Genomic DNA, 59,175 nt, shown 5'->3' on the forward strand with positions numbered 1-59,175 from the left:
TCACAACAGCAGTCTCTAAATTTTATCTTGTCTATGTACCTGTTAATGTCCTATTAGCTTGTAACTGCTACCTACATATGTGTTGTTCCATATGATTTGCAATCAATGACAATTCTATGGTGTAAAATAATAGATTTTCAGTTCTTATTGTGGAACAGTACTGAGACAAATTCCAAAATTAGAATTTTGATGCTTGTTGAGAATAATGTTGTAAGACTTGAAACTGTTCTTGTGACCAAGATTGATAAATTAACAGTCTCAGTCATATCTCAGTCTCAACATCATTTGAACTCATTTGAATTTGTCTTGTCTCTGTCTTGGTCTTGGTCTAGACTTGGGCTTGGATCTAGTCTCAGCTACAACACACTGTTAGAGACAAAGGGTCTATGCAGGTACATTTTTACATATCTTTAAGGTACAAACAATGTAAATGTTCCCTCAAAGGTACAACAGTGGTTTAAAGGTCCAATTGTGCACCCTAAATAAGTTTTTCACAGGTGAAAAGTACATATTTGTACCTCTTTGAAATATAAATAAATAAAAAGACTGGAGATGAGATGGGCGTGTGGAGTCAGTACAACTTATAATTTAAAATATAATTTCAGTAGATTACAGTACAATTATGTTCCCCGACTAAAGGTACTGAGATGTACTGCCCCAGTGATAGTTTCATACCATTATTTCTGAGAGTGCACTAGTTAAGGAACGGTGGATCATGACCTTTACACATGATTTTAGGATAAAACACAAAAATGTAGGTACTTGATTAAAGAGATGTGCTGTTATTCTATTATTAACTGTATTCTTGTGCTCCCATAGCAACACCATCTGTGAATTCTCATAGAAATCAGACCAAGGTTTCTCCACATTTCACGTTTCTTTTTTTTAGAGTTTCTTTTTTCATCCTAAGTGTTTTACAACAGCTGGGCTTTGTTTATAAAACTCAAGGAATCACTTTGGTGGCTGTAACATAGCACTATTTTAAAGTATATAAATGACTTACAGAGAGCTAGCCTGGGTAAAGAACATCCTCCACAGTGTTACAATAAAGCCTATTAACAAAGTACGTATCCTCCCACATAAAGTCAAAATAGTCAGTACTTTGGAGGTTTGTATGCACAGATTAATCAAAAATACACTACAGACATTATGTAAATAAAAAAAATGTAAATTTTATTGTCCTGATATTTCCTCTACTATTTTGTGCACAGAAATGCATTTTAATGAATATATTCATAATTTTTTTTTAGGTTGGGAAGCTCTGGTTCAAACAACATAGAATTGTACTAAATTAATTGTGTTGTGCACCATTTTAGCGACTGTTACAACTAATCCCTTTATTTGTAGTTTGTAATCTGGCTCTGCCTTACTCTTCCTATTACCTCAATTCTATATATTTAGTTCGCTTTCACCTACAAAACAGAATTCACCAAGCCCATCGTGAAAGGATAAAATGGTCTGCATTAGTGTAACACAGACAAGGTCAGATTTTTTTAAACACAACCTAACAAACTCATCCTGATTTCTGTGTGGGCCAGGGCTTTAGGTTAAACAGTAGTTTCATTCAATGGCTGTTCGCAGGCCAGTGTGAAATGCCAGCTCTGTGGTGAGGTGTGACTGGGAAAGAGCAGGCTGCAGGCTCTTTTGTGTGGATCCCAGGCTGAATGCGCAGCCCCCATTGTTCTGGGCTGACCGTCCGGCCCCTCAGACTCTCTCCTGCGCTTCTTTGTCCTCAGCTGTGTGACCACTTCCTTCAGCCAGGTCAGGGCAAGGTCACGACTTTGGAAAGCTGCCTCTGTCTGGCTGTCCAAAAAAAAAATACACATAATTTGTCAGTTTGGCTCTGAGACTCTCTTGGATCTCCATTTGTGTTAAGAGAGAATTTGAAAGGAAAAAGGAGAAAACAAATATTAGCTTTGTCACATAAAATGTGAGAAATGACAGTTTCAGTTCATGCACATTGAATGACATTAATTAAATCACTTTGAGAGTCAGCAGAGTGCTAGCAAGAGCTCTCAGATTTACTGCATTGAGTTAACCTCCCAGTTAACCTTAATGGGGTCAGCTATTTAGTTGTAAAGACACGGGGCAGTCTGACCTCTTCCTCTTGTCCTAAGGCAGAGGCTGTCTCGCTGGTCTGAGTAAAATGAAGCCCTGCTCTCTTGATAAGAATAATAAAAGGCCAACGTGCCATCAGGCATAGTGTTTGCAGGTCAGCCCAGTACTGCGAAAGAGTCTGAGTGAGGAGGAGAGAGATACTAGCAGATAAAGATCATGGACCTTTGATCTTTGAGGAACTGATAAGATGTTACACAGTGACATGCTGAGTGGACAAGCAGAGCAACATGGCAGGTACAAACAAGCTTGTAGAGAGCTAGAGGTGGCTCGAAGCAGACGCAAATAGCCACATAAGAGGAAAGGCTGGTGGGCTGCTGGCTAATTCATTCTGAATGGAGGGAATGGCTTTTTTCTATGCAATAGTACTTCAAGCAGGGCATATGTTGCTACACTAGTACAGCTATATTCTAGTGAATAACAGATCTTACATTCTTAGCGTTAGATTAAGTTAAAAGAGTTGCTTAATCAATGCAGCTTGCAAATGGAATTTACATTTTCACATTTTAATGGCAGCTTGATGCAGATACTTATGGCCAAATGTTGAATTAAGTCCTGAAATTGAGAGAATCCTAGTTCAACATGGAATCCAAGGCACACAATATTACTTTAGTTGCCTTTATCATATCTTAAGGAAGAGAGTGCTGATTCCATGCTGTTGAAATGACACTCAAATGTCACAATAAAGCTGGCTGGGGAAGGGCTGTGTCTGAGCGCTCCCCAGGCACTGATTTAGGGCCTGCATGTGGAGGCCAGACAAGTCCAGAAGTCGGGGGTGCGAGCCATGCCTTGAAACAGATGCCTGGCTGGTCTGGTCTGTGGAGGAGGGGGGCAGGACGAAATGGGAAAAGAGGAACCGCCTACAGAGTTAATGCGCCTCCACTGGGCCTCCTAGCAACAGAGCAGCAATAGAGCTCCATTCACTGCACCTGCAGCCAGGTCCACATGCGTGTGGGTGTGGAACAGATATTGGCATGGTGGTGTGTGACCTTAAATTTGTAATTATGTAGGCTGATGACAGTCATCCCCACCTAGAGAATGTTGTAGACTCTCATGACATCAGTGGTAATGCAATATCATGTTGCACGTTTTTGAGTTTTCAATGCCAAGGCCTTCTATATCTAAGATAAGTATTTTGAGGCTTTACAGCCTGAACACAGCATTTCCATCTGTCCATCCACCCATCAGTCCGTGCTGTCATATAAAGCCTTCATTTTCACATACAAAGTCCTAGTCTTAGACTACATAACATTCTAAATGTAGATTTGCTGTTGAAATGAAGACCTCCAGGACAAGGCCTAATCCCTAACTGGAAAACCGACTCCTTGTCTTAGATGTATGTTTTAGTAAAAACCTGCAAATAGTACAGATCCTTTACACAAAATGGAGGTATTATTTACAGAAATGACCATTAAAAGGTTCTTAAGGGAACCAAAAACAGTTCTTTTACCATCTTAAAAAAGGGTTCTTAAATTTTTAAGCAAAGACAATTGTTATAAACAGAACTGTGACAACTCAAATCATTTTAATGCATAAATGGTTCTTTGAACTGTCAAATGGTTCTTCTCTATGGTGGAAAACCAGTTGCATGTAGCCATTGTTGCATAAAAAAAAGAACTTTACAGAAGAAAAAAAACATTCTTAATTTTGAATGGACTAAGACTTTTTCCCAAGTAATTTCCTATCATTAATTTTTTATACAGTGTGAAGCTGGCATTTTCAAATTCCCTATAGAAAAATTAACAAAATACTAGATCCAAGGTTTCATTCTGACAGCGATGAAATGGTTGTTAAAACAACCTTCCTTATAACCTTTATTTGGTACTTCTTCTGCTAACAATGTACAGCATTGCTCCAAAAAACCTTTTATGGCACCTTTATTTTTAAAGGCCAGAGTATACTGTCTGGTTAGTGTGTCATACCTGTGTTTGAATGTTGAAAGACTTAGAATGTTCTTTCTTTAGTCAGATCAGTTCATTTGGTTTTACTGTTTTTTTTCTAGACCTTATAAGGAAAGTTCCTGTTTGCTTGGTCGGTGTGCTCTGGCCTTAAAAATGTAGATCAGCAAGCTTTTGCATTTTGGAATTAGAAGACCTATCAAGGTGTAGATACAAGAGATTTGGTCCTAAATCTGATGTCCTCTCTTTGGCCACCGTGAGTGAGATAAAGCTTGACCAGCGCTCCCATTAAAAGGATTAAGATGTTAGGATCTCCATTATCAGCTCTCTCCTACAGACATCAAAGAGTACATGGAGTGAGAGTGCAGCTGGCCTGCTGGTGTGAGTTTTTTCTCTCTCTCGTTGCTGTTTGTGTTGAGGATGTTTACTGATCCCAGCAAGGACAAACAGGCTCGCTCTTGTTTGGAAGGAGCTCTGCTCAAACAGACATATTCGTGAAGATGACTCAGGCAGGATGTGTCTCGCTGCTGGCTCTGTGATGTTATTTTCTTTATACGCTTGCCTCAGCATTGCAGACAGCCTTTCCCATCAACAGCCAGGGTTGGAATCACTGGGGTTTGGATGTGACCTTGCTTACTGATAATGTATTTGGTTCTGGGCCCTGCATACGTTATATTACTTATATATACTGTATCACACATTGCACATGGTTTTATGTAACAGGCCTATGTCTGTTGGGATTCAACAGAGAGGACCACAATAGAAATAAGCCTAAAGGTATTCATCATGCTTTTATTCTGACCATCTTTTAAGGTTTGCAAGATCTGTATGCATGCATCTATTGCATACTCACACAAAAAATTTAATGATAAAACCCTTATATAATTTGTTTTTTTTTTATTTTAGACAACTAGAATTACTCCATATTAGCTGAAATTTGAAAATAGCTGCTTAAAAAAAACATTTATTTTCAGCTGAAGATTGCATCACACATCAACACCCCAAGGTGCCACCACAAGGTGTCACTCTCAAACACTTCTTCCAACTCCATTTCAACATCTGTTGGCAGCTGTACAAATCTATAGTCCACACAGGTGTGCCATTATGCAGGCAAACAGTTTGATAAAGCTCTTGGTAGAGGCTACAGTCTGTTAATCATTCTACAGAGTGAACATCTCTGTCTGGCAATTGCACCACATGTTAATACTAGTGAACATATCAATGACTGTACTCTTGTATTAGTGGGATACTTGGTAGGGAAACTTTAAGGTTGAAAAATATTTGTACTCTTGAATATTTGGACTCTTCTTCAGTCACATTTCAAAGAGATAAAGCATATTTTCCAAAATGTTAAACCCAGCAAATGAATACAAATGAGCTCCAGAATTAGCAGAAACATGACATATTTAATAATGTTTCCTGTAGAGAATATGTTAACCAATTCTCACATAGAAAATCAATAAAACAAGCCATGCAACCGCACACAACTGTACTTTTCACTTTTTACATTGTCATTTAGACCTTTAGAATCTTGACAGTCAGCGCAGTTTCCCTGCATTTTAGTGTATCGTTTTTATAGGAACTGCCAAACAACTTCATATCAGTGTAAAATGAAACTACCCTCAAATATTTGTCTTTGTATGAGATCCAGTTCCACAGTCGCCTCATCACACACCTCCAAATAAAGTAAGTAAACGTTTTATTTATTAAACATTATTTATTAAAATAAATGTTTTATTTATTTAACTAAAATACGTACTTGTAACTTTCATATGTTGATCCTTTTAGATTCTTTATTATTTTACTTACAATGTATTTTGGGCTGCATACCCTCACTTCTTACTGGAGTAAGATTTCAAAGACCTGCTCATGCTTTCACTCATGTGCATGTTTTTCTGTACATTTTACAGCTCAACAGCTTGCACAAAACTGTATAATATTCAGTGATCTCAGTTTAGCAGGAGCCTAAAACCATCATAAAGTGAAAGTATTGTCGCTTTAATAAAATAATGACCTAAACAGAATTAAAAGTAGTCACTAAAGAAATCTTGAATAGGAGTAAAAATGTATCAGCTTAAAAGGCGGAACAGAACTGCAGTGGAAGATCTTAGTAAATCCAGCATCTATTTTGAGGCCTCTATTGTTTTTGTGAAATAAAATGCACTAAAAAGAAAAGGCATGTTCATCAGCGTAACAGAACAAATTGAATTAAACACAATGGATGATTGTGTTAAAAAGAATTGAAAAGGAACTAAATTGGGAAGTGACCATTTTAGTGACTAAAATAGAACTGAGTAAAAAATATATTAAGTTCTTTATAAATATACCTGCCTCACACTGTACATACTCAGACTAACGTGTCTTCATGATTGGCTACCAGTAGTCAGTAACTGATTGTCAGTGGACTTAATTTTCATTCTCACTCTGATATGCTGTGAACAGTGGTCATTTGCTTTCATGGATCTATTTCTCATTGTCACACTAATAGGCCTCTAACAGTAGTCATCAGTTATGACTGGTAAATGGAAAATCTTCTGTCTAATGACAGGATCATTTCTTTTCTTTATTCAATATTTGTTATTGTATATTTATTGTCAAGCTTTTCATATCCTTTATTCGCCTTGCTCTGGGCTGGGCTCCCCTTTCGAGTCTTGGTTCCTCTGAAGGTTTTTTGCTCTTAGGGAGCTATTCCTTGCCACTGCCAGCCTTGGCTTGCTTATTTGGGGCTTGGACCTGGATTTCTGTAAAGGTGTGACAGCGACCATTGTAAAAAGCATTATACAAATAAATCTGAATCTGAATATAAAGAAACTGCCGTTGGAAAAAAAACATTTAAAATTTTTTTTATACATAGCTTTATGTGCCAGCTTTTGATAACACTTGGAAAATGTCATGATGAATGAGCCAACAGAAATGAACCAAAATGAGGATAAAGTCCTGTTACATTAACTTACATCAAATGCTAAGTATGTCTTTTCCTTCTCATGATACAAGGTTTTATTTGATAAGTACTGTGAATTGAACACACCTGAACATCTATCAAAGTCTGACTTAAGTACACAGATCTAAGTAAATGGAAATAGACACTCCACCCCCTGAATCATTATGCAGCCTCCATATATGAACATAACATCACTATATTAACATTTTACTCAACAAAACCTCAAACCTGATTTATTTAATTAGCAAAAGTCATCCAGTCCACAGGAATATAAATCACAGTGGAACAAGCCTGAACAGAGTGGTTTTATGATGCTGGGTGGTGGGGGGACTTCCCTTGCATCCTGCAGGGGGTTGGAAGCTAACGCTGCTCAAGTGTCAAAGGCCTTTTAACTGTCCCGAACAATGTCTTATTACTTTATTGGGCATCGTTTAGAAAGCTTCCTTACACTCTTCAGTTTCAAAGAAAGAACAGGAATCACAGAGAATTATTCATCTAAACAGAGTTATTATCCAATGTTTGTCTAAAGATATGCCCAAGTTGGATTGCTGGACAAATGTAATAGTAAAAAAGAAGCAGTGAAGGTCATTGTGATTCATTTGGTAATTAAATTATTGACTCATAAAACAATTACATGCTTGAACTGACAGAGAAAAGGCACCTGATCATTGAACTTGCTTATTGCCCTAATTTTTTAGTGTGTGCATGTGTATGTGTATGTGTGTGTGTGTGTGTGTGTGTGTGTGTGTGTGTGTGTGTGTGTGTGTGTGTGTGTGTGTGTGTGTGTTCCAAACCTCATCCTATAGCAACAGTCTCACATAAGGACAGACAATACAATTTAAAATGCAAGCAGAAATTGCCTTCCAAATAGTCTGTTGGTATTTCTTTTATTATTCTGGTCTTATCGAACAGTTGATGTTGATATTGATCTGTGCTGTATCCACCTAAAACACTAAAAAAATGAAAGTTCAACTTAAAATTATAAACTGGTTTGTTACACACAATAAACAATTAGAATTAGAAAAAACATAATTGCCCTACAAGCTGTGACTCTTTCCATGACACTATCCTATCTGGCATTTTCTCTTATTGGGCTCCCAGTTATAGGCAGCTACATCATTACCAGGATTTAACATTACATTCAGAAATAAAGGTACTGTGCAGGTACATTTCTTGTTGATTAAAGTACAAACAATGTAAATGTACCTCAAGGGTACAACAGTCATAAGAGGGGTACTGCCCCAGTGACATTTTCATACCCTTTTTTTTAAGTGTAACTCACAACTTCCTGATGTTGGGGTAAATGCTTAGCCTGTTGCACCACTCAGGAGCTCCTAAAGCATCTCACATTTCTAAATGTTTAATAAGTGGAATAGGTTCTCACTGAAGAAACAGTAAGTTAACAGTAAGTTAAGTTTTGGGGCAGTCATGGACTGGAGGTTAGGGAACCAGCCACGTGACCAGAAGGTCGCCGGTTCGATCTTCAGAGCCGACAGCACATGACTGAGGTGTCCTTGAGCAAGACACCTAACCCCCAACTGCTCCCCGGGCACTGTGGATTGGGCTGATCCACCGTTCCAGGCAAGTGTGCTCACTGCCCCCTAGTGTGTGTGTGCTCACTAGAGTGTATGTGGTGTTTCACTTCACGGATGAGTTAAATGCAGAGGTGAAGTTTCCCCGTTGTGGAACTAATAAGGGTCAATTAATCTTAATCTTAACAAATGTAAAACACAAGTTATTCTTCTGTTAACATAATATTAGAAATCCAGTTAACTCAAAATATTTTAGGTGAACCAGGTAACTTTTTACATCAAAGAGTTGCTTTTTTACAGTGTGTATTAGCATGAGGTGCAACAAGTGTTCACCAACCTCAGTGATGCCACAGCCATCCATAAGTTGGAGCCCAACATGAGAATGTGCCTGTGGGAGTGAGTGAAGAAAAGATAAAATAATATATGTTTACCTAACTGAGATGCTGAAAGAAACTCTAACTTAGGAGAAGTTTTGCTGGCACTAAGACGTTTGAGTTTGGTGAACTCATGCCCTCAAGTTAACTCAAGAAATACCATGTAATGATCATATCATTTGAAAGATGCAACATTAGACACTGTATTAAAATGTGTATTAGCAATTAGCCATTAGAGGTGTACTTTGTGTACTTCTGGTGCCGGTCCAAAGCCCGGATCAATGGTGAGGGTTGCATCAGGAAGGGCATCCGGCGTAAAACTTGTGCCAAAACTATCGTGCGGATCACAAATATGATTGCCATACCGGATCAGTCGAGGCCCGGGTTAACCGGTTGACCAGCAGGGTGCCGGTGGAAATTGGACTACTGTAGGTCGAAGACCATCAGAGAGGAGAGGAGGAAGGCGGGTTAGACGGCAGCGAGAGAGAAGGAAAGGCAGGAGTGTGGAGGTTAGAGTAGGGACTCTGAACATAGGGACAATGACTGGCAAAGGCAGAGAGCTTGCAGACATGATGGAGAGAATGAAGGTAGATATTCTGTGTGTCCAGGAGACCAGATGGAAAGGAAGCAAGGCCAGGAACATTGGAGGTGGATTCAAACTGTTCTATGGTGTAGAGAGGAAGGGAAATGGAGTAGGGATAATCCTAAAGGAACAGCTTGGGAAAAGAGTTCTGGATGTAGATCATGAGCCTGAAGTTGGAGGTTGATGGTGTGATTTTGAATGTGGTCAGTTCATATGCACCACAGGTTGGTTGTCAGTTAGAGGACAAAGAGGAATTTTGGAGTAACATAGATGAAGTGGTAGATGGTGTCCCTAGAGAGGAGAGATTGGTGATTGGTGCAGACTTCAGTGGACATGTTGGTGAAGGGAACAGAGGGGATGAAGAGGTGCTGGGTATGTATGGTGTGAAAGACAGAAATGCGGAAGGTCAGATGGTTGCAGATTTTGCAAAGAGAATGGAAATGGCTGTGGTGAACACGTATTTTCAGAAGAGGGAAGAACACAGGGTGACATACAAGAGTGGAGGGAGGTGCACACAGGTGGATTATATCCTTAGCAGGAGATGCCACCTAAAGGAGATTGGAGATTGTAAAGTGGTGCCAGGGGAAAGTGTAACAAGGCAGCATAGGGTGGTTGACTGTAGAATGAGGTTAGAAACAAAGAAGAGGAAGAGAGTGAAGACAGAGCCAAAGATTAGATGGTGGAAGCTGAAGGAGGATGATGGTTACAGGCAGTTCAGGGAAAAATTGCAACAGGCCCTTGGGGGCAGTGAGGAGCTACCTGAGGACTGGGAAACTACATCTAAGGTGGTGAGAGAAACTGGCAAGAATGTGTTGGGTGTTTCGTCTGGTCAGAGGAAAGAAGACAAGGAAAGTTGGTGGTGGAATGAGGAAGTCCAGGAGAGTATTCAAAGAAGAAGGCAGCTAAGGAAAGTGGGATAACCAGCGAGATGAAGGAAGTAGGCAGGAGTACTGTGAGGCTAGTCACATAGCGAAAAGAATGGTGGCAAAGACAAATGCTCAGGCCTATGATGAGCTGTATGAGGGGCTGGACAGTAAAGAAGGAGTAAAGGACTTGTATTGCTTGGCTAAATAGAGAGATAGAGCTGGAAAGGATGTACAGCAGGTTAGGCTGATAAAGGATAGAGAGGGAATAGTGAGTGAACAGAGAGTGTTGAGTAGATGGAAGGAGTACTTTGAAGAACTAAAGAACGAGGACAACGAGAGAGAGAGGAGGACAACAGGGGGAGAGATAGTGGATCAGGAAGTGCACAGAATTAGTAAGGTGGAAGTGAGGGCAGCTTTAAAAAGGATGAAGAATCGAAAGGCAGTTGGTCCAGATGACATACTTGTGGAGGTATGGAGATGTTTAGGAGAGAAGGCAGTGGACTTTTTAACCAGGTTGTTTAACAAAATCCTGGAGAGTGAGAGGATGCCTGATGAGTGGAGAAGCAGTGTATTGGTCCCCATTTTTAAGAACAAGGGTGATGTGCAGAGCTGCAGTAACTACAGAGGTATAAAGTTGATGAGGCACACCGTGAAGGTATGGGAAAGAGTTGTTGAAGCAAGGCTAAGGCGAGAGGTCCAGATCAGTGAGCAGCAGTTTGGTTTCATGCCCAGAAAGAGTACCACAGATGCAATTTTTGCATTGAGAGTCTTGGTAGAGAAGTACAGTGAAGGTCAGAAGGAGCTACATTGTGTCTTTGTGGATCTAGAGAAGTCATATGATAGGGTGCCAAGACAGGAACTGTGGTACTGTATGAGGAAGTCAGGTGTAGCTGAAAAGTATGTTAGGGTGGTGCAGGACATGTATGAGGATGGTGAGACAGTGGTGAGGTGTGCAGTTGGAGTGACAAATGGTTTCAAGGTGAAGGTATGGTTACATCAGGGATCAGCTTTGAGCCCCTTCTTGTTTGCAATGGTGATGGACAGGTTGACAGATGAGGTCAGGCAGGAGGATCCATGGACCATGATGTTTGCAGATGACATTGTAATCTGTGGTGAGAGTAGAGAGCAGGTGGAAGAGAATCTGGAGAGGTGGAGGTTTGCACTGGAGAGGAGAGGTATGAAGGTCAGTAGAGATAAGACGGAATACATGTGTGTGAATGAGAGGGAGGCAGGTGGAAAGGTGAAGATGCAAGGAGTAGAGGTCGTAAAGGTGGATGACTTCAAATATCTTGGGTCAACCATCCAGAGCAATGGACAGTGTAGAAAAGAGATGAAGAAGAGGGTGCAGGCAGGATGGAGTGGGTCGAGATTTTCGTTGGCAAGGCTGGACAAGATTAGAAATGAGCAGATCAGAGGGACAGTGAAGGTGGAGCAGTTTGGAGATAAAGTCAGAGAGGCCAGGTTGAGATGGTTTGGTCATGTGTTGAGGAGGAATAGTGGATATATTGGGCAAAGAATGTTGGAGATGGAGCTGCCGGGTAGGAGGAGAAGAGGTAGACCTCAGAGAAGGTTTATGGATGTAGTGAAGGTGGACATGGAGATGGTTGGTGTGAAAGTAGAGGAGGCAATGGATAGGGCAAGATGGAGGCAGATGATCCGCTGAGGCGACCCCTAAAGGGAGCAGCCGAAAGAAGAAGAAGAAGATTAAAATGTGTATTAGCAAATATTAGAGCCAGTATGAATCTGCTTGTGAATAGTTTTGACACTGAGCTGTGAGTAAGGCTTCACCTAGTTTAATCCAAAAAATTTTCAGCTTCAGGAAAGAAATAAAAACAGCAGTGCCTTTGCAGATGATCAGGATAAATAAATATTAAATATTAAATAAAGAGATTAAATATCTCTCAGTAACAATCAACCTAATAAGTCTGAACAGTTTACTGCCATGCTGTTCATTGCAGAACTGTTGAAGGAATTTTGTCATGTTTTTTTTCTTTCACTTGATGGAGGAAGTGGCATGTGGAGATGATTGGTTTCGGTTGAGAAGCAGGCCAATAATTATTTTGTAAGCAGTCTTTGCATTTTTGCTTTTTTGTCAAAAGTCACATGACACCATTGATCCATATAAAACTTCTATGAGTACAATACTGATCTAAGATCAGCTTATGTGTTTTATCTGAATACTGAATAAAATCCCATGACCTGATGAGACCTGATCTTAGATTGGTGCTCTTAGTCTGAACTGATTGATAATGTGAGCTACTTTTTGTAAATGCAAATTGACAAAAGTGGAAAAACCCACATCACAGAATATGGGTTCACGGCTCAATCTAAGAACCAACATGTCTTGTAATAGCTAAACTGGTATAGAGATTTTTCAACAACTATACAAAAAGTCTCAATAACAGCTGGCTATGAATTAATTTAGTTATGTTTTCTTATGTAGGCTGTACCTAGCTCCTTCTTTCTGTTATGATATTTGGGATTTTGTATTCATAGACTGGCTGCAGTGAGTAGCATATCAGACTCACTCTGAATTGATTCTCACTGTAAGGTACATGTACGTAATTGTGAATCACTGCCTGATTTAACTGTTCGATTCATTACAGCTCGAATGAATCGGTTCTGTGAACTGAATCGAACATCCCTTCTCCAGTCCTTACCTGCACACGTTTCCTTAACAACGTCAGCGCCTTGTGGGCTTTGCTCACCGAAACTGACAGTCTTTCGTCCCCAGCGGAATTAAAAAAACCCACCTGAGACTAAAAGACGTCCCAAACATGGCGGAGAGACTTGTATAATCTTGATACTGACTTGGTTTTGGACTAGCGTCTAAAAGATTAGAGAAGAGAAGAACCGTTTCACTTCACCGCTCCAGTTCTTTGTGTATTAGCCACTTCCGGAAAGCCCTCTCAGGTAAGGTTGGTTTCGATGTTTGCTAGTTGCTTTGTGTAGCTGGCTACTCACTCAAAACCACGTTTTCTCTTAATACCAACAGGTATAAAGAGTTTTAATTAAGTACTGCTTTTGAATGTGTAGCTCAGTTTGGTAATAAATACGTCTGATGAGGTTTAGTTACGTTAGTCAGCGGCTGCCAAGTTCACTGTCATCAGGTTCTTGTCGACTTTGTGGTGACTAATATGAAGCTAACCGAACAATGCGGCTCACTACTCTAATGAAATAGTTCTTTAGTATAATTTTCAAGATTTTTTTTTTACTCTAATGTGACTCTTGAAGCTGCTGTGAGTCCTTTAAGCTGAATGATAAATGATTTATGACCCCTCACTCAAGTGTAAGGTCAGTGGCTTTGAGAATTTGGGGCCCTTATCAACTTTCATCATACATGTGAACATAAGTTCATTAATCTGCGACCTACAGTATTACAAGTGCATTACCATATATTCATATATAAAGTGTTAATACTAGAAGTGTTTTGTTGATACTTTTATTACTATTGTAATTTTTTAAAATATAAGCATTGGCTTTTGGTTGTTCACCCATTCAATTAGACCTTAAAAAGTAGAAATGAAATAAAAAAATAACACGAAAACCATATAAGATAAATATAAAACGAATAGATTGAACTGATACGTTTCAAAATCTGAGTTTAAGTTTCCTAAAAGTCATATGTCTTGATATTATTAATATATAGCTATAGGTATCATCAACCGAGAGCAGTGTCTGATACACACACACACACACAATTGATTGGAATAAGAGTCACCTGTACTTGTTTTTGCATGGTACAGAAGTTGATCTTGTTCCACTAGCAGAGCACTTTTTTGTTAACTGCCCATTTTTCTGCTTACACAGTGGAATACTTTTTGAGGCCACAGACACCGAAACCAGTTTTTTTCATAAAGTGCCGATATTAGGTTATTAGGCTGTCTGCATTTTGTTATTGTTCTGCGAGGGTCAAAAAGTCCCTTGTCTCATTAGCCTTATTGTGAATTGGTTGCTTTATTCTGTGTTTGGTACTTCATGTGGGTCTAAAAGATGGTTGAAAGCCTGTCGGGGGTTGAGTGTTCTGTTGCAATGGAGACTGCTCTCTTTTTCAAGGGCTTTAAGATACCTGTGAAATTTGTGCTAAGCTTGTTGGTATGGTGTGATAACCAGCACCAGATGAAGGTTTACAGTAGTGATGGCGATATAAATGTTATTGTAATAAATTAGGTCAAAACTAAGTGAATTGTCAGTATAGTATTTCTCTAACAGGGAAAGTGTGAAGGGCAGTGGGCCTCTAGGACCACGGTTGGAAACAAAGTTCTAAAATACTTCACATCAGCATATCATAAAGACAGATGTTGAATATATATATAACCTCTAAATAATGATAAGTGTAATTTCTTTAAATTAGTTGAAACAAGTAGCTGGATGGATGTGAGCTCATTGTTGCATTTTTTTGTTGTGAAACTGTCTTTAAGTATTGTGAGCCAAGTCACACTTGATGAACTCAGTGCTATATGTTTGAGCCACGCTGCTGTGCCACTGCTCATGGAGTCATTGTGTAAGGGTGTGGTGGAGAGAGTGATTCATGTTTTTCAGGGCATTTGGATTGGTGAGAGCATTTTGAATGGGGCACTCTCATTAACGTTGATTTACTGTTTGCTCTATAGGCGGTGGACATCACTGTTGTTGAATTATTATGCTACACCACCTCCCCTTCAAATTGGAAAGTTACAAGCCACTCTACATTGCCTATTGATTTAGAGAATGGACCATGTTCATTGATTCTGCCAGGCCAGAAAATGTATAAACAAAGAAACCATTGTGTATTTGAAAAATTGAGTGTGTGGGTGTGGGTGTGTGTATATATATGTGTATGTGTGTATGTATGTGTGTATGTATATGTGTATATACACACACACACACATACACACACACACACACATTTATTGTGTGTGTCATACTTAAAAAAGTTGGGATTGAATGTTAAATTAAAACTGAAGACAGTGTTGTGTTATTTGAGGGGATTTATTTCTTTGAGGACTGAAGATAACACATGGAAGCACTTCACATGTGATTTTGTCTCATTATTCCTGCAAATAAGTGTTAAGGTGTGCAGCAGTTTTGGGGTCTTGAACCACATATTCTCTGTTGGAGACAGGTCAAGACTGCAAGCAAGTCAGTCCTGCACTTGCACAGCCTTTGTAAGGTGTATAGAATGTGGTTTTGCATTGTCATGTTGAAATTTGCACGGGCGTCCCTAGGAAAGATGTCATCTTGAAGGCAGCATATGCTCTTTAAAATCTCTATACACTTTGGCATTAATGGTGCCTTCACAAACGTGCAAGGGCACTGACACCACCCCATACCATGACAGACCCTGGCTTTCAGTCTTGCTGTTTGTAACAGTTTGGATGGTCCTTTTTGTCGTTTCTTTGGACCACACGGTGTCCATTTCTTCCAAAAACACCAGAAATACTGATTTATCTGACCACAATACACGTTTCCACTGTTTGATGGTCCATTGCAGATCTCTCCGAGCCCAGAGAAGTCAATGATGATTCCGGATGCTGCTAAAATAAGATTTCCTTTTGGCACAGTAAAGCTTTAACTGGCATTTGTGGATGTAACTATGTATTGTAGTACTTGACAAGGGTTTGCCAAAGAAATCCTGAGCCCATGTGGTCATAGCACTTATATATGAATGATGGTTCTTCATGCAGTGCTATCTGAGGAACTGGAGGGCAGTTATTCAGCTTAGGCCTGCGCTGTTGTCCTTCACACATTCCTCATACATTCCTTGAATCTTTTAATTTTATTATGCTCAGTAGAGGGTGAAATGTCCAAATTCCTCCCTAATTTTTTTTTTTGTGAGATGCATTGTTTTAAAAAATTTCACTAATTTTCTGTTGCATCTGTTCTGTTGCCAAACTGGGGATACTTGGCCCATCTTTGCTCCCAAATTACTAGGCCTTTCCTTTGGTACAAAAGTTGTTTGTATACAAAATGTTGATTACAATCAACTCTTGTCGTCATCACCTGTTTCAAATTAAATCATAATTTAATGCGAGGTTCACCACTTTGTGAACAACTGTGTGAGCAAATAGTCCAACAGTTTAAGAACAACGTTTCTCAACATGTAATTGCAAGACATTTAGGGATTTCATCATCTACAGTCCATAATATCATCAAAAGATTCAGAGGATCTGGAGAAATCTCTGCAAGTAAGTGGCAAGGCAGAAAACCAACACTGAATGCCCGTGACCTTCGGTCCCTCAGGTGGCACTGCATTAAAAACCGACATCATTCTGTAACGGATATTCCCACATGGGCTCAGGAACACTTCAGAAAACCACTGTCAGTGAACACAGTTCGCCGCTCCATCTACAAGTGCAAGTTAAAACTCTGCCATGCAAAGCGAAAGCCACATATCAACAACACCCAGAAACGCCACCGGCTTCTCTGGGCCCGAGCACATCCGAGATGGACTGACACAAAGTGGGAAAGTGTCCTGTGGTCTGATGAGTCCACATTTCAAATTGTTTTTGGAAATCATGGACGTCGTGTCCTCCAGGCCAAAGAGGAAAAGGACTGTCCAGATTGTTATCAGCGCAAAGTTCAAAAGCCAGCATCTCTGATGGTCTGGGGGTGTGTTAGTGCCCATGGCATAGGTAACTTGCACATCTGTGAAGGCGCCATTAATGCTGAAAGGTACATACAGGTTTTGGAGCAACATATGCTGCCATCCAAGCAGCATCTTTTTCAGGGACGTCCTGCTTATTTCAGCAAGACAATGCCAAGCCACATTCTGCACGTGTTACAACAGTGTGTTACAAAAGAGTGCGGGTACTAGACTGGCCTGCCTGAGGTCCAGACCTGTCTCCCATTGAAAATGTGTGGAGCATTATGAAGCACAAAATACGGCAACGGAGACCCCGGACTGTTGAGCAACTGAAGTTGTACATCAAGCAAGAATGGGAAAGAATTCCACCTACAAAGCTTCAACAATTAGTGTCCTCAGTTCCCAAACACTTACTGAGTGTTGTTAACAGGAAAGGTGATGTAAGACAGCGGTAAACATGCCCCTGTCCCAACTTCTTTGGAACGTGTTACAGGCATCAAATTCAAAATGAGCGAATATTTACAAAAAACAATAAAGTTTATCTGTTTGAACATTTAAATATTTTGTCTTTTGTAGTGTATTAAATTGAATATAGGTTGAAAAGGATTTGCAAATAATCATATTCTGTTTTTATTTATGTTTTACAGGCCTTAATGGTAGGTATAGATGTATATTTACAAATTAAATGAAGCTAACCAGACAAAACATGAAATATAAGACATTTATTTTAAACAAACATACCAAGATTGCAATTTTATTTTCAGCACAAGGCAGAGTATGTCGTTGTTATCGTCAGGTCATTATAATTTGCATGATTTCTTTGTAGACTTCTTGCAGTTTGCATCCAAAATAGACACCATACTTAACCAGTACTAAGGTGTCGATACTAACATTCGTCCTTATTGATAAGCATTTGAATTGTGAATGCTAGGCATGACCAGTGTGTATCCTTGAGAGCCACTGTATCATAAAATGCAGCATTTGTAGAAAGAGGTTGCTGGTGCAGCTCTCAACACCATCTCCTTTTTGTTAGATGTTCCCAAGAGCCTGTACAGTCCCATCGATCATAACTAGGGTCACTGCTTAGACAGGCAAATACACCAGCAACACATGCTGTGCTTTTAGTGTAGAGAATATAAACCATTTTTTTATCTTTCTTTCTTTCTTTAGTAGTATATATCATCTTAATAAAGCTGACATGGTAACTTTATAGTAGAAGGAGAATGTTCTCAAGATCGTTTCTTTCTAATTTCAAACCTTTTTTGTCATTTTTCATTAAATATTCTGTAAGGGCAGCTATAATTTTCAAATGTGTTCAAAAACAGACATATGATAAGGCATTCATGATATGCAGTACTATGCAAAGGAATAGACAACTAAGAAAATTATATGTAAAGCCACTTATCTGGACAGTGAACCATAGAATAAATACAAACATAGAACAAAGACAAATTAAGAAAAATACTTTATTTATGTTTCAGTGTGTTAGCTTAACCACTTACAAACCTCAAGTCAAGGAAGCCCAGTACTACACTTAATATTTGTTTCAGCTATTCAGTCCATCATTAAATTAAATCAGATGTGCTGCTGATGGACTTCAAGAAATGTAATGGAGTGCACTGAGAATTCCTAAATCAAAACTTGTATTTTTCTAATCGAGATATTACAAATTAGTATATGTATGTATGTTTATATGCTTATATGCTGGACTACTGTGCTAAAATATCTGCATTTTATTTATTTTACTGTAATACTATTAGTCCCCATTTCTACAATTTATAAATGTTTGTGTGTTGTCACTGGTATTGGCAATTGGATATCAGTAAAAGAAAAATACTGGTGAGAAGCATCGGCCCACACATATTGGTGCACCCCTACGCTCTCAGCGAAAAGGGATCTCCGACTCAAAACTAAATGTTCTTTATAGAACCATATTAAACTGGTTTAGGGAAGAACCATTTGACCATTTTACAGTGCTGCATATATGTCTTACATATCTTGAACTTTTTAAACAAATCAACCTCTATTTTATCAGACTTGTATGCGAGAACTATTTCTGCTGGTACCGTTGTGTGGTTTATAGTTTTCATATACCTCATCTGTTGCATTATAGGTGTCCGAGAAAACAAAACGGACACTGACAGAGAAAAGACCATCCTGCTTGACCTCAGACAGCGTATTTACATATCTCCCTCTGCCGCTGACACACCGACACACTCCCAGAAAGCAGTGTAATTGGTCAGTGGTGGTGACGGCCTCTTGGAATGCTCTGCCTGCACTTGTGCGCCATCAGCACATAAACTCTCCTTTCTCCCTTCCTCTGTGTACACACACACACACACACACACACACACACACACTGCTGCCTCAACCCCTCCTCTTGAGTCTGTACAGCCAGACACTGAACACCTCTCTCCACTCCACTGAGCTCTCCTGTAGCCAGTCACACGGTTCTCTCTGGCTGTGTGTCCTTGTGTGCCTACATACACACGCATACAAATGCACATGCACACATGCCGGAGGAGATGAAGGAGTTTAGTTTCAGTCAGACTGAAGGCAGCTAGCACAGCTGTTGAGTTTGAATTTCTCTTTTGCATGCAGAGGCTGCTGGGAGTCTACCATCACCGCTGTCAGCATCTGAGGTGGGTGGGAGAGATAAATGACATTTACTACCTCGAAGGAGATTTGTTTGTTTACTGTGCATATGCTGTTTGTTTTTAAAGATGAAGGAGCAGGTTTTGAGGAATTTGTCATGGAGACTCTCATTTTCAAATAGGGACTTTTGAGGTTTGCTTGATACCCTCTGTATTGCTTTATGTTGCTTTGTAAGCAGTAAATGTTATATGTAACTGGGATTATTCTTTGTAAAATAAACGAGATTTCCTTTCATCAAATACCCTACTTATTTTTGTTAAACTGTCATTTTTATTGAGGTATGTTTAGTTCTCCAATATAGACTTGTAAAGTCTTTTACCTTAGATTCCTAAAGGGCAATTCACTAAAATAGTGGTAAATCTGGGGGGGGGGGGGTTTGTTTGGGGGCTCTTTTGTCTTACAACACCTTTCTGCCATGAATGGATTAAAAAAAGTATATGTTAGACTAATATCTATAATGTCCCTATCTATAATTGTTTGTTTAGCTATCTAGAAATTTCAGGAAAAAAACTTGAAGTTTTCTCTGTACATGATAATAGTGCATGTTTGGGGTAGTTTTTCTGTACAGTCTTTTTTCAGTGCGGGTGGAATTAGTAGTGACTAGGACGTACGCAGAGGAAAGTAGCCTACTGCTGATTGGGCACGAGGGGCTTATTAGTGACATGGCTGGAATTTTTGCGCAGTTCACTCTCCGTTCTCGTTTTCACTTAATGCTTTGCCTTTGCTCCTTCCCATTAGGTGAGTTTTGACTGTTGTTCGCAAATCATTTCATGGAGCTTAACCTTTTTAATGAAGTGAGTGGTGACACTCGGCCAAGCTGAGAGCCGTGCTGTAGAGGAAACTTGTGCAGAGGATACAGCTGCAGCTCTCTCCCCATATTGTTGCTGTTAAGTGGATTTGTGTCATTTCCTGTCCAGCCAGCCCAGCATGAGCCAAAAAAAGAATGCACCCCACCAGCCTCAGTTTTTTTCTTTGTTCTCTTTTCCAGCACAAATGTGAAATGAGGAGACACAGAGAGAGCACGTCTCTTCCTTCTCTGCGCTGAAAATATCTCGTCTTGACAGCGTTTACGTCTAATGAAGATTGGATAGAGAGTGAAGAAGGCCAAGCAAAGGCAAACACAGTCATCTCCAGCACACAGCAAGTCTGCGACCATGACGGAGCAGAAGGGACTGGCACCAGCGGCTGGCCTGACATGGGCGCGGATGTGTAAGGAGTGTGGTCAGGGGCACGAAGGCCAGGACAGCCATTTGTACGATTACCAAGAAGAGGTGGACGATGAGCTGGTGTGCCACATTTGCCTGCAGCCCCTACTGCAGCCCATGGACACACCGTGTGGCCACACGTACTGCTTGCAATGCCTCAGCAGCTTCCTGCGAGACCAGGACTTCTGTCCTGTGGACCGGCAGCGGCTTCAGCTGCAGCAGTGTCGCCCCTCCAGCTTGCTGGTCCGCAACCTCCTAGACAAACTGACCGTATTGTGCCCTTTCTACAGCGAGTGCCAGCAGAGCATGCAGCGCTGCGAGTTGCAGCCTCACCTGCACAACAGGTCAGTGTGAAGGCCATACTGTACTCAGATAAAAGTTTCTTGAGTGTGTAATGTTAATTTGAAGTCGGTCTACCAGTTTCAGCCTTTGAAAGCAGTAGCAGGTTATACTGCTAATGGATTAACATTCTGGCTGAGAGCAAAGTCAAAATAGTTTTCTTCCTCAATATATATAGTACATGAATCTGAATTCCGTTTGAGAAATACTTGCAACCATATGTACAGAAATGTAATACTGTAATGGAAGTTGGAATCTTCAGTAACAGTAAGGTATGTAGTATGCATGCATTAGCATTATTTGTATGCATATTACAGGTGTGTACTCAGGTGAGCATTAGCAGTACTCATTTCACTCAAGCTATATGGAATTAAATCTCATTCTTGTTTCTCTGTCCTGATTCAGTCACCTGTCTTGCTCCAAGTCTAGAAGCCACTCACATTGATTTGTTGTTTAGTGTAATAAGTCAAGGACAAGTGCTTCTCTTCTCTTCATAACTATTTAAAATTACCTTTTATTTTTGGCAGTGTCATCTAAATGAGCAATACAGCACAGTTAACAGTGTCGCAAAAGCTCTTTGTGTTTGCAGTAATATTGGTTGAGTCTATAGAAATGGAGTCAAAGTTTATTAAAAGTGTATATATATACATTTTTTTCCATTGCTATAAATGTAGGAATAGAATTAAATGCAAACAGTTCTGGCCTTTTGAAGCAGAGGAGATCATTTGGTAAGAGAGAGAAAAAGCATTATTTAAGTATATAATGATACACAAAATTAATAACTTGAGGTCAAAATTTAACATTCTCAATTTTTTTATATATTAGTTTGGTCATTGAGTATGGTTTCCATGAAAGGTTAAATATGAGACACCCTCAGAAGAGAATGAGGGCTGTATCGGTAATACTGTCGTAAATTTTGATACACAGTTTCAATTTTAATTTCTGATATGTATTGTGTCCTTGCACCTTTAGAATTTATACATAAAGTATGTCACCACCTGAAATTTTTGTGATCTCACGCACACAGCGACATATACTGTTATTACAGTGTACAAAGAGAAAGAAAAGACTTTGCATGTATATTTTATTTCACAGAGAAACATTGATCAGAAAACGCATTTCAGGCATCTCTGGAATGCAGCTTATCCGAGCCTGGTGGGAACAGAGAGATTTGACTAAGCTTAGCTGGATTAATGAATAGTGAATATAACAAATGACAAATTGGAGGGGAGGGCTTGACTTTTGTTATAACTGTATGACTTTTAGATAATTGAATTAATTAGAAGGCACATGGCTGACCACTGTCACATGTCTGCAGAGTGTCTTTTATTGCAGACTACACTTCTTGCATTGGTATGTGAGCAAAACTAATGAATGACCACGTTTGTTTTAGAGTTTGCGTTGTTTCTTACCATTACAACAGGGTAGAGAAGGTCATTGCACTCAAACGTTCAGAAAAAATGCAGTGTAAAAGTGTCATAGTAGCAAACCTTTGATCCAAGTATGACATACTATTTTTAAGATCACATGCACTACATGTGGATTATCAGTGGAGGCAGTTTGAGCCACCTTGTTGTGCCCCAGTGTTCATCTCTCTCACTTTCTGCTTATCGTTTGAACTATCACTTGTGATGTAATGCCGAGGTCTAAAGGTTGTTTGGCTGGTAATTCACGTGGGCTGAAGAGACTCAGTGTAAACACACAGCAAGCAGGGAGTGTTCAGAGGGGGAGGAGGAGGAGGGTGTTGACTCGGTCAGACCTGATTCTGCTCTGGATTGACCTGTCGCCTCGGCCTCCCTGCAATGCAGCAGAATAGCCGTCCTCATCTGCATAGCTCCCCTGTCCTCATCCCCTCACACTGACACTATGGGCTTGCTAAGCCCAAGCAAGCCTTTCTCACATCTCACCCTCCAGAGAGGCAAGGCCTGTTTAAACAAATGCTGACATGTGCTAGCAAGTTAGCATGTAGCTCTTCTCAACTGATAGCAAGCATTGATTTGATTTTTTTTTTTTTAAGCTGACTCTCAGATACGAAGCGCCAGGCAGAATTACTGTGGGTTATTTTTAGTTACTTCAGCTGCCATCCTATAATGAATGTCTTGTAAGTTAATTAACAGCAGACCACTGAGTAGGCTAATGAAGCGTGCCTGCTAACTGTTTCCCCCCCGCTCTCTCTCTCTCTCTCTCTCTCTCTCTCTCTCTCTCTCTCTCTCTCTCTCTCTCTCTCTCTCTCTCTCTCTCTCTCTCTCTCTCTCTCTCTCTTCATTTTCTCTTTCTCACTCTTACTCTCTTTTCCCTCCTCTTGTCTTTTTTTGGTGTTGTTTTTCCATCACTCCCTCCTTTCCAGATGCCCTGCATTCAGGCGGCTCCGGGAGGAGGCCGAGAGGAGGAAGAGGCCCTGCTGGAATGAGCTGAAAGGAAATAAGACAGAGGGAGAGTCTGACACCAAATCTAATCCAGCCCTCACACGCACAGTTAATCCCTGTGGACCTCCAGAGCCCGGCCTAGTCAACCCCGCCTTCGAAGAGGGAGAGGATGGTAAAGCATCACTTCTTTCCAAAGAAAAGATACAAGAATTGTACTTTACTGAGAAATGACAAGACGTTTCAAACAGGTTTTACCTAGGTTGCCTGAAATTAGTAGCCTTTTTACATTTAAAAAAGCATTCTCAAAGGCTTGGATATTTATTGGATTGGATATATGGTTCTGAGAGTAAGTTCTTAAAATAAGTATTATTTGGACATCGTTCCTTCCGTATAGTGGTGTATATCCAAGTGAAAAGTAGTAATATTGGTTAATATGGTGCACAGTGATGTAATCAAAACTCAGAAGATATTATAGAGGCAAGCAAAAGTCATTACAGGAATTTCCTGTTTTATATGGTGTGGCATGATGAATCGAGCTAAAAAGGTTTGGGGGAAAAAGGGTCAGTTTTGATTTCAGATCACTTCAAGGGACATATCCCTAGCAGCCAAGCTCAATATTAGGCTCATTTATTCTTTCCTGAGAGCTGGGTATGATTGTCTTATTTTCTAATTTCCTTTTACTATAGATTTCTGAACAATATATATATTTTTCATACCTTCTTTTAGATTATAGCCAAAACTGCCTGCGACTTAAGGCAGAAATGAGTGTGAGGTACAGGAAGTCACTGGTACTGACATAGGTTTTGAAATTTTGTGAAAAATGGATTTTCCAAAACTTGAAGTAATTTGGCCATTACCATAAATGTATTAGCATTTGCTATTGAACTTTGCTCTGCTCCTGATCCCTGATCATGTGCTTAAAATGACCAGGGACATGAAGTAAAAAGGTAAAAGCAAAGAGCAGTTTCATTTTGGTTTTACTTCAGTTAGTGTAGAACCTTTACATTATTTTGTGTTGTTCTAAGGCATCCCTTGCCAAAAACTCTTGACCAAGTTCTTATATTATACAGAAGCAAATATCTTCAGTATTCATTATTTTGCTCATTGTGCGGGTCACTTGTGCTTCAGGAATTTAAAAAAATGTGGTCTGACACGGCTTACCACCTTGTGTCAGTTTAGAGGAAAAGGTGTGAAGATTTTCCAGGAGAAGCTGGTGTAAAGCAGAGGAAATGGATTTGCAGCTGTGTTGACTCTTGGCTGGAAAGCAAAACAGTTGATGCCTTTGATGAGGCCATTTCTTATGTGATGGAGACTGGGGAAATCTCACTGATATCATACTGCTTTAGGCTGTGCAATTATAGGCAGCAGTCATCACATTATCATTGTCTACTTTCTGTGGATGTGTCTACACCTTGAAATTCACTGGATTATCCGTGTCTGCGAATAGTCATGGAATTTTGTGAGGATATCTGCCATCTGTATTTATGGCCACATACTTAATCATAATGGAGTCACCTGGCAACTGTCTTATTATCTTAGAGATTATGACACCCTGCTTGTCTGTTTTTGACTGACTATTTGGATACTGTAAATGGAAAAACTCATCAGTCATCAGTCCAGCTGGTTGAGTGCAAGATCATAGCAAGTCATTAGACTCTGCATCAGCCTTCATTTGAAAGATTTTAGCTGAAGGTGTGCTAAATATAATATTTGGTCTCCTCTCTTCTAGAAGTCCCCCTCAGGTCCAGCCTTGTGGCCGAGGCAAATGTTGTGGAGCTGTTTCGGGATGAGCCAGAGGAAGATTTGGGTTTGCGCATAGTGGGAGGGAAGGACACACCCTTGGGTAACATTGTCATACAGGAGCTTGTGCGTGACTCTGTTGCTGCTCGTGATGCCAAGCTGGCCCCAGGAGACCACATTCTAGAGGTGAGATGCATTAAAGCTCATCATATAGTCAGTATGTGTTTAGAAGACATCAGGCTCAGTTCACTGCAGATTTTATCACACTGTGCAAGCCTTACTAATATCAGCTCTTCCCTCCCCTCATCTGTTGTCAGTGTACACATCCGTTTTATGTACCAAAAATAGTCATTTATTTTCACATGACCGTTTTCCAACCTGTTTTTATCTTTTAGAATTAAATGGACTGTTTTATTGCTGTGCCTTTAAGACTGGCACATGTAAATGAGCTCTGTTCTGATTGGTTGCCTTGTATTGTGTCCTAGTCAAAATGCAATCCATGCTGAAACACTCCTTGTAAATTGGGGCTTATTTTTTATAAAGTATTCTCATTGACTCCTCACTAAGCTCTTTGAAAAATTGACGAGTGTGTAGTGTGAACATAAAGCAATGTAAAAGCAACATTGACAAAGTGTAAATAAGCTACTTGTAAAAATCTGAAATAATGCTTTTGCTGAGAAAAAGAGAAACTTACTTGGCTAAAAATGAGTGAAGACTTTCTGTGAGTAGTTGTGTGATTTAACTGGTAGTGGATGTCTTCAACTGTCTTTGTTTTGTCTTTTTCAAGTAAATTAAGTTGAGGACTCTAGTTGTATTATGCTGTTGAATGTTGGGATAAATGGGTGTATTCAGAAATTCATCTGGGCAAATATTCTTCAAGTTTTTTTGAAAAGCCTTCATATCATGTAGGACTTTGCAGTTCTTAGTAACCTATTGTGAATTTAGTTACTCAGTGACTCATATTGAGTGTCAAATAGCATTGGCTTACTGTAGTCTGCTTCTGTCTCAACATTGCTGGGTTATTCCTCATTCTACATTGTATTGATTAGATTTAGAGACAATGTCAGTTGAAGAAAGTTTGTAAAGGTTTTATTCATTTAGATTTAAGATTGAGTGTATCCCTTGGGCACTATGTTTTAACCTTTGAACTTGTATGTTACTTAACAGAGCAGTTTTGGCCTGTGTAATGTGCTGGATGTAGGTTAATCATTAATTATAGCCTGTGTTTTGACTTGCTCTTCTTGGCAATTAAGGTTAAAGTCTTCATTTGGCTGAAATGTATTTTTGCTCTGCTATGTTGTGCCCTCCTAACCACAGTTTGGAGCTCTCCTAGGATTTCTACCCCTGTTAGTGTTGGAATGCAGTACCAGAGAAAACTGAACCAACATGACACTCTCTACATTCAGCTCAGAATCCCAGACAGAATGAATGAAGGCCTTTAGTTCTCGCCTGTCCAACAGGCTGCCTGAGGATAAGCTGTAACCCAAGTGGAGCTATTTGACTTTTGTGGGAGTCTGTAAAGAGATCTGTTGAAGGCACTGAATATTAGATTTCTCATTTCTTGAAACACTGTCTCTTGTTTCCCCTCTTGGCTCATCAGTGCATTGATTTTCAAGTAAGGCTTTTCAAAGCCTTGCACATGAGTGCTTACTTTGCGATACATAAGCATAAGTCGGAGCATTGTCTAAGATGCCCTCATAATGTTGTCTTTCTGGTTAGAAAATGGAGGTAATGGACATAGATAGCACAAAAAAACATTTCCCAGAGTTGTAGATCATATTGCAACACTGCCTCCACTTGGGACAAGATTCAGCCTGCTAGGTACTGACTGAGTATGGCAGAGAAGTTGACATATGAGTTAATACTACAGCATTACGCAGGCTTTGAAAAACAGCCTTGCTATTAGACTGCTTTACACAAATAAATCAATGTGGAAAAAAAAAAGAATTTGGAATTACGCCAAGTTACGCCCTTAGATTATGTTATGCTTGGGCTTTGTGCATGTAAAGGTCTGCCTGAGGTGTAAGTCAGGCTTAAAGTAAATTTACATGATTTTCCACTTTCGCCAAATACAGTTGATCAACCAAGACACATTTAGTGTCCAAATTTTGCTTCTTTAATTTAGAACTGGAGCCACTAGGCTAACGTAACAAATGCTAGAAGTCAATCATCACCCAAACCTATAACTACATGCCCAGAAATCTGTTCAAACTGCATTCATGTCTTAATTCAGGTTGTGCAGTGTAATGTAAAAACTTTTTTTGTGTAGCTAAAAGAAAATCCATCATTTTGGATAACTGGAATGACTTCTTTCTTTAGCCCAATTTAATTTAATTCCACAAAAGATGGCCAGAAACGGGGCTAAAGGAATTCACAAACAGATGTACTGTAGGGTAAGGCAGGTAAAGAAGCTAAGCAAGTGTTCTTGAGTACTATGCTTTCTCCACACTTGAGTCTCAACCATATATGTTTGAACCATATACATGAAGTGCATCAGTTAGACGCTGTACTCACCAGTGACTCCCCTGACCCACCTACAAACTCAACTGATGCATGAATACTTGCAAGTGTCAGGTGATGACCTAAGGTAGAGATTCTGCTCCTCATTTTCATAGCTGTATTGTTATTCAGCATGCAACACTCTTACAGTAAGTAAGCCTTAGGTATTACTGTGCTACCTGTGTAGTACTGCATACCTGCGTAGTCATGTTTTTTATACCCCTGTGCTCCAGCCTCCCAGAATTTTAAGTAAAAATAGTAACAGAAAGTGGGAAGTTATGTTGATAATAATGTTCCAATTTTAGCTGAAATGTGTTAATATAGTTTATACATGCCATTTAATCGAATCACAAATACATATAGTACTGTGCGAAAGTTTTAGGCATCTAAGCAAATTTTTAAACAATTTACCTCAGCAGTGAGTTTATCACAATATACATTAGAATAAAGTCATATTCATAATTCAAATAAACATAAAAACATGTTTGTTAGCCTAGAAGCTCTGGTACTAAAATTAAAAAGCAAAATTTGGACACCAAGCATGTTTTGGCTGATCTGGTATATTTGGCATTTTCATGGCAAACGGCTTTAAACTAATCATATATATAATGTGATGTTTCTTTTCAGGCAAATGATGTCAGCTTGACCTCTGTTCTTCATGGTCACGCCATCGCAGTGCTGCGGCGGCCTTGTAGTGTCCTTAGGCTTACAGTCATGCAAGAGAAGGGCTTCAAACCACGGCCTGAACACCACACACACTCTTCTGCCTCTCCTCCAGGACACCCGGCTCATAACCTCCACATCTCAGGCACAGTCATCCAGGTGACCCTGGTGAAACGCGATCGCTCAGAGCCCCTCGGGATCAAACTCATTCGCAAATCTGAAGAGCCAGGGGTCTTTATCTTGGACCTGCTAGCAGGAGGGCTGGCCTCCAAGGATGGTAAACTGCGCAACAATGACAAAGTGCTGGCCATCAACGGACATGACTTGAGACATGGCACGCCAGAGAGTGCCGCTCAGATCATACAGGTAATGAGAAGACTAAGCGGAAAGGAGCGATAGTGAGTTCTTACTACAAACTGAGACTGAGTTGAAAACACTACTATATTTTCCGGGGGCTTTCTAGCTATAGGCTTTCTTATATGTAGGTGTATGTATTCAGTTTGCTGCCTGTAGCACTTAAATACAAAATACACACAAAAATAATCCCTTAAATGGCCAGGACCTGTTGGCAGACTTCCACTCCTCACTCCTAAACCAATTTGCATTGTTTTGCATGTAAATACTGGATAGTAAACCTTAGAATATAGTAGGCCTGAGATTGTAAAGCCCCAGTGAGTCTAAATATGTGTTTTCTTTTTTTATTAGGATAATCTTGCTCAAGTGGGCAAGTTATTCTGTGAATAACCTTCCAGATCAATGTAAACTTTAAAAATAAACTGGGCAGACTTGATCTTACGTAGTGCTTACATAAGCAGTATCCTCACCAATCATTAGGTTGATGTGGGTTGTTTTACTCATACAATTTAAATTAAATAGTTTTCTTCAGTGTTAATATTAATTTTAGTATAAAACAAATATTTAACCATACAATATGACTTTCAGGAATTAACCTCTATTTATGTTTACAGTTTCACTTACATTTGCAGCTTAATGTTTACCTGGCATGGCTACGTAAAATAAATCAGCAATGCCTTGTTAGAGTTTTAAGCTAAATCTTATGTTCATTGTAATTTGCAAAAACATTGTAAAAAAGGTTAATTAGTGGTGATATGTATTGATAATGGCCACGATGGAATGTTATATATTGGTTATATTTATCACCCCAAAAATTCCATTTTGGTGCATCATAGTTCTTCAAGATCTTTTGTTTCTCCATCAGTAGTTAACAAGAGTTTGCAATGTATGCTTAAGTAACCCATGTGCTTTGTTGTTGTTTTATTTTGTTGCATATGACCAGGCAAGTGAAGTACGTGTGAACTTTGTAGTGATGAGGCAGCTGGACACTGAGGAGGGAGGCGATATGCAGAGCAGAGGAGCCAGAAGAGTTCCTGACACTCAGTACTTCAGACGGCATTCCACATTCATGAAGGTAAAGAACTCACATGTCTTTCATTATTGTACTGCGTGCAGCAGTGCCTGTTTAGCTTTGTCACCATTGCTCCAACTTGAGGGCGAGAAACCAAGCTCTGGTCTTCTGGGAGGTTTCTATTTAAAGGGATATTAGTTGTACAACCCAATCAGTGTCTGCTGCATCTATATTGTATGTGTGATGAGTGTAAATTATAAAATAGAAAGCAGTGACTGTATTACTCTCTCATATTTGACTCACAGGGAACTTTCACGCAAAACAACTGAACCATGGTTGGGCGAAAACTGTGGGTTTTGGTCAGTGTACACTGGTTCAGTGGGAGCACACCTTTATGATGGTCCCTACCATATGTAGGAATTCAGTATCAGAGCCTGACTTCTGCTTCTTTGAGCAGAAGCAGAAGCATATGCCTATCATTTTTGCAGCATGAGCAGATGCTAATGGCAGATGAGCAATAAGTAACATACGCAATGCATGATTTTGGAACATGGTTTGCAGAACGTATCGTATCAGCGATCTGATCTATTCAAATTGACAAACTAATCATATCAGATAATCAGATCTCACGTAAGACTTATTGCAATTGCTTTGATTGTGATATCGTTTTTGGTTCAAATGTAAAGGTATCAGAGCACTTGAATGCCTGCAAAATTTCTATCCTATCAATGAACACCCACATGTGTAATTTGGAGCATTTTAGCCATTCTAGCTGTGAAACAAATAAATGAAAAATATGGTGCAGACTTTAGCAAGCAAACTAGGTGTGGAAACAGACTTAGACCACTATTATTAGAGTGTAGTTGTAGGTTTGAATCTGTGTTCTATTTCAAACATTAATACATAAAATTTGAAAAAGCTAGTTTGGAGGCAACAGGTTTTCTGTCCTTTTCTAAGATTATAACCACAGAGTTCAGCACATTTCTAGGGAGATGACTGGCTGTCTGTGGTAATAAACTGTACTGTACAGATGTGGCAGAAAGAAAAACACTGAATTTTCCTTTAAGCTCCACTGCTGCCATGTGGCAGTTTGTGCGTGTTGCTCTTCCATTTCTGTGAAACCGCTCTTCACACCGCCATCCATCACACCCTGCTTCCGTGTCACTTCCTCGCTGACTCTAGGAGGTGAAAGCCAGAGGCAGCAGATGCAATCTGGTCAGGGTGAGATTAAAGCAGTCTGTCCTGGCTCTATCTCTGGACCTCTCTCTTGATCAAAAGGCCTAGGGTGCCTCTCTCTCTCTCTCTCTCTCTCTCTCTCTCTCTCTCTCTCTCTCTCTCTCTCTCTCTCTCTCTCTCTCTCTCTCTCTCTCTCTACCTCTCTCTCTACCTCTCTCTCTACCTCTCTCTCTACCTCTCTCTCTCTCTCTACCTCTGCTGCTGCAGTGTTTGTTTGTGGCCAGGGATCAAAGCTGGTGACAGTTAGCTTTCGCCTGGGGAGATGAAGCCTTTACTCTTGCTGGGAGGGAGCGCTCCCCTGCTGAGAAGGAAGAGACCTCCCCACCCCTTCTAGAGGCACTGGAAGAAGATAGTGGAAGCTGTGGCTTTTGCCACTAGCTCTGAGTTACGATGGCAGAGTGTCAGGCTCTTCACATTATCACTGCGCTCTGTTTGCAGCAGGATCTGAAACAGGGTGCGTTTGTTTTTACAAATGCTTTCACCACAGGAGTCGGGCACATTTTTTGTGTTTTCACTTTTCTCCTATCGCACAAGAGTGAAGTAGTTTTAACATGCACTCATTGGCCACTTTATTGGAAACCCTTGCTCCTACCTAGGCTTTGCTCATTGATCAGTTCTTGACTGGCTGTATGGTTTTTGAGTGGCAAACTTCTTTCAACCTAGCAAGGACTCGGCCTGTTATGGTTACTATCTAATTTGCTGACCCCACTTATCTAAGCTGACCACCGTTATTTTGCACTTGTAGCTTCCATCATTATCATGTGTTATTTACATTTAAAATAAAATGTGAATGGGGTGCACTTTTACTCGTGTTGAATCAAATACATGTAATGAAAAGAAAGCAGACACACACTTATTGATGCATGTCATGGGTTTTACAAAAACAACACAAGTTCTAACTTCTGACTGGGGCTATAAGATGTTTAGAAGGCAGTGCTAAGTGTTGTTTGTTTTTTGACCTCAAACTATTAAGCTAAGTATCAACAGCTAATAATCAGTATAGTTTATCAGCCAATTTGGTGACTGTAGGCCTGTACTACAATAGAGCATAAAAAGACACTGTTAATCACAGTTATGTGTATTACAGTTAATTGTCAGCTGAAATGTCATGATTGTGACAGGCCCAGCAGTGACACCGATGTGTTCCCAGCAACTGATAATCATTGATTTAAGAAATATTATTGTAATTACATTTTTATATTCCTTTGAAATGTATTCTAATCTGCGATGGACTGGCGACCTGTCCAGGGTGTATCCTGCCTTCCGCCCGAAGACTGCTGGGATAGGCTCCAGCACCCCCGGTGACCCTGACGGAGAAGCGGTTTAGAAAATGGATGGATGGATGTATTCTAATCTTAGTACAACATACTTTGTTTATGTTTAGGATCCTCCTGGTGGATTCTCCAGCCAAGAGAAAACTGTGAGTCTAAAGAAGGAACCGCGCCAATCACTTGGCATCACAATTGCAGGGGGGAGGGACTGCCGCAGCCGCTTGCCAGTGTACATCACCAGCGTACAACCTGTGGGCTGCCTGCACAGAGATGGCACCATCAAACCAGGTTTGAACCCCAGAATCTCAGTGTACTGGTCTTAGTAGCCGTAATTACAGATACATTTCAGGTTGTGAGTGCTCACAGGTGATCATTGGCTCTGCTTGCTCAGGTGATGTGTTGTTAAGTATCAATGGCGTTGACCTGACCCATCTGACCTATAACGAGGCAGTGTCTTCACTGAAGACCCAGGCAGCTCATAGTGCCGTGACGCTACGCGTTATCCGGACTATCACAGAGGAGGAAGAGGAGGATGGAGATGCTGCCAATAAAGAGGAAATGGACACACTAGAGAACCCCAGAGAGGACGACATTAACTGGTCCCCTCTGTGGACCCGCTGGTTGGGTCTGCCCAGGTGGGTGAATGCTGTATGTTATTTTATATAAGGCACTGTGCCAAAGTCTTATGCAGCCAAGCATATTATTTAAAAGCGTTAATCTCAACATTGAGTGCATTTTTACTTATTTAACAAACTAGAAAATGGCTGGAAGAGATGCAAATAAATGTAAATGTGGTAAATATCCTACCAAAGTAAATGCATGCCTGGATAAATCATATATAGAATTTTCTCAGGTACTTAAAACATTTACACAAAACTGTATATAATTATAATACATAAGTGCAGTACAATATTATGCTGTCAACTAATAGTTTTCCTTCATGGTTGGTTTTTGGTGGTATTTGGATCTTGCTGGTTATGTTACTCTGTCTTTTACCTGCCTGTCATGATTGTCTTATAAATTTTTGTTGTTTTATATTTTTATAATCATATTTGAAAATGCTAGTTGGTCTCAAAATGCTAGCTGGAAAATGCTAGTAAGGGTCTCAATATATTTGGATAGACTCAGTGGCAGGGTTAGTAATAGTATTAGTATCAGGGTTAGACAAGGGTGAGGGTCAGGTTCAATTTTGGGATTGAGTTTAAAGTTGGTATTAGGGAAAATTAAAGTAAATGTAACAGATAATTAGAATGCAAGTTAAATGCAAGATGATAATAATCTACATTATGTTTACAGTAGGCTATCCAAAAAAGTGCTACCATATTAAGAATGTTTTTCTTCTCCTGTAAAGTTGTTTCAAGAGTCAAGGCTTTCGAACAACAGTGACCTTATAGAACACATTTAGACTGATGAGCTGTAGTCTAATTTAACCCTTTTCGTTTCTTCACAAGCCACATGCACTGGTGTCGTGACATTGTGCTGTTGAAGACCAACAATGAGAGCTGGGGCTTTAGTATAGTTGGCGGATATGAAGAGAGCCGTGGCCAGCAGCCTTTCTTCATCAAAACCATAGTGCCTGGAACTCCTGCCCACTTTGATGGACGTCTCAAGTAACCTTCTGTCTTCATTGCCATCTCATGAATCATTGATTCCACTATGCTGACATGTTAATGTTTGAGATTAGAAATGCTCATATTCTTTTAACAAATCCTGCATTACCACCATATAAGGAAGTCTCTCTGGAAAAAAAAATGCCACACTTATTGAGCATTTTCTCTGCCTCTCTGCAGGTGCGGTGATGAAATTGTGGCTGTGAATGGAGCCACAACAGTGGGCATGAACAACTCTTCACTGATTCCCATGCTGAAGCTGCAGAAGAATAAAGTCACACTCACTGTGGTATCCTGGCCTGGCAGCCTGGTATAAGGACTGATCAACACAGCTGACTTCTGACTCTGTTCACTCAAAAATCAACACTGATAAAGACTGTGGTCTCCTTCTATATTAGTTTTAGCATGTGTTCTAATATTTTTAAAGATAATGATACACAATACAAACATTTGATAATGCAGTGGTCACCACTCCTGTAGATCTACCTTCTCAGGGTTGGTGACCTCCCTGATAATGGATCACATGTCTTTCCCAAAGAATGAATTGCGTGGGCAAAAGGCACAGGGAGCAAATCAGGAAAGTATGACAATCACTGAACACAATCTTAAAGCGATTTTTTTTTTTTTTTTTTTTTTTTTTTTCTTTTTCAATTTTCTCCATTGTCTGAAGGACGATGTTCTACTTAACTTCCTTGGAGGTGGATTTCTTTGAGTATGTTGTATCTAAGCACATGAACACTGGCATGTTCGGTTTTTCACTTAAGATTACCACTAAACATTGGTCATTCACCATGAATATTTTTTCCTGTAGAGAAAACAGCAATATTTCCACCTCTGTGTGTTTTTTATGTATATGTAGTAATGGAGGACAAGTACTGCTACTATATTTTCTTCTGATTGGATGAGTTGTGATTCCAAGACTGATCTATATGACACAGTTTTGATAAGCTTGGCAAACCACTTTAAACAGGTGAACTGTGAGTTTTTAGGTGTAGATGACAATGACACTACATGGGATGGGACCATACCACAGTCATATGTAGTCTCTGATTACACATGTTGTAGTTGGCCTCTCTGATTACACATTATTTTATCATTTAGGAATTTATGTGCATACCTCCTGCCTTCATATCTGTTGGGTGTTGGCATTGACTGTTTTAGAACTGTTAAGTTCATGCCTTCAGTTCTGTTTGAGACATGAAGTCTGTCAATTTATCTGGTGCCTTGCATATGTATACAAACAAATCATTACACCACTGCCTTAACTGTCACAATACCAAAAAATGACATTCTATTTCTTCTCCTTCTCATGCCATTTACCTCTATTTTATTTTTATTTTTAAAGGTATCTTCCTGTTTGAGTGGAATGTCTTTGCAATATTATAAATGCAGCAATGGAAAACTATAGTAAAGCATTCAGACATATTTTATGTTAATATTATAGGCAGGTAGTATTTCAGGCTCTTTTATATGCTCAACCTTACCTGCTCTTCAAGGTAGGAGTGCATCCCTCTCTTGCCTGACTTTTTTAATTCTTGTAGATATTCTGAATTTATTTATATACTATATGAATATACTTGTAGACACTCATGTTGGGCCTTAAATGCTTGCCAGTGGTAAGAGGCTTTTTCTTGTGAGATCTGTTTGATTGAAATGCTATGTAATTAAACAAAAATCAAACTCATTTATACTCTGACACACTTTTCTTGAAAGGAAGATCAGACTAATACTATTTGGACTCTGGATTGCTTGGCTAGTATGAATATTGCAGGCTGATCACTCTTGAAGTGAAATTTCTGTTCATTCAGAGTGGGCTAATGTGAAATGGTTCATTGTAAAGAATGATGTGAAGCCCTGTTAATTTAGATATCAATGTAAATATTTTTCCAGAGTCAACTGATATTACATTTTGCCATAGTAACCCTGTCCTGAATGTGGGTTCTTTAATTACACTCGTATGGCTCTCTGCTGCCTCCAGGTATGCATGACATTCATTTACTGTAGACATGCTGAAGCTCAGAGTGCAAAAAACCTAACTATGCAAGTGGTATGTCCAATCCACGTTTATAATTTTGTGGTATCTACAACTTGCTATAGACCGTAAGAGACGTTACTCTACATGAACCCTCTTACTCAAAAGACAGTCCACAAATGGAGGTCAATATTTGTAGGCTTACAATATTTACATAGGCTTACATTTACGCAAGCTATGTCACTTGCATTACTTGTTTGCGTTTAAGAAAATATAGAAAAGGACGTGAACTAGACCCCTTACCTTCGATTTGTATTTTACTCTAAATTCCATCATGGAGTACTACGCAAACCTTAATCTGTAAAGTTGTGTGCTTACTTCTGTAAGAACTTCAAACATGTATAATGACCATGAAGTAAAATGACACTTTGCAAAGAGAACAATTATAGAAAAACAATGATAATCAAGAATTTATTTACGCTTTCCATAGAATTAGGTAAAGACAAACATTTACAGGTACTCTGTAGTAGGACGAATACTGAGGGAAGATTTCTCTCTCCCCATAAGATTAGGCAAGGTATAAGTGTTCTCAAGCACAGCTCTCTCCAAACTTTATCAGCAGTTCCAGAGGCACTCTAATGCAGCAGGCTGACTACAATTTAGGAAAAAAGAACAGAACAGGGACATAAAACGAGCCAAGTGCAACAAGAGGAGAAAGCATGATCCACAAGAAAAAAAAAAAAAACACAGCATCAGTGGATGTCAACTAAAAACAGCAACGTGACGATAAAGCTACATTGTGAAAAAGTAACAAAGGAAATGGGTACAGGGCTTAAAATAATGTTTCCAATATAAATAAAACGGAAGAATTTCACTTTGAAATCATTGACAATGTTCTTGATAAATTTTAATTGGCAAACTGTCTTTAACACACCAATTTTGTCCTTTCAGTACACATAACATAAAAAAACTCTCATGGACAATCAACGAAAAGCCTGATGTCCACATGTGCTCAAGTGCAATTTTCAGCCCTAACTCGACTGGCATGTAGTACATACGTTTTATGGCTTACTAGGTAAACGGGTCCATATAAATTGGAAAGTTACAGAGACGCAGTTTATAAACAAACTATGTTACAATAATATATTGGCGGAAAACTAATCACCGGCTAAATTACAATATGTAAACATGGCATACCACGCTGTACATCTTGTCCAAAAATGATATTTACTGGTCAGTTTATTTAACCTTCCCTTGTATAGAGGGCAATCACCAAAGTGCAGGAAAAAATACCATGCTGACAAATATTACAGCTACTTTAAAACATCCTACCCATTCCATTAACTGCAAAGAACCCCGACACACTTGAATCTACAAAACATTTTACGCATTTTCTGCCACCCACATGTGCACCTCCAATTTAAAAAAGCTTGATTTTTAACATAAGGCAAGTAGACACGTTCAGGTGCCTTGTTTTTACCAACATCACATGTGGGAGGTGGGGAGGACAGATGGCTCTTTGGGGTAAATGCACTTTTAAACAGTATTTTTTTTTTATGTAACAAAAACATCTGAGTGTGTTTCACAGGAGCATTTCTACTACATCAGGAAATGTGCAAAATCTGCTCTAAAGCAAAGTGACAGTGTTGCGAATTCTACTGTACAAGGTACTGGGAGAAAAAGGGGTCACCTAGAGACACCTGTGAAGACCCTCAATCCAACATATATACAAGGCACTAAGAAGAGGAGTGAGGAGCCATTCACCAGCATCCCCCAGCAGTCCTCTCAGTCAGGTCTGAATATAGGGTATTTGGGTAAGAATTCTATAAGAATTACCTGCAAGAGTAAAGAATGGCCAATGTTAAGCAGCACATTTACTCAAGGACAGAATTTTTGCTACTCCTTCGTTAATGAAATGTTTTAACTTCTGTTTACTTTGTTTTATGGATGTCCAAGAGATTAAAATCCTGTCTTGTCTTTTTCAATACTTTAACCACATCAATATATTTTTGTATGGTTATGGCTCACAAATATGTGGGAAAAAAATTCCGTTATAAAAAACTTACATATTCCATCATGTTATTACTCTCACATTTTCTTTTGCTGAGTTTCCAGTGTAGTCCCAGCTGAGGAAAAAAGAAAAGTGAGAAGTTATTAAATGGAGTGGGATAATTTCCCCGCACACAAACGTTTCAGACATACAGACGTGCGGGTTCACTGAGGTCAAATTGCTGTGAGTGCTTCAAGACATTTCCTTTGAGCACTGCCCACATGGTCTGTGGAGCTACTGTTTGACAAGCATGGGCTCAAGATTAGGCAAAGTATACGTGTTCTCAAGCACAGCTCTCTCAAAACTTTATCCACAGTTCCAAAGGCACTCTAATGCAGCAGGCTGGCTACAATTTAGGAAAAAAGAACAGAACAGGGACATAAAACAAGCCCAGTGCAACAAGAGGGGAAACCAGATTCCACAAAAAAAAAAGACAAACATTTAGAGTTGACCTTGCTGTGTACATGTAACACAGCATCAGGGGATGTCGGCCAAAACAGCAATTTGACAATAAAGGCACTTTTTTTTTTCCTTTTCTAAACTGTTGAGTGTGTATCAGCAGATCAGCCAAAACAAAATGCTGCAAGGGAAAGTGTCTTCACAGTTTAGCAGCTACATTTCTAATTATGTAAATATATTCTAAATAAATTCATTACCATTATGTACCGCTTAGTCAAACCTAAACAGTTCCTTCACTATAGCTTTAAATTACTGCCCAGTCTAAGTGTATCTGAGGTTAAATTTGGCTTACCTTGTGATATAATCGGTTGTTTTCCCATTCTAACAATTTTTGAATGGATCTTCGTGTCTGCAGAAAAGAACAAACAAAGGGTTTAAAGGTTCCAATAATCACCCCATGAAAACCTTCGAACAGGTGCTTAGCAAATGTCAATAAAACACCCGGCATTAAAGCTTCAGAGACATTTATAGACTGAAGCCCTTATTTAAGCAGCTCGTAAGTGGCATGTTATAGCCAATAACCTGGCGTGGAATTATAAACTTTCCACGCAGTATCTTCCAAATAACCTGGTTTAATGCATCAATTTCACACTATCACTAATTGGACAGATTATTATTGGCTCCAGCGCTAAAGGCAATACGGCGTGTTAAAGTCTAGTAAACAACAAACAATGTTGATTTACAGATGGTCTCACCCTCTTGTTGAGGCATATGACAGGCCATAGACTGCAGCCTACAGTACAGCAACAACACAGGCAGCCGCAGAGAAGCCATTTCACATTTATTGGCAGGTTCTTCTTCAGGCAAGCATTCACTCGGCTGATACTTGTCTTAAACTCTTCTGGTGCAACCTGAGTCAAGCAGAAAAACAAGGCAGAGAACATTAAAGAGTGGTCAATATCTTCCATAAAAAAGGTCTACGATCATACATGATCACGTATTTTACCATGTCTTAGCTATGTACTGACTGGAAACAAAAATGTAATGGAAAATACTGTCTTAATAAAATGCACACAACAACATGACTTTTTCCTACTGGCAAATTCATGACAAACATTTACTGATTTAAAAAATCTACAAACTCAAAAATCTACAAACTCAAAGAATACTCTCCCATCTTTGCAGACACTCTCTAATAATCAGATGAGCTCTCTCAATTTGCCAACCAAGCTCCAGGACTTTCAGGGTAAAGGGAGGACAAAAAGGAGAGATAAGACCATGGCCTGTGGCTGTGCCGTCCAAACAACATGAATGGCTGCTCATTCCTCTCTGGGTATGTACACCATAAAACTGGGGTCGTAATCTTTTATGACAGGATGCAAAGGTCTCTTTGCAAACAGTGAAAGAGCTCGGAATAAAGCCCAGCAGGCCTGATCTGCACCATTCAGTCATCATAATCCTGACCTAATCCATCACATGTCACCCAGGGTCACAATACTGGAGATACATTTTATTGCCCCGCACTTCCCTCAGCCTGCTCTTCCCCCTGCAACCTTTTTGTGTTTCTGCGTCCGACCCAGGAAGCTGTCCTTTCTTGTGCACAGCGCAGTCTTTATTTCATTATTTCGTCACCTGGAGCAGTGTCCTCCCAGCACCAGGGTCCCGTCCAGCAAGGCCCTTACACGGCTTACTCATTGACAGAAACTTACTTCAGTATATTCAGCTTGCGTTAGATGCACTTGGCGCACTTACTGAAACACACCTCTTTTGGTCTCAAAGCGAACAGGAGATGGTTAAAAGTTTTTAAGAGTTATTAAAAAGACAAAAACGTAAAAATCTCTAGGATCATATATGAACATCATAGGTACCATTACCTTTCCTGTAAGAACAGAAGGGAATTCTGTGTCAAATTTGTTGCTCAGTCCAAACCTACAAACAGAAATGACATGGTAAATTGGGCTCTCCTGTACAAATATATGCAGGCAATAAAATCCATATTTCATAACAACAATAAAGAAACAGACTAATAAATGAGTCCTAGAAAACTAAATTAGCCCTGACTCAGAAAAGGCATTATTTATAACATCTGACGTACAGAACTGCAACTGGCCTCAACAATAACAGCTGGATTTTTAAAATCATGACAGGGCAAAATTACATTTGATTACGGTCTAAATTAGAAAATCAGGTCTGGTCTAAACTACAATAAAAGCGTTAGTGTAACGCTGGTGAAATGCATCGATGGTGCGCTGCCTGGTTACCAGACTGTAACGTTAGTTTTGGCTCAGACTGTAAACATAACGGCAAAGAAGGTAACGATAAACAGGCTCCACACCCGGCATTAAACTACAGAAATAATACAACGCAATGAAGCGAGGGTACGGTTTAATTTCGGAACTCAGCCCTGCCCAAAGTCTGGCTCATTTACCACAGAAACGAGTCTGAACACAATTTGCAGAGTTCAACATCACACTTTATGCACGTGATACTGCTGTCTGTGTGAAAATCTCCACCAAGAGAAAACTGGGCGAACAACTGACGGGACGATATCGCCTCCTGACCACCAATAACACGGCTATTCTCCCAGTCAGAGGTGAAGGGGCGTCGTCCTGTCTGTCTGGAATCAGTGCCCGTAAACAAGAAACACCGCGCTGGGAGGCTCGGCCTACATGTACTCAGTACAGCAGCACCGAGCGAAGACAAACACTCGGCACACTGAGCGCTGCGCTAGCATGGAGGCTACCTCGGCAGGAACGAGAAAGCGGCGTATAACCACAGCGCTACAGCACTGGGACGCTTACACGGTGATGTGTCCAGCCCCTCGCATGACCACGGGCTCGGGGCAGTATCTGGAGAGGTGCTCTTCACTCACTATACGCTCGTCTTCCTCTTCTAACTCATAAATGGTATCAAAGTCCGCCATGTTGGGCAGTAAGACGCTCATGACGTTTCTGACTCTGCGTGAGTGACGTCAGAGCGAGCGTGTGCACAGAAAAGGCAAAAAATCAAAGGCGGGAAAAAGCGCCTTCATAAGCCCTCTCTGAATTAATAACTCAGACTTATCTGAGTTCTTACAGCTTTCTCTGAGTTACAGAGTCTTCTCTGAGTTAATTCAGCCCTCTCTGAATTAATAACTCAGACTTCTCTGAGTTCTTACAGCTTTCTCTGAGTTACAGAGTCTTCTCTGAGTTAATTCAGCCCTCTCTGAATTAATAACTCAGACTTATCCGAGTTCTTACAGCTTTCTCTGAGTTACAGAGTCTTCTCTGAGTTAATTCAGCCCTCTCTGAATTAATAACTCAGACTTCTCTGAGTTCATACAGCTTTCTCTGAGTTACAGAGTCTTCTCTGAGTTAATTCAGCCCTCTCTGAATTAATAACTCAGACTTCTCTGAGTTCATACAGCTTTCTCTGAGTTACAGAGTCTTCTCTGAGTTAATTCAGCCCTCTCTGAATTAATAACTCAGACTTCTCTGAGTTCATACAGCTTTCTCTGAGTTACAGAGTCTTCTCTGAGTTACAGAGTCTTCTCTGAGTTAATTCAGCCCTCTCTGAATTAATAACTCAGACTTATCCGAGTTCTTACAGCTTTCTCTGAGTTACAGAGTCTTCTCTGAGTTACAGAGTCTTCTCTGAGTTAATTCAGCCCTCTCTGAATTAATAACTCAGACTTCTCTGAGTTCTTACAGCTTTCTCTGAGTTACAGAGTCTTCTCTGAGTTAATTCAGCCCTCTCTGAATTAATAACTCAGACTTCTCTGAGTTCATACAGCTTTCTCTGAGTTACAGAGTCTTCTCTGAGTTAATTCAGCCCTCTCTGAATTAATAACTCAGACTTCTCTGAGTTCATACAGCTTTCTCTGAGTTACAGAGTCTTCTCTGAGTTACAGAGTCTTCTCTGAGTTAATTCAGCCCTCTCTGAATTAATAACTCAGACTTCTCTGAGTTCTTACAGCTTTCTCTGAGTTACAGAGTCTTCTCTGAGTTAATTCAGCCCTCTCTGAATTAATAACTCAGACTTCTCTGAGTTCATACAGCTTTCTCTGAGTTACAGAGTCTTCTCTGAGTTACAGAGTCTTCTCTGAGTTAATTCAGCCCTCTCTGAATTAATAACTCAGACTTATCCGAGTTCTTACAGCTTTCTCTGAGTTACAGAGTCTTCTCTGAGTTACAGAGTCTTCTCTGAGTTAATTCAGCCCTCTCTGAATTAATAACTCAGACTTCTCTGAGTTCTTACAGCTTTCTCTGAGTTACAGAGTCTTCTCTGAGTTAATTCAGCCCTCTCTGAATTAATAACTCAGACTTATCTGAGTTCTTACAGCTTTCTCTGAGTTACAGAGTCTTCTCGAAGTTACAGCCTTCCTGTCCAAATACAGAGAAAAGCATGTCACTGTTCAAAATGCTGCGACACTTAAATAACAATAAAAAGATGAAAATTTTTATAAGATTTAAGTGGTCTGTGAAACCGTTCCTGAGAAGAATTTTCATGGTAGGGGAAATGAGAAGTAACAGCTTTTTTTTTTTTAATTTTATTACCTTTGTCATTTAGAGGAACAGGCCAAATAGCTACTATAGCCTATAAACTGTCTCCCGCAGATAAAAGGTTTCTCTACAGTTCAAAACAGTTGGCTTCCCATGTTAAGGATCCTGTCCTGAGCCCTACATAAGGCCTGGCGCAGTCCAACCAGGGCACCTGTAAGTTTGACAGAGGTACTTGTAAAAGGAAATTCTGGCTTTACAACACTTATACATAATAAAATGGTTCCAATGTAAACAGATTCATTCAGTGAGGTTCAATGTAAAATGATCTGTTCTAGAGAAAGTTACGAGTCAGAATCGTTCACAGTGGTGGTGGTGGTAAGAACCACCGTCTGAAGAGTTTAATGCCCCTAAAACCTCCCTCACAGAAAGTTATTACACGAAATGGAATACACGGCTGATGCCTGAGACATTGTTTTACGATAGTTTTGAGAAGAGTTTGAACTAAAAAGTATTTTGTACCTGGATGGCGCTGTGAGGCAAAATAATCCCCAAAGAAAACGTTTTAAGGATTTCACATGAAAACTCACATGACAAGTGTTCAGTTTGGATAGTAAATAAAACTACATTTGGTAGGTTTTAGCGCAATATTTCGGCATTTCACATTGAACCAGTCTGAATGGCTCTGTTTACATCTTAGTCGTTTAATTATGCAGAAGATTTGTATTGTATTGTATCTTATTGTTATTGTATTGCATTTAATGGCACAGACTTCTGCGTTCAACTCTGTTTCTTTTCTCTTGGTGTCTGCAGTGACATTTGTTTCTAGCAGTATCTGAGCTCAGGTCTGTCTTTTTCTCTAAGCTATTGGTAACTAGCAAAGATACTTTCTCTAGATTGACAAAGCACTTCTTGTAAGTCGCTCTGGATAAGAGCGTCTGCTAAATGCTGTAAATGTAAATTTGAAGAAATGTGTAATTCCTCCTTAAGAAGAGCGAGGCCTGCTGTTACTATCGTGATTTATCTAGTTTTACATGCTCCTTTAACTCAGAAGATAAGACAGTGTTTTAATCATGTTAAGACGTTATTCTTATTTATTTCTAAAAACCTATTAACACATCCAGCTGGGACGGCTTGAGCTGTTTTACAGTGTCTGATACAGTCATTCGGGTTGTAGCTTCGATGTGAAATTCGTAGTAAATGTTAAATGTACCAGTTTTTTCTTTTGTTTTTTTAGCCGCTACGAAAAAGCGAGTTTTAGCTTTTCTCAGCAGCTTTTAAGAGTCGCCGACATGTTTCATCGCACTCCAGCGCAATTAGCAGTTGTTTCGTTCAAATGTAGTATAATAAGAGCACAGAGTGTGTATAATGCACTGAATCCTGACTCTCAGATGTGTGTTAAGCCTGTTTGTTTGGGCTGATGTAATGACATGATGCCGTGACGTCTCATTTTCAACGTTTTATTTACAGGACGTTGGGTTCACACGTTCTCCCCACATTAGCCCTGAGTAGGTCTGCTTGTCAGTGGATGACAACGCTCTGCTGTAAAGGGGAAAATCAATGTTTTCCAGGGTAATAATCATCATGTGTTTGGAGAAACACTGTAAGGCCTGAGTCATTTTATTTACAAAAAAACTTAAACACTCATCACATACAGAAAAAAAGATATTTATATCTTAAAAGATCAAAACACAAACAAACCTTTAAAATATTTAGCTTTTGGACCAGACGAACATTTTTTTGTACCTTTCTTTTTTTCCTTTTAATGTTAAAACTATTCTATTTAAAACAATATGTCAAGAGCCTCCAGCATTTTTTCGTAATTCATCTCTGTTGTAATCCACAGCACGCGCCTCGGGACGGCTCATCCGGGCCTTTTTGTTGATTCTTTTTTTTAATAATCCGTCTGACCGCCGTGTGCGGCTCTGCTGTCCTCTCGCTGCGTGTCGGAGTGCTCAGTTTGAATGAAGGGGTCAGGTGGACCTTCACAAGTTCGAGTTCACTGAGTGACTGTGACCTGCTGTATGTTCCTCATGGACGGTAAGGTGTTCATTCCGGGTGGGGGGTACAGGGAGCTGTGTATTTCTGAGGGGCTCAGAGAGCCGGGCACGGGGAGAGGGCTGACCGAGCCGGGGTCGCTGTGCACAGAGCCGCCGCTGCCGTCCGACTGACCCAGCTTCTTCTTGATTAACTTCCTCTCTTTGGCTCGGCGGTTCTGGAACCAGATTTTCACCTGTGGAAGAGGAAGAAGAGAGAAGAGAGATCAGAGCGGCTCGATGGCGCTACAGCTGAGAAGCAGTGAAAAGCTGGGGGTCCAGCGGTGGCTGTAGGCCTGCTGTCCTACCTGTCTTTCTGAAAGACCCAGATTGACCGCCAGCTCGGACTTTCTTCTGATGGTGATGTAGCGATTAAAGTGGAACTCTTTCTCCAGTTCCAGCCTCTGGTGGTCTGTGTACACCACTCGGTATTTCTCCTTTGTTCTCGTTTTACCTGCACAGACACATGAGTATATTAACGGAGGCTAACGGAGGGCGACAGATAACAATGAAATAAACCAGCAAATAAACAAATAAAACACGGGACATATTGATTAGTACAGTAGTAGAATGAATGGGCACAAAAAAAGATTATATATATATATATATATATATATATATATATATATATAAAATATGCTGTTAAGTCTATTTACCATATACAGTGCATCCGGAAAGTATTCACAGCGCTTCACTTTTTCCACATTTTGTTTTGTTACAGCCTTATTCCAAATTGAATTAAATTAATCTTTTTCCTCTAAATTCTACACAAAATACCCCATTGTGACCATGTGAAAAAAGTTTTCTCGAGAGTTTTGAAAATTTATTAAAATTAAAAAACAAAGAAATCATATTTACATAAGTATTCACAGCCTTTGCCATGAAGCTCAAAATTGAGCTCAGGTGCATCCTGTTTCCACTGATCATCCTTGAGATGTTTCTACAGCTTAAATGGAGTCCACCTGTGGTTGATTGGACATGATTTGGAAAGGCACACACCTGTCTATATAAGGTCCCACAGTTGACTGCATGTCAGAGCGCAAACACCAAGCATGAAGTCAAAGGAATTGTCTGTAGACCTCCGAGACAAAATTGTCTCGAGGCACAAATCTGGGGAAGGATACAGAAAAATTACTGCTGCGTTGAAGGTCCCAATGAGCACAGTGGCCTCCATCATTCGTAAATGGAAGAAGTTCGGAACCACCAGGACTCTTCCTAGAGCTGGCCGGCCGTCTAAATTGAGCGATCGGGGGAGAAGGGCCTTGGTCAGGGAGGTGACCAAGAACCCAATGATCACTCTGTCAGAGCTCCAGCGTTCCTCCGTGGAGAGAGGAGAACCTTGCAGAAGGACAACCATCTCTGCAGCAATCCACCAATCAGGCCTGTATGGCAGAGTGGCCAGGCGAAAGCCACTCCTTAGTAAAAGGCACAAGGCAGCCCGTCTGGAATTTGCAAAAAGGCACCTGAAGGACTCTCAGACCATGAGAAACAAAATTCTCTGGTCTGATGAGACAAAGATTGAACTCTTTGGTGTGAATGCCAGGCGTCATGTTTGGAGGAAACCAGGCACTGCTCATCACGAGGCCAATACCATCCCTACAGTCAAGCATGGTGGTGGCAGCATCATGCTATGGGGATGTTTCTCAGCAGCAGGAACTGGCAGACTAGTCAGGATAGAGGGAAAGATGAATGCCGCAATGTACAGAGACATCCTGGATAAAAACCTGCTCCAGAGCGCTCTTGACCTCAGACTGGGGCGACGGTTCATTTTTCAGCAGGACAACGATCCGAAGCACACAGCCAAGATCTCAAAGCAGTGGCTTCAGGACCACTCTGTGAATGTCCTGGAGTGGCCCAGCCAGAGCCCAGACTTGAATCCGATTGAACATCTCTGGAGAGATCTGAAAATGGCTGTGCACAGACGTCTCCCATCCAACCTGATGGAGCTTCAGAGGTACTGCAAAGAAGAATGGGCAAAACTGCCTAAAGATAGGTGTGCCAAGCTTGTGGCATCATATTCAAAAAGACTTGAGGCTGTAGTTGCTGCCAAAGGTGGTTCTACAAAGTATTAAGCAAAGGCTGTGAATACTTATGTAAATATGATTTCTTTGTTTTTTAATTTTAATAAATTTTCAAAACTCTCGAGAAAACGTTTTTCACATGGTCACAATGGGGTATTTTGTGTAGAATTTAGAGGAAAAAGATTAATTTAATTCAATTTGGAATAAGGCTGTAACAAAACAAAATGTGGAAAAAGTGAAGCGCTGTGAATACTTTCCGGATGCACTGTATATTAAGCTTGTTTTCTATTAGTTATAGTAGTAACATATCCTATTAATATAACTAATGCTGCTCATTTAAGTGAGATATAACTATTGCCTGTGTTCTGAAATGGACTAAATCAGTCTGGGGAAGTATGAGATCAATGTGCTGAGCCAGCAGCCCTGAGGAAGATTTTATCTGTCTGTATCAAGACATGTAAATCGCGCCTCTGATCTTTTTTCACGGCACTTTTTTTCTACAAACTGCAGAACAAAGAGATCTTAGCTAAACGCCATTCAAGTGTTAAGAGGCAACTCAAGAGCTAAAAGGGTTTAAAGGAGGATCCCATCGAGAAGACTTTCCCTGAGAGCAGGCTGCTCCTGTTTCACCACCTCAGGATCTAATAATGTTCATCCTCAACTCAGAACTCACATTGCTTCGTGCTTTGGTCTGAGAAATAATAGCAATGAGGGCAGAAGTGCTATGATCACTATTAGCATTATTATTTGTCTTACGGCTGATTGGAAATGCCAGGCTGGATTAGTTCATTCTGACAAAACGTTGGAAAATGACATGATTGACAGTCCAATGAGATCAATGAAAATATAAACACTGCGCTGGAAAAGTGTTTCGTTATGCTGTACTACCCTGTACTGTATACTGACAATACAGTTGAATTGAACTGAATTGAAGTGAATAACTCGTGCACTTCATCTTCTCTAATCATCACATTCAGTGTGTATTTGTCTCGCGGTGTGCGGCGGTTTGCAGTGTAAACGCTGCTGTAACTCCGAGCGCTGTGTTGTTTTAACATGTGCCGCGCTCTTTTTCTTATTTGCTGTGAAACCCCTCACTCCTGCCTTCGAGACGAGGCCGAGAGGAAGACACACTGCTGCATATCAAAGTGGAGAGAGGTGTTGAAAGGAGCCGCCGCCTGAATATGACAGATAACCCCGAAAAAAGAGAGAAGCGGAGACAATGTAACAGGAAAAAACGCAGAGCTCTCATCTCCTTCACGCGAGCGCATTAGCATTACAAGCGGCCCTGGCGCCACTTCCCCACACCTCCACCTGCCTCTGCCTACATTTGCCACCGAGTACATTTGCTTCGGTTTTCCCGAAACTCCGCAAACAACCCCACTACAATAATACAGCTGCAGCTCACCTTCAGACCCCTAAAAGAAGCGTACACGCTTTACGGTTTAGTGCAAGATTTTAAAATGATTTTAAACGAAATTGAAGATTTAGTCTGTATTAAATAATGAATGTATCAATCAAAAAGAGCATTTAGCCTCTAACGTTCAACAGAAGACTTCTTAAACGGAGTAAGCCACGATTTGTTAAACGGAGAAATGCTTTGTTCACACCTGTTGCTTAAATTCGTTTTAACTGTGAATAAAATTCGATACATTTTGATTGCATTTTTTTCCAGGCTGGGCTTTCCCCCTTAAATTAGAAATTCAGCTTAACGAAAGGTTTAGTGTGAGTTCAGAAAAGAATAATAGTAAACGAAAAAAGGCAGAAAGCTCTAATGTGCTGTGTTTCTTTTAGCTCTGGTTCCACTCATCTTTAAACTACAGCTCGTTGCTAGATCCTTTCAGGCTGTTATTTAGTGACATGAAACGTGCCCTCTTGACCCAGCAGAGTGGTCGTGGTGACCGTGGTAGTCGTGAACGTACCGGTGGAGGAGGACTGCACGGTTTTGCTCATCCACTGATAAGAGTTGCGCCGCTCTCTGTCCGGGGACAGCGGCGGCGCTGAGATGTTGTCCTGCGGCGGGGGCAGCACGGCGGAGGCCGGGTTGTGCATGGGTGGGTATTCGGGCGAGCAGTAAGAAACCTGTCCGGGAGACGTGTTGCTCATGGGCGCAGAGATGGTATTCGGGGGTCCGAGGCTGTAGGCCCCCCAGTCCTCTCGCGGGGCGCCGTATGGAGCCGCCCAGGGCCCCGCGGCCTGCGCGTGAGGATCCACACCGGACACATGGTGGTATCCGCTAAAGTCAGAGTACTGCGGGGTGGACACGAAGTTCTGAGGCGGGAGGTTGATGCCAGATCGTCGTACAGGTCCTTGGTGATGATACATGTTTCCCTCTTTATCCAACAGATATCCAACATACATGATGCGCAAGAAAAAAACACCAAAAAGCCCCAAACCCCCTCTGTCTCTAACACGACATATCAGCCCTGCACCATGCCAGAGTTACTGCTCAGAATCGCCACAAAACACAGAGAAAACCCGGAGCAGGCCCTACAGGGCTTTCTGATTGTTGTGGCAAAGTGTGCTAAAATGTGTTAGTCCAGAGAGGATCTCCAGCTCGGTCATGCGGTGTAAGTCCGTGACGTGCTTCAATCAAACATGATGTGAGTGTGTTGACAAGGTGCTGCTGGTGTAGGTATAACAGGGCCTTCCTGACGTCAGTCGAGACTTCAAACCCGCTTTGATTTGCATTCAAATGACGGCCAATGAGACCGCACACACACACACACGCACACACACACACTCACTTACACACAAACTCACACACACACATTTAGTGAATTTAACCAAGGAGTTTGCAGAGGCAGAAGCAGGACTTTTAAACTAGAAACTACAGACTTCACGAGGCCTAAATCATCAAAAAATAAAAGCACGATGAACAAGAATAAACTAACAATAATAAATAAAAAAATCTTTCAATTATCAATAACAATTGTAAGAATGACACTAATAATAATAATAATAATAATTATTATTATTATTCATTTAAATAATACTGTATGTTCACGTTTATTATTATATTTATATGTTTAGCATTATCATTGATGTTATTGTGTTATTGTTAATGACATTATCAATATGATTAAATCGGTGGCTGTAACCGTTAATTAATAAAAAAATACAAAAGTGCTTTCTTATTGTTCTTAATACTATTACAAATTATTTATATATAAATTATGTTAAAACAAAATTACACATATTTTAAATAATAACAATAATAATAATAATAATAATAATTATTATTATTATTATTATTATTATTAATTTATTTTATTATTACCGCGCATTCGTCACTCTACACTGTTACAGTGGGAGGTGTGGTGACTGAGATGTGTGGAGATGATGGGAAAGGCTCGTGTGTGGAGTCTACATGCCGCTCTGTCGCCCTCAGAGAGGCGCGAGATTGTTGGCGCTGTTCGACTGAAAGAGGTGTGAAGTGTGTTGATCTCTCTCTTTCTCTCTCTCTCTCTCTCTCTCTCTCTCTCTCCCTCTCTCTCTCTTTCTCTCTCTCTTTCTCTCTCTCTCTCCCTCTCTCTCTCTCTCTCTCTCTCTCTCTTTCTCTCTCTCTCTCTTTCTCTCTCTCCCTCTCTCTCTCTCTCTCTCTCTCTTTCTCTCTCTCTCTCTCTCTCTCTCTCTCTCTCTCTCTTCACACCTCCACACTCGGACAGGTCACACTTCACAGTATCCGGTTTAGGGCTGATCGTCCATCAGGCCTGAGCTCAGCAGCGGCTCTGACCGTCCGCGATTTAGAGGCTTTAACGAGTTGTTAACTGTTAATGTTAATACACGCTGCTTTCACTGACAGCCGCCCGAGTTCACATCGAGTTTCGGGGATGATTTCGGTGTTTAGAGAGCGGCTCACTCAGATCAACCGCAGATCACTGTGTTCATACATGTCTTACATTCCCAGTCACACGCTGAATAAACGGGGATGAAAATGTTTGAACTGCGCCAAACGGCTGTACATGAATGAAGGATGTCTGCGTCAACACAACGACCCTGACGAATTTTCACCAACTTTGCTAAGACTTTAGCGCCTTTTAGACATTTCAGATACTAATATTAAACCTGTTCACTGTGCCGACGAAAGGTTAGACAGAGGTTCTGTCTGAACTCATCGCAGAGGAAACCGTTTGATTGACAGCTGACCGGCCTGTGTGGACTTTTCTTTCTGAAAACGGACAGAGCACGTATTCTGAGCAAAGGACACCCATAATAAAGTCACCCATATTTAAATGATATGCTCTCTCTCTCTCTCTCTCTCTCTCTCTCTTCCTCGATGTTAATAAGCCTCAGAGAAAAGGTACCTCTACTCACTGAAATTACACAGAAGTGGTCATAACTACCCCTGGTCACTCTTATGCTGTAGAGATGTGCTGGTTTGCACATTCATTGGCACAAAGCGCATCGAGGAGGACCCCTGGTGGTCAGTAATGTCACAGAAGTCTGCCTGGATGACCAGGTGCTCGAGGAACACATCTCATCCCACGCTGATTTTTTTTTTACTTTTCTATGTTTTTCGTTCGTTTTTACTTCGTTTATTTCAACTTTCATTCGTTTAGCGTTTTAGCGCTGCGTTTAAAACAGGCCGAAAGGAGCAGAAGCTGCAGGCATTCATGTCAGACCTGCAGTGACTTCCAGTGACCGCAAGAGGGCGATCTAGTCATCTTCATCAGACCACAGTTGGAGGGCATAGCACTTATGGCAAGAAATGATACTTAGCAATAATAAAATAAACATTTTTTTTCTGAAAACAACCTTTTTATCTTTTCTATTTGTGTTTTAACAGAACCGTTTTTCAGTTTTTGACATAATTTGAAAATACCTGTGGCTCTTTACATTTTGTGCAAATTTCATGATGAATGGACCAAAAGAAATGGTCCAGAATTACATGGAAAAAAGTTTCTACCAACTTAGTTTTTTATCTTCTCCTGTAAAGTTATCATTTTGGAGATAAGAAGTTTTGTCTGTATATTTTGTGATAAATATATTGGAGTTGAGCCAAGTATCTGATCATATTTGTCTCTACCTGTTCTAAGCAACACAGTAAATGTCCTGCTATGTTATAACTCCATTAACATAAATATTTGTTTTCTTTTTAAGGTATTAGGCATTAGAAATCCTTTAGTCTTAGTTGCTCAGCATCTGGGATTTCTTGTAAAGGCTGAAGTGTCCAGGAGATTATTTAAAGTGAAACTAAATTCTGTCCGTTTAAGACTGAAGCACAATTAGTGAATAAAGAAGTAACAAATGGTCTTCATCTGAAAAACTTTCAGGCAGCAAAAGACTTTGATAGACAGATAACACTGCTCTACCAGTAAATTTACAAGCATGAAGGCCTTGACACTGAAAGGTCTTTAAATGATGGGCTTGTGATTTGTTGCCTTTATATGCTTCTGAATTGTGGTGGCGTTTTTACTTCTATGCAGGTTATTCGTACTGTGACTAATATAAAGCCACTCTGTACTGATCAAATTTAACACAGATTTCAGGCAAAGTGGAATTTATTAATCAGCAGATTTTACTCATTCAGTTATCATGACATGCTCTTGTTTGCACTGGGATTTTACCATTTCAGTGGAAGGCTTGTGAATCTGAATTTAGCTACATGAAAACATTATTATTCAACTCATGATTTTTATTTTCTATCATTCCCTGTTAGCATGTCTCATCATTACATGGAAAAGAGGAGATTCTCAAGAATAAAGACACTATACTAATCTTTGTATATTCCACAACACATTAAAAATACTAAACCCTCATCAATGATTGTGACCCCAGGTTTCCTCCTTAAGCTTCACCAAGATCAAGACAGTAAACTAACAGAAACTCGAAACCAGAACATTTAATGTATGACATGTCTGTCAAGTCAAAATAGCTTTTTCCATATATTTCTGTCTCTTCCTTTGAGTGGAATAGCCCATTCCGCTGGTGCTGCACTTGGATAAAGAAGGAGCAATGCAGAGACTTAAATGGGGCCTGGGGGAAAAAAAATCAGAGATGACTCGTTTATAATGAATTCTGAAGTGGATGGTGCTGTTTCAGAGTGCAAACACATGCTTGCGGTAGCCTGTAGTGTTAAGCCAACCCCACATCCCTCTGGTCCCATCCTGTGGTGCTGTAGACATCTATTAGAGGCAGACTCCCTCCCAGCTCCCCCTGCTTTATGTCTGCAGTGTATACTCTAAAACAAAGATTATAAATTGGGTTTTGGCTTGAACATACAGTTCCCCTCAACTGGTACAGAAACTTTACATTATGTAACATGAAGAGGTTTTTCATGCTTTGAAGCTCACTTCAACTAAAGAATTATTCAATGAAAAAGCCAGGCGTAGTTATTCTATGGCATTGCTCCAAGGACCCCTTTATGGCACCTTTGTAAGAGTGCAAGGCCTCTCTTATAAAGCTATACAAAGGCAACAAGCAGTAACTGTAGGGCTGATCTGAAATTGTGCGTTTGACGATTTGAGGATGATTTCATTTGTGACAAACGTTCTTGGCCCCTTTTGACTGTAGCCATAAAACCCAATTTGTACACACTAGTGGTTGGATAGTGTAGTGGTTAACACCTCTGCCTTCTACACTGTAGACTGGGGTTCAATCCCCACCTCGGTAACCACTCTGTACTATACCAATAAGAGTCCTTGGGCAAGGCTCCTAACACTACCCTTCGCCTACCTGTGTAAAAATTATCAAATTGTAAGTTGCTCTGAATAAGAGTGTCAGCCAAATGCTGTAAATGTACTTTGCAGGTCTGTCAGATTTTGTGCTATATTTTTTCTTTTCAATAAAGCTTCTAGAACATCTCAACTTCTCAAAACCACAAGCTTGTTCTGTTGCTTTTGTTAATATCTTCATGAAACCCAAAGCTGACTGTCTTTTTTGTCCCAGCATGGCTGTCTTTGTGGAGAGGTGTTTCAGTAACAATTTTAGAAACATATTCATCTGCACAATAGCAGAACTTTGAAGCTGTTTTTCCTTAGTTTCATTGTTGACGTAGTTACTGCTCGTTGTTTTTGTAGGGCGGTGTAGCTTACCAAGGCCTAGACCTACTGGCTAGAGCTCAGTGTTTGAACCCTAATGACAGCTCCAAATGTGATGAAGCTGCAGAGCTTCCTGTCGTCCATGACCGCAGGCCCCCCTCAGCTGTGCTTGTAAACAGCAAATTCAGACTGAGGTGGGCCAACATTTGCGGTCGTCTCTCACTACCATACACAATTCATGAATGATACTAATCCTATTTTTGTGTTTAGTGGAAAAATAAATCTGGAGTGTGTTGACTCTCTTTGTCAAGTGCAAAGACTTTCAATATGATGTGCCTAAAACTTTAAGAGAATCTCTGCTGTTTGTGACGGTTTGCTTCTGGTCTCAGTTGCTTTTCTGTTGCATCATTTATAAATATTACCTCCATCCCACAAAGTCACAGGAAACGGTCACTATCTTTGATATAGTGGAATTGTGTGGGAACTGAATGGGCTGTTTTTGATCTAAGCTGTATGGATATGAGCTTTGAAACATTTTTACATGCATTTTAGTGTCTCTGTTCCATTTCTTTGGAGTAGGGTGAGCCTTTCCAGCCATTTTTGCTGTTTTCTTTTGGTCGCTGATGCTTCCTTGCTGGGTAAAGGTGGGGTAAATACAGCCAAACTCTGTGACTACATCCGTCCCATTGTTCTGGCTCTGGGTGAGAGGCGCAGACGTGCAGGCTCACTCAAAAGCATCCTTGATTGTATACAGTGGAGTTATGGGAATACAAGTCCATTAATAGCTGTTATAGAGCTGGAAGGGAATGATTTGGTTCAGAATAGGACTGAATTTTTAGTTTGTATTTAATTAGGTGTACAGTTTTTGACAGTGGTTTAGTTCCCCTGGTGCACCCCCTCTGCTTTAGTGATTAATAGGCCATCCTGCCACAGAGGGCTGTGTTTTCCTTGGGAAGAGACATGGAAGTGGCAACATAGGGATTTACATACATTCAATTGTTGCAGCAGAGAAACAATAACATATCCCAATAGGTGAGGGACTTTAATTAGATCCGGGATGTTTTTCTTGTAGATCACTTTTACAGACTCCATTGTGTTATGAAACTGTGAATGAGTGGCAGCTTAAAAGTGGAACAATGTAACTGTGATGATATAGAAGAGCAAATCCAGTTACTTGCTCCATTTAGTTCTATTTGTAAGTTTGCTCTGTTTAATTCAGTAAAAACACTATATTATTGTCTTTTCATTACATTACATGCCTTTTTTAGAATAAGCACTAAAATATCATATTTATGGCTCTGCATTAAGAATAATACTATGCAAAAGCCTTATGCACCTGCAAAAAAGAAACTATTTAATTGGGTAGTGTTTGCACTAATATTAGAATAATGCAAATAACATCACAGAAGAATTGATTTTGAGCATGTCATTGTTTTTTGTAACCATTTCCAAACCTCTCCTCGTTGAAGCCCAGTATTATCTGCAGACAAGCTCCTGGAATTCAACAAATCCATGCTATGGGCATCAAGGAGAATCTAGAACCAAACATGTTCTTCTAAGTAACTCAAAAGATATGAACTTATTACTGCACTAATTCTTTTGTATTTGGATTTTGTATATCCGATATTACATGGTGATTTTACAAGCGAAAGTACAGATAAGTGGTTTTGAGCGATATGCATAGGTGCGTAAGACTTGCACCATACTGTATATTTCAATCCTATGTATTATGATCAAGACTCATAAAGAAACTAACTGTATAGCTGTTATCTATAAGCTGATTGTATAGTTACTATATTATTATATTTATTAAAGCTACTATATTTAGCCTCACTACATGTTTTTTAATACTTATCTATAGTTATCTTTACAATACACTATACCATACTGAAGACTACGCACAAAATAAAACTTCAAACTCTGATAACCTGAAAGCTCTCTTATAAACTTGGTATTGATTAGTCAATGTTTGAAAGGAAATGCGGAAGAACTCAGCACGGTAACTATCTTTATGTCTAGAAATATTCCGGCATTTCTCACTCTGCTGTCTTGATACTTCTTGCATTCTCGTAAACTCTCTTGACGTCATCTTCCACCACGCAAGGTCACTTCCAGCACTGAAGGATGCAAGTACCGAGAACAGTTAAAATAGCCGGAAGTGTTCTTGATCTTAGCTAAATGCAGAGGATGTATCAGTTGGTAAATTGCCAGTGTGAATGAATTCAGATTTGAATAATTTCAATAGCTTTGACCCTTAACTGTATTTTTTTGGCTTTCCTATTTTGATTGAACAAGGCAACAGTCGTCAAATCTTTCCTTGTGTGACAACACCTAGAATAAACATTTGTTTAGAGCTTTGCCAGGAAGAGGCGAGCAATGACATTAAATCAAACCTTAATGGTGTGTTTTTTTGTTCTTGGGAATTTATTCTTGGAAGGTAACTTGGCAAGATGGTTCTTCCCTAGAATATAAGTCTGGTATTTGTGCTCTTGGTGTTGAAAAACACTCTCAGTTTCATATAAGCTGCAACACATTTCAAAGAAATCAGTTTGACGTCAAATGTCTTTTACAGGTATTTAATTGAAGCAGTACAAAGAAAAGGAAATTAATGTTTTATCTTATCAGCTGTACTGATTTTTGTAAATATTCACTAATTCAAATTTGATGCCTGCAACACATTCGAAAAAGTAGGACAGGGGCAGTGTAAGACTGGGAAGTTTGTGGAATGATCAAAAACACTTTGTGGATGCATTTAGAAATGCAGGTTAAAACTCTACCACAAAGCAAGAAGCATTCATGAGCAACATTTTGAACAGCCACCGACTTCTATGGACTAAAGCTTATCTGATATGCACTGACATCTAATGGTCTAATCCACCTTTCAAATTGTTTCAAATAATGGGCGTTGTGCTCTCTGGGCCAAAGAAGAAAAGGATCAGTACGATTGTTACCAGTGCAAAGTTCAAAGTCCAGCATCTGTCATGGTATAGGGGTATGTTAGTGCCAATGGCATGGGGATCTTACACATCTGTGAAGACACCATTAAAACTGAGGGGTATATATGCATCTTGGAGTAACATATGTTGCCATCCAGAAAACATCTTTTTAAGGGATGTCCCTGCTTGTTTCAGTTGTTTCAGCAAGACAAATATACACTATATTTCCAAAGGTATTTGCTCGTCTGCCTTCACACACATATGAACTTTAGTGACATCCCATTCTTAATTCATAGGGTTTAATATGATGTTGGCCCACCCTTTGCAGCTATAACAACTTCAATTCGTCTGGGAAGGCTTTCCACTAGGGTTAGGAGTGTGTTTATGGGAATTTTTGACCATTCTTCCAGAAGCGCATTTGTGAGGTCCGACACTGATGTTGGACGAGAAGGCCTGGCTCACACTCTCCACTCTAATTCATCCCAAAGGTGTTCTGTTGGGATGAGGTCAGGACTCTTGACAGGCCAGTCAAGTTCTTCCACACCAAACTCCCTCATCCATGTCTTTATGGACTTAGCTTTATTCACTGGTGTGCAGTCATGTTGGAACAGGAAGGGGCCGTCCCCAAACTGTTCCCACAAAGTTGGAAGCATGAAATTGTCTCTTGATATGATGAAGCACTAAGAGTTCCTTTCATTGGAGCTAAGGGGCCAAGCCCAACTCCTGAAAAACAGCCCCACACCATAATCCCCCCTCCACCAAACTTCTTCTGGCAAAAGCAAAACCCAGACTGGTCCATTGGATTCACAGACGGATTCATCACTCCAGAGAACCCGTCTCCACTGCTCTAGTGTCCAGTGGCAGCACTTTATACCACTGCATTCGACGCTTTGCATTGCATTTGGTGATGTAAGGCTTGGATGCAGCTGCTTGGCCAAGGAAACACATTCCACGAAGTTCCTATCATGGTACCACACTGGAATTCAGTGAGCTCCTGAGAATGACCCAAATGTTTCACAAATGTTTGTAGAAGCAGTCTGCATGCCTAGGTGCTTGGTATTATACGCCTGTGGCCATGGAAGTGAAACATTTTGGAAATATAGTGTATGTGTGTGTGTGTGTGTGTGTGTGTGTGTGTGTGTGTCTGTCTGTCTATATATATATATATATATACATATATATATATATATATATATAAAGAACAGTGAAGTTCATTAATTAAAACATTAAATATCTTGTCTTTGTACTGAATACAGGCCAAAAACTATTTTAAAATAATTGCTATATGTTATTATTTCCTGCTGTCCCACCCTTTTGCAAATTGGGTTATGATAAAATCCATTGATCATTTTAATCTTACAAGCTGTTGGAACAACATTTTTATCTACAAAATGATAACTTTGCAGAAGAAAGGAAAAACCTTCTTACATTTGAATGCAAGCTAATGGAACAAAATTTTGGACCATTTCTATTCATCAAGACATTATAATACCAAGAAAGAAAATAAAATAAAGAAGAGAGACTAACTACCTAAATTGCAGTTACAAGACAGCAACAATAAGCTTTTTGAATACTTTTTTAAGTGTTTTTTATTTTTTTCTCACAACCAGCCAATGAAAACATTTCTTGGTTTAATGAAGAGCAACATTTCATGCTTCTGATCATATCATTAACCCCTTAAAATCCCAGGCTTGTTACATACTGAAGCTTATTATTCAGTAACTGCACTGTACTTCTATGCAAACTGGCTGAAGTAGTCTTGGGTTATAAAAGTGTATAAAATTGGCCATTTAAGGAGTTAAACTGATGTCTGGTTGACAGTACTAATTTGGCGTTTGCGTGAATATCCAGGCTGGGTGTGTGGCAGAATATGGTGACTCTTAACCTTCCCAACATCCTTCCTCTATTTGTTTGCGGTTCATTTTCCTCAATCAGTTTACATCTTAGACGTCCTGCAGTGGAGTGTAACTTACACCTCTCATTTAGATAAGTCTGCTGTTGTCTTTTTTGTCAATTATGATGCCACATTTCTTATAAATACACTAAATCCTCCTGGGTACACCCAGTATCATGGCTCAGGGGGTGCACCATTGTCCCATAGGAAGCCCTGTACTGGGACAGTAATGATTAAGAGAGCCTTCCTTTCCCACTGGCAGAAGTATTGTCCTGGTGACAGACAGACTGCCGACACCTCGCCCCGCTCAGGAAGCGTGTCTCCATGGCTAAGGAGCAGGAGGAAGGGCACACGCCAATGACACACGACCTGAACATCTCCCAGACTTAAAATACAAACTTAATAGTATGATCTGAAATGCTCTTTGGCAGTGGCATAGCGTACTGTGAGAAAAAAAAAAACAGTGATTATATAGGATTCATTTTTCAGTATTTTGCAGAAGACACTAAAATAACTAGCTGGATGTCATATGAGCAAATGAGATGTTTCACAGTCTCCGCATAATTACATTGTTATGATATAAAC

General features: G+C 40.0%; 3 protein-coding genes across 5 annotated transcripts; 1 reads left to right on the plus strand and 2 right to left on the minus strand.

The window, feature by feature from the left end:
• The first annotated feature begins 12,975 nt into the window (after positions 1-12,975).
• Positions 12,976-35,508, plus strand: lnx2b (ligand of numb-protein X 2b). Of its 3 annotated transcripts, XM_017707146.2 has the most exons (11): positions 12,976-13,222; positions 19,476-19,516; positions 20,518-21,078; positions 23,421-23,611; positions 25,169-25,365; positions 28,306-28,707; positions 29,639-29,770; positions 32,328-32,502; positions 32,606-32,849; positions 33,666-33,824; positions 34,005-35,508. In XM_017707146.2, exons 3-11 carry the CDS (start codon positions 20,684-20,686, stop codon positions 34,138-34,140), a joined length of 2,031 nt encoding a protein of 676 aa, XP_017562635.1. In that variant the 5' UTR covers positions 12,976-13,222; positions 19,476-19,516; positions 20,518-20,683; the 3' UTR covers positions 34,141-35,508. The 3 variants fall into 3 exon arrangements, with proteins under 3 accessions (XP_017562635.1, XP_017562636.1, XP_017562637.1); XM_017707147.2 differs by lacking the exon at positions 19,476-19,516; XM_017707148.2 differs by lacking the exon at positions 12,976-13,222 and having other exon boundaries at positions 19,266-19,516; positions 25,172-25,365.
• Positions 35,509-36,253: 745 nt separating this feature from the next.
• Positions 36,254-41,195, minus strand: chic1 (cysteine-rich hydrophobic domain 1). Its single transcript, XM_017707149.1, has 6 exons — positions 41,047-41,195; positions 40,120-40,174; positions 39,001-39,156; positions 38,598-38,654; positions 37,863-37,922; positions 36,254-37,632 (listed from the first exon to the last, which is right to left on the minus strand). The coding sequence occupies exons 1-6, from the start codon at positions 41,187-41,189 to the stop codon at positions 37,582-37,584; spliced, it is 522 nt and encodes a 173-aa protein (XP_017562638.1). The 5' UTR covers positions 41,190-41,195; the 3' UTR covers positions 36,254-37,581.
• A 2,989-nt stretch (positions 41,196-44,184) lies between these two features.
• On the minus strand, positions 44,185-49,397 carry cdx4 (caudal type homeobox 4). The gene is made up of 3 exons (XM_017707030.2): positions 48,700-49,397; positions 45,068-45,213; positions 44,185-44,956 (listed from the first exon to the last, which is right to left on the minus strand). The coding sequence occupies exons 1-3, from the start codon at positions 49,136-49,138 to the stop codon at positions 44,723-44,725; spliced, it is 819 nt and encodes a 272-aa protein (XP_017562519.1). The 5' UTR covers positions 49,139-49,397; the 3' UTR covers positions 44,185-44,722.
• Positions 49,398-59,175: the final 9,778 nt, after the last annotated feature.

Source organism: Pygocentrus nattereri, chromosome 8 (assembly GCF_015220715.1).
Source record: "Pygocentrus nattereri isolate fPygNat1 chromosome 8, fPygNat1.pri, whole genome shotgun sequence".
In the NCBI taxonomy this organism is placed as follows: domain Eukaryota; kingdom Metazoa; phylum Chordata; class Actinopteri; order Characiformes; family Serrasalmidae; genus Pygocentrus; species Pygocentrus nattereri.

Bases quoted from the DNA above. Each gene is read 5' to 3' on its own strand.
- cdx4 (XM_017707030.2), bottom strand. From the start codon at position 49,138: ATGTATGTTGGATATCTGTTGGATAAAGAGGGAAACATGTATCATCAC. The intron at 45,214-48,699 runs GTACGTTCACGA...GTGTCTGTGCAG, and splicing joins CGTGCAGTCCTCCTCCACCG to GTAAAACGAGAACAAAGGAG. The intron at 44,957-45,067 runs GTAGGACAGCAG...CCTCTTCCACAG, and splicing joins TGGGTCTTTCAGAAAGACAG to GTGAAAATCTGGTTCCAGAA.
- chic1 (XM_017707149.1), bottom strand. From the start codon at position 41,189: ATGAGCGTCTTACTGCCCAACATGGCGGACTTTGATACCATTTATGAG. The intron at 37,923-38,597 runs GTAAGCCAAATT...TTTTTTCCTCAG, and splicing joins ACAACCGATTATATCACAAG to CTGGGACTACACTGGAAACT. The intron at 37,633-37,862 runs GTAAGTTTTTTA...TTACTCTTGCAG, and splicing joins GTAATAACATGATGGAATAT to GTAATTCTTATAGAATTCTT.
- lnx2b (XM_017707146.2), top strand. From the start codon at position 20,684: ATGACGGAGCAGAAGGGACTGGCACCAGCGGCTGGCCTGACATGGGCG. The intron at 25,366-28,305 runs GTGAGATGCATT...GTTTCTTTTCAG, and splicing joins CAGGAGACCACATTCTAGAG to GCAAATGATGTCAGCTTGAC. The intron at 29,771-32,327 runs GTAAAGAACTCA...GTTTATGTTTAG, and splicing joins GGCATTCCACATTCATGAAG to GATCCTCCTGGTGGATTCTC.